Source organism: Styela clava, chromosome 9 (genome assembly GCF_964204865.1).
Source record: "Styela clava chromosome 9, kaStyClav1.hap1.2, whole genome shotgun sequence".
Lineage (NCBI taxonomy): Eukaryota > Metazoa > Chordata > Ascidiacea > Stolidobranchia > Styelidae > Styela > Styela clava.
This window is the reverse complement of record NC_135258.1, coordinates 6,212,540-6,284,228: the sequence shown is the minus strand read 5'-3', so window position 1 is coordinate 6,284,228 and position 71,689 is coordinate 6,212,540. Positions and strand designations below refer to the sequence as shown.

The window sequence follows — 71,689 nt, the reverse complement described above, 5'->3', positions numbered from 1 at the left end:
AAGTAAACGCGTGTGGAACAAATGACTCAAAGTAAAAAATGAAGGATGAAGAATAGTCTTTTATTTATTTAGTTATGTGTTTTAGTTCTCATCCCAAACAAGGTTATAGACAAGTCCATGCGCTATTTAATCTAAATTAAAAAACAGCGAAGTATGGCACACGCCTAAAACTATATACTGACTATTTTCTTTTACACGCTTTTTCCTGAAGTGTTTAATATTTTCGCTCAAAACTAAACCTTAGTCAAGAAGTGAGGGTTTAATAATTTGATTATCCCCATATCTGTAATGCAGTACCACACTGAACAAGAGATGGTATGATATGCATAATCAAAATGCTTTCATAAAATGTTTGCACTTTTCCTCAGAACAAGAAACAATGTTTAATTTGTCATTTCTGGCTTTAAGCTGAGTTTATAGTGGTTAAAATCGTTTATGAGAGACGATTGTTTGCTGGTGGTGGATGGAATTCATATGTAGTACTGAACATCTGATTTTAATCCATCTTGGAAATCTCACATAGCATGTTTTTGTTCACAATACCCAAACACAACTTTACAAACGATCAGTATGAGGCGTTACGGTTTCGCATGAAATAAAAAAAAGTACCCTATGAGAAGTCATTGTAAAAATATCGTCTCAAAATGTTTCGACTTTTTGACCAGAAACGCGTGACGATGGTCTTTGCTGTTTGTAACTGTGCGAACATGAAACCTATAATACATGTGTGTACAAACTGCGTCCCGAGAGTCAAATATGGACCGCAAAGAAAAATTGTGCGGCCGCGGAGAAGTGCAAGTTTTGAATGATGTGCCCGCGAAACAAGATTTTAGTTTAGATAATTTGGTACGTGCGACCCATTTTGATCCCTTTGCCTTGCAAAGCCTATACCAGTACCTGAGTGCAACTGTCATATAAGCGAAACTAGGTAGCAAAATCCAGTTGCATATTACACAATGTTATAAGGACGTGGTTCTCACCAAATTAGTTTAAAGTCGGTGTGACAATAAATTTGAATAGAAGTTTTCTTTAGAAATTTTATGCGTTTCAACTCACCACTTTATATTTTCATCAACCATATATAACCTAACTACTATTAATTTTGTGGTTTATTTAAACCTATTAGTATGAAGTGATAGAAGTTAAGTTGAAGACACACGAAATAGGTATTGTTAATCTTAGTTGTGCATAAAATACTGATAGTTAGTTTGCATACAAGCAAGACAAAATATGATTGTTTGATTGAAGAACGAAAATAATGGAAAAAATTTGAATCTTTTGACTCTTAAAGAACTATGCATTACTATTTAGATGTAGTTTAATTGCAGGAATATTCTACAAAATTGATTATTTTTTAATAAAAAAAACAGCAAAATGGCTTGGACATTTATCATAATTATTGAATAGTGGAAGATGTGAACAAAGGATCGTTTTATCATGTGCATTATGAAAACACGGACAAGTAAAATTTCCATTTGGGATTAGCTATATTTCTATTCAATATTATTGACTTTGTTACTGTATATTCTATAATTTGGCAGGTTCATTCATGTTGGAGAATATGCTATTACGATATATGAAATAATTCCTTAATTTCCACGAGAAATAAATTAGTTGTCATAATTCATATTATAGTTGGAGTAAATTTATAAAAAAAGGTAATGTTTGAAATTTCTATCGCTTGTAGATTAGTATTATAGCTGTATTCAGACCGCCATTCTTTTGCTTGTTACGCCTGAAAAAAATTAAAAATGTCAAGTATGGTATAATATTTAATATATATTTTGTATAAATTGAGCCATAAAAAAACTAAAAACCCTTTCCTCCTAAACGCTTGCAAAAGAACTATAAAAACAAATAGGAGAGGTGACGATTGTAATAAAGTAGCATCAAAACAAATTGAGTGCTAAAATAAAGACTATATTCAGGGGGAAAATGATATATAACACATAGTTTTCATACAAACTGCTTTTATAGCTGCGATCAAAATTTGAGATGTAAGAGAAATTTTCAAAATATGCTTTCTAATGAGATACTCACAACTGCTTATTGTGTCTGAGGCTTTCTGCTGGATCCACCTGGCATTTCTGTTGACTCTTCGTACTTTCAAATGTTGGATTTTGTTTTCCACGTCTGGATACTCTATGCTTTCCAAAATAAGACCGCCTGGTTAAAAAAAATTGTAGCTAAAAAACACTATCCATATGAATAAGACTTCAAAAGACACTCGTCTACAAACTACTTTTTTACAAACTTTTTCAATCATTTATACCAGGGGTCACCAAACTTTTTGGATCGCGGGCCGGGTATGACTCAAACTGTGTTGAAACGGGCCGGATGAATATTTTTGTCAATGCAATACAATAAATTTACAAAAGTTGGGAAATCCATTCAATTTATTCAACAATAATATATATTCTACATTTCTGAAGACTTGAATATTAAATTCTATCTATATCGCAGAATATAGATCGAGAACATCCCAGGAAAACAAATATACAAGATTTCTATATCTAGACAACTATATCGGATGAACTTCAATATTTTGGAAACACACCTACATGAATATCCGCATTTAGACAGAACAAAAGTTTCCGATACACAATTAAAAACTAACGAATAGCATTCAAAGTCGCAAAAACGAAATATTGTTTACAACCACGACTGAAAATCTGTCAAGATGACAATAGTGTCTGAGCGGATGCGAAAAGGCCTATTATTACGTCACTTTTTTTGCAACCTGCTGATCGGCCAATGTTACGAAATAAACAAGGAAGACGATGCTCGGGAAAATCTCCCTTTGAAAATAATTTAGCCATTATTGCGTGTTATTGGGGGCCGGATAAAATGACGTCGCGGGCCGGATCCGGCTGGCGGGCCGTAGTTTGGTGACCTCTGATTTATACTAACAAAAGAAAATTCAAAAAGCTAATTTAACGCAAATAACTTTCTTGATTTGTAAATAAACGATTGGATCAATCTATCTATGGTGTGCTAAGATAGTCTGTTTAATATTACCTTATGGTACGACAATAATGCTATTGATATCAATGTGATTACCTTCTTTCCCCGCAATATACAATAATAAGAATGATGATAATGAGTAATGAGATGGAGATAAGCACAATCGCAGCTATTTCACCTGCTCCACGTGCTGAAAAAAAAGGGGTAAAACGCTAAATAACATTTATTTTAAAACCTAGCTTAAGGTTAGTTTCTTTGCATTCTATTTCTTAACCCACATCTCATATCAAGGGTTCTCCAAATTTCATTCTATCGTTTTCCAATTTCCAAAAGCAAAATTGAATTTATCAACGATGATGTAAAATTGTAAACTGCCGTTTACGTACCGTAAAGAAAATATGAACAAATGTTGATGATCTGGACCGTCTCTCCATAGTAAGATGAAGTATCGTTAGCTAATACACAGCCGCTCTATGAGCTACGGATAAATATGTTCACATAATTTCTTGTTGTAAAATTTACCCCAATCCAGCTCTGCGGGATAAATTCATTTTCAGTATAAAATCTCTGGCTCTAATGGTATACGAATGTTTCAGATTTAAAGTTTCAGATCAAGTTTATATACCAGACTTGTTGCTCAGCAATAAATGTTTGAGGACAATAAAAGTACAGGTTCTCAACCAAGCTTGGCAAGTCCATAGAGCCCACGGACAAAATACATATAATTCACACAGTATATTTACTTACATGGAGGCTCAGAATCAGTTTTTACAATTACACTCGGTTTAGTACAAACTGAATTGTTTTCTTCATTTGCACCACATACTCGTATAGTGTAAGCTGTGTCTGGTTTCAATTGTCCATTACATTCTGTATTTGTACCCGTTTGGCAAGTATTGTCAGCACCTTTATGCAAGGTGGGTATGTATCAAAGTATGAGTATAAATCGAAATATTCAGTAAAAGAGTTAAAGTACATTTGCGGTAACCAAAAAACGTTCCTGAAAAAACAGGAATAGGATATGCTAAAATTATCTGTCAATAATTTTTCACGGCAACCGCCTGAGTATTTTAAAATATATTGAGCTTTTGCAAAGTATATTCATTTACACGCTCTCGCTGAAACCTTTTTAATTAAAATAAACATAAAAAATCTAGCATTGGCATTGGCTGGTAAGTATATGAAAAATTTTTATGGGGTCAAGGGCCAAGGTAACATCCACCACTGAAAACATTATATTTTTTTGTAAAATTATCAGTTACAATAATGAACTTACCAATAACTACACCATTGTTCACAACAGCACGCCTTTTTCGATTACTGTTATTTTCGCATGGAACGGTAAGGGTAACATAAGGGGAAGAAACATCTTCTTGGGAAGAAGTTGCCCAAAATCTTGATAAATCAGTGCTGACTGAAATATTAATGGCCAAGATTAGTCTTTCAACATGTCGTTTATAGTAATTCATGGAAAATTTTTATTTTGAAACAAAGTGAACAACATACTATGAATCACTTTGCTAGAGTGTTCTTGCAGCGATCAAAATCGCATTTCTTTTAACATACATCACTGGGCAAATTTAAATTTAATCGACCCGATTTTGGTCTACTTGTACTCAACAAACAACTTTGGTTTTAAGTATTTTTGTATCGCAGATTAAAATGAGTTAAAATCACATGAACACTAACTTACCCAATAAAATGGGTAAGAAATGCTGAACTAGAAAATCTGGTCATTCCAAAAAAAAAATACTAGCTTCTGAATCAGACATATCAATGGCTTTTATAAACAGCTTTATTTGTAGAAAAAAGCATAAAAATAAACATATATATTTATGAATATCATTTGAGTTTTAAAAGTAGGTATAATTCCATTTACCTGTTGATCCATCTTGAGTAACTATATAAATCATTTTTGTGATTACTCCAGTATCTTCATTGAATACAACATGCTTTTCTTCACATACGTTGTTAACTGTGACAGTATAATAGGGAGGGTACGTCTCTTTATCGCTCGTATTTGTAAAAGATATTGTGTAGTTTTGATCTCTGAGAGTAGGAGCTTGAAAGTGTGAAAAAGTACAATGCGTGGGTACATATATTTGATCATGTATCTGGCAGGTTCCACGTTTGGATATTTGATCTGGCATGAAGTTTTTACATTGCAAAGTCTACAATGGATGTATATATAAATAATTCGGATTTTCTGGCATCTTTAACTCAATGTCATTGACTGCTTCTATAGGATATGATTGGTTTATATCATTCCTCTCGGGCAGTCTTGATTTTGTAAACAAATGCAAAACAGCAGTCGTTTTAACATCTAATATGGCATTTGGCTTCATGTCAGTCACATTTGTATTGCATTCAAAAGGTTCACACAAAATGGATGGGTTGGATTATTTTATATAACAGAAGATAAACATTGTAACAACGCTATCCGAAGAAAATAAACTTACTTCCTGCCCTTGTTTGCTATGATAAGGTAGATCCCGAACTCGTTCCAGCTGCGGAGACAGCAAATACAGATATTCTGCAAATATAGAAAAGAAATAAATTATTGAATGTTGGAAAGGTGTTGACACAAAATACAAGCAAATAGCTCCGAGGAAGAGATTCTACAGACTAGCGGGTCTAGGTGGAAATTTCGGTATAAAATTTCCTTGTGAAGTTAAAAAGGAGAATTGCGGCAAATCAAACAAGTGAATTGAACAAATATCTTCTATTTGAATAAGTGAGAGCAGCGAATTCAATTATAAATGGAATACCAACGTTATGATGTAAATGGAGAATTGTAATACCGCTCGGTCCAATCATATTTGCTATTGTTTTTGTGATCCGTATGACAAGTTGAAATATAGAGTGACAAAAAAGAACAACTCAGGTTATTTGGACATAATCTTTTGACAACATGACTTTTGTGTAAAGCACGCAAAGACTACTTAAAGTTTGGCTACAGTGTCATATAAATTTTCTTCTTTTGTAGATGCATTTAGGAAATTTATGAGTTTTAATTCCCCTTGTATAAAAAATTCCATCAGTCAAAATAAGACAAAAATGATTATAAATAGTCATTAGTAACAAGTGTAAGAACTTGTTACTTATCGATCTTTAGATCGATAAGGATGTTGATAGATATTTGTCTGTTTGTCTGTCTGTCTGTCTGTCTGTCTGTCTGTCTGTCTGTCTGTCTGTCTGTTAGGTGCACGCGATATCTCACGAAGGCATGATTGAATCTGCTCCAAATTTTGCATGTGCATTCATCATATCCCGGACCAGAAGCCTATTGATTTTGGATGAATTATGTCGTATTAGCGAGTTATTAATCAATTAGAGTCATGAATCGAAACTGCAGTTTCGATCTGCAGTTTCGATCGATAAGTCTTCGGTCTCCGACCGATATTCTCGGTTATCATCGGTTATTCTGCAGTTTCGATCGATAAGTCTTCGGTCTCCGACCGATATTCTCGGTTAGAGCTTCATAACCTAGGCCATAAAACTTAACATACCTGTATGTTGTATATGCTGTGAGTTCACTCAGAACCACAGTTGTGTCAGTAGACGTTGCAGTCTGAGCAGTGCAGTTGGGACAATTGGCCTGAAATGTATGAGCATATATTAATATTTATATTCTGAGATGAGGCTTTTAAATAATAACTGTGGCATCAACTTCAAATGTTCAAAAACAAAATATAACAAACTAATTTATGGTGTAAAATTTCTGCTTTGAAAGCTTATAATCATTGACATCAGGTAATATTTATATCATCAACAGATAAAGATGCTTCAACACTTGTCAGTTTGAGTTTGAATTTGAACAACTGCAACAAAATTTTGATGATTGTAGTATTTTTAAAAAATTCAAAAGTAGAGTATAATACTTTTTTGCAATATATAAAAAGAGTTGATTTCGTATTCGCTTTTTGCATCTTCAACCATTTTTGAAATCAAAGTATTGCCGTCAAAGTATTTGCAATTACTGGGTAATTGGACGTGAATTCAATAGCAAGCTACAATTGGCCATTACAATGCACGAAGCTTGCACATAACGTATATTATAAGAAACAGTCGTATTACCTGTATATATGAAACCAAGTAAGATGTTGCTCCATCTACAGCTTGTATTGTCAGTGTAAGCTGAACATCACTATCACGTGCGACGGTGAATAACGGAATTGAAGGTACTGTAAGACAATTATATCAACTTCTAAAATTTAGTAATTTTAAATCGTATCTACTAGACTATTTTATTTGATTTTTTATATAGGCTATTTTGAACGGCGCCTTGGCATCAGCGTCATTCTGAGCAACTATGGTTTGAGTTAGAGGTGAAAAATTTGAAATGCTATGATTTATCGACGTAAGGTGTCGGTAGATTCATTACTCTACGGGTGTTAAGAGCTTGAAATTACATTTAAATCAGTATCTACTGACAATATTGCTAAGAAATACACAAGTAGCTATTTTATGTGTCAATGATTCGCGATTAAACTGCACACTCTTCACCTAATCCACGTATGATATTTTTGATATGCGATACTGGGGCAAAAAGGTTCGCGTTCTCCGAAACACATAGTACATCTTGTATGTACGTACAGCTAGGCTTGTTGTCCTGATACTGGTTTAAAGCAAATCTGTGGAACAATTTGTATAAAATATAATACATGTTCACGTAAATTTCATACCTGATGTAACGGTTGTTCCTGGTGGTAATTGAGATGAACCAACACCGTTTATGGATGATGTAATATGAAGCTTATAAACAGTATTGTCTTTAACACCTGAAACCGTTATAGATATCGACGACGATACAGATGCTTGAACCTGAAATAACGATTTTTATTTAGACTTAATGTTTCTGCATTTATCGTACGCAGATATGATTTATGAGTAGTTCCAAATCGGGGGCTCGAGGATAAGTTAGTGTGTGTTCACAATGCTAGAAACAAAACTGATTTTACTTTGCCCTTGACTTCTTTTTCTAAAAAAACGTTCTTCCTATGTTCATTGCTCGCTAAGGTTATTTTATCGGGTACTTTCACTCTGTTGAGCATTAACATAATGGTATTCGGAACCTATCAATCAGAATAACACTATAAATACTACTGGAATCATAAACAGCGAGCCCATCAGTATAAAATGCTTACGAAAGGGGGCCACGAGCCATAAAGCTTGCCAGAATGCTTCAAGCCAATAACAACATATTTTTTTATTATATATTTAATTTTCCTTTCCAGATAGTATCCAACTCGTTATTTCTTAACATTCCTATCCGTCGCGAAGTATACAGCAAATAAAAAAAAAACTCAACACCAGGTCTAAATCACAACACACTATGGTTATAAGTCTTTTTAGTTTCCATTAGAGATTCCGACTTTGACGTTTAGTATATAATATTTGAATCTAAAAAACGCACAACATTGTTTTGCGGAAATAACTCTAACATATTCTAAATTATTTGCGTATTTAAATATTATATATATGCGCGTACTAACCCCCGCTTGCCGAGTTGATCCATCGGGCGCTATCAAGATTACTCCATGAGATGTAGGTCCAGTAATCGGGGTTCCGGCATTGAACGTCACAATAATTACTTCCGGTAGTGATACAGTCACTACATTAAAGATAGGGTTTGGTCCTGTAAAAAAGTATATGTTAAAATTAAAATGTTAATGTAATTGACATTCAGAGAATATATACTTCAGGATACTTACGTCCAGCGGCTGTAGTAAATGTAAAATTCGAACTTGATTCACCTCTCCCACCGAGAATTACGGCGACCACAGAGACGACGTATTTTCTATGTTAAAATGAGAAATGTTGAATATTATTATTATCTCATGTATTTACTAGATTTTATCAATTTATAACCTTATGTTATTTAGTGTTGTTTAAAATTACGAATAAGGCTGCAATGCTTACACATGACTGCACTGGCTAAAGCATTAGCTCAGAGTTTAATCGTTTGTTGTCACACTGTGCTTTTCGCCATTTAAAAATCAGTAATCAGCTTCAACCTATGTTGTTTAATTTTATGTTTTCCTGGATATTCCAACATAAAATATATCTGTTTATTTTTTTATCACCACATATTGTAAAAAATAGCATTGTAATTAATAAAAAACTTTACCTGTAGGCTTGTAGGCCAGTTATTGTGTATCTGTTGTCAGCTGTAGCTGCGAATGTTTGCTGGTCGTTCTCATGGCAACTTGCGTCATTAAATGAATTGCAGTCATCGATATCTTGTCTATGTTAATAAAAAGAATGTAAATATGTTTCACAAAGTGATATATGTATATAGAGGGGAGTTATCAATATAGAAACCTGAAATACATGCTTTCATACTAACAATATGTGATGCCATAACACAGTTTTTTAGTGTGGGTAGCAGGGACCATGGAATTAGGAAGAAAAGGTTTGGAGTCGTAGTCGTATTTTATTACCCTGGGTCGAAACTGGAGAAGAATTTGGTAAAGAATTGAGTAAGAAGTCATTATTTCTGAGTCAGGAACTTAAGCGTTTTCATTATTGTTACCTATCGATCTTAAGATCGTTCGGGCGTATTGTGACGTTCAATGCCGGAACCCCGATTACTGGACCTACATCTCATGGAGTACTCTTGATAGCGCCCGATGGATGGTATATTGATAGGTATTTGTCTGTCTGTATGTATGTCTGTTAGATGAACGCAATATCTCACGAACGCGAGGTTGAATCTGCTCCAAATTTTGCATGTGCATGCATCATATCACGGACCAGAAGCCTATAGATTTTGGGTCGTATAATTAGCGAGATATTAATTAATTAATTATCGCTCGATCAATAAGTCTTCGGTCTCCGACCGATATTCTCGTTACATTATTGCTAACAAGAGTCTAAATATACAATCAGCTTAATGGATATCTCTAAGTCGTGAAATGGAAAAACTTTTTTCTACCTAAAATATTTAATAATATGTTACCTCACTGTTATGGTATATTGTGTGACAGCAATTAGAGTATTGTTTGGAGGTGTGATGACTGCGACTACTGTTGAACTGGTGATATTACTTATTGCAACGTCTTGAGGCACTTCGTGAACTGGATTGAAAATAAAATGAATTTAATGGGAAATTCGAATCTATTATATATTTAATTTTAATGGGATATCACGTAATATCTGTCGGTTTTGGTTTACTTTTATAATCGTTATTATTAAAAAAAAAATTCTAGTTTTAATCAATATCTACAAAATTTGGTGACAAAAAAGTTCGTTCTTCCCATGGTGCCTTATCATAGTAGAGCGATTTCGATTTAAACACCATGCTCAGGAATCTACCCAAAGTGAATCTATGCTCTATTTGAAGTATTCATGTTTTCTATAATACAGTTGAGCGCATGTAACATTGTTTCATGTCTAAAACATTAATTAAAATGAACGCTTTTCAATGCCTTGACTTTGAAAAGTTTACTTAACAGAAGATCAATATGAAAAAGCTGCAAAGAAATTGAGTTTGACAACAATAAACGTTGATTCTGTAGGTTACGAAGTTGTGAAAAATAAAGTTATAATATATACATGGAACAAAAAACATATTCACATTTCAATCAGCTTTTTACGGGAACAATTTAAATAAAAATTTGATTGGTATGTTAAATGTATTCAAATGAGTGTTTACGCATAAAGGGAACCAAACGAACTCTCTATATACCAAGTGTTATAGATATGAGAAGATGTTTTTTATGTACAGGCAGTCCTCAACTTACGACGTGGTTTCGTTCATGAGAATCGGTGTAACCCGAATTTCAGTGTAAGTCGGAACATTATACCGTACAGTACATAAATTACTCGTACGTACTCATATCGTACTGTATTGTCCACGTCATTTACGATGTATATGACGAAAACCAATGAGCCCAAAGCACTGATTTTTGTGATGACAATGATCCAGTTTGAGGGCTTAGATATTACAGTACAGTATTATCTTTTTTATTTTTATGGAATGCGTAACCTCGAAATAGCGTAAGTCGCGACCGTCGTAACCCGAGGACTCCCTGTATATTCATTACGCTATACCTCCTATCGATAGCTTATCGAAATGGAATTCGAAATATCACATTGCTCAGACCATATGGCAAACTCGACATTCTATAAGACTGAAAACTCACCAACTGCAGTATTACCTTCAATTAGCCCCTTCGATATCCGTACTACAAAGCACAGAAAAAGAATAATTTTCCACATTTTGGTTTTTCCAACTATTTTTCATTATATTCCATAAGTTATAAAAAATTCTAATACCCCTGCAGAACGCAAAAATTGCATATTCAAGTTTGAAACTTGTTTGTATAGTATAACAGAATACTATAGTTTAGCGATGTACAATAGAAAATAAGGTTAATTAAAAAGTATAAAGCAAGCAACTGTTAGGGATCCAATGGAAAATTGTTTTAAATATTTTCACGATAAATCATATAAGTTGCACAGACGAGCGTTTGGGCGTTACACAGAACCTACAGCATTATAAGTGGCGTTATAACGTATAATATAACGTTACGTTGCGAAATTGTAGCTTCGTCCAAAAATTGAAAAATAATTTACTTCATATTAAGTTATTAAGTAAAAACCTTAAACTAATATTAACTTTTGCGGATGCCCAACATGGATTACAACATGCAATCCTGAGTTTAGAGTTTTATTTGTAATATTTGGCCTGAATTAAACTGACCTTACCCATACAGATACAGTACATACACCCATCCAACGTTCCCTCCAAGCTGCGAGGTGCGCGGCCGCGCAGCTGTCCGAGAATCCCCGCGCAGTACTTTCGTTCTGCCGCGCACTGTTCGTTTAAAATGTTGTGTTCTTTTTTATTTTTTCTAATTTTCCGCGCGGACATTTTTTTGGGCGCTCACATGGCCTTCTATTCCGCGCAACTAAGCAAGCTCTTAGAAGGAACGTTGCCCATACACATGCACATACAGTACATACACATACAGTACCTTACACATACAGTACCTAGTTTCCATGAAATAGTTTCTATAGTTTTCGATAGAAAACACAACATGCTCACATCTGTTCTCATCATGATCTTCGCAATATATATTTCATCGGCCGCAGTGGAAAGTCAAATTATTTGGGAGCAATGTTTGATTTGATTGGTAAAATTATACAAAATCAAATTTTGTCTATTTGTCTAAATGGCAAAATTATACAAAATCAAATTTTGGTATATTGGTCTTAAAATAAAATGTTTTTTAATTTTTCGAAATTTTAGGTAATATTGTTTGTCTGATCCTATGCCTTTGTCATCCCGAAATATCGAAAAAGACCAAAATTGACGACAAATGTGTCGATGATTCAAATCAAAAATCATATTATAACTATATAAAAAAACATTGACAATTGTTTGATATAATTACTCCACAGGAAATTCCTTTTCTGCATTCGCATTGTTCGATCAATTTTGGAATCACAACAAATATGTTATTTTTAAATTTTCTTGCGTTATTACAGTATCGGTGTGTAATGTGTATTATGTGCTAAGAAAGTAATATTATTTTTTTAATGCGAAGTAATTGACCAGAAAGAAAAGTCGGCCTGGGTTTGCCCAATACGCGATCAATTTTAAAAGTATTATTAAAAGCCACAAGTTTATAATTTATTCATGTCCAGCCAAGCGTTGTTGAGATTTTGATTTAGCAAAGCTTGATATATGATTTGGTCGACATAAATCTTTTATTATCTTGTACATAGCCACGACTGTGTCGCGTTATGCTTTGCAAAAATGAAATAATATTCATCATGTGTACTGAGTTAAAAGTGCTTTCACAAAACTTGCTGTCAAAATATTTAAATGATGTTGGTGATGCAAAGTTTCAAGTTTCTCTCACCTCTTACTTATGTGTACAAAAACTTTAAGCTTGGCCTGACTTTATTTTCCGGGAATATGTTTTGGGCGCATGAAAGTTATGTTTCCTCAATATTTGACCCCAGACAGAAACGTTTCCGATAACTTCCAATTGCAAAATTGTTTCTTGCTTTTTTAAAGAAGTTTTCTCAAAGTCAGGTCACGAGAACTTACTCAAGTATGAGAGAGAATGGTTCCTGAGTGAAGCTACTGGGACGATCAAAATGCCAAAAGCTACGGACACTATAAGCTTTAAATTCCACATAACTGAAATTCTTGTAAAACTTTAAGCGTACTTTGTTTATTTACATTGATTTGATTTACATTTACTGTTTCAACTTTATGGCTAGTGGAAACGGATTGTCTGGGTAAACTAACTGATAAAGATACAATATTAAGACTGTAATAAGATAAAAATAACTAAAAACTTACAAATAGAAAAAACATAAAACTACAAAGCTAATTGGTGTTTACATATCACGGTGGAAAATATTGATGAATGAAACAAGTGGCTGGTCACCTACTATTCTATTGTTGCGTCGTCATTACTGCTGTTAAGCCTTTGCTATAAAAACACAAATTAAGTCGATGCCTGCAGAAATGTTCACTCTAAATTCTAGAGGCTTCAGATCAGTTTACACACTTGCGATTTCAACTTGTTTTAATTTGTCTTGTAGCGAATGTGCTTCGTTCAGCATCAGGGCACGTTCAAAAATGTATCTTAAAGGAACACTAAGATGAAATAGCCACATTCCCGAAACTCTTTTAGAACCGTGATGGGAGAAATTGTGATTTAACGTTAATCTAACGTAAAATAAGAAGGATTGATAGCGTGCGTATAACTATCCGGCATATTTCTCGGCAATAAAAATTTATCATAGAGTTATAACTTCACATAATCTCATAAAAATAACTTGATTAATATTTGATTATTTTTTCCGCAAAACGACCACGCAAATCAAACCGAAAATTTGTCTAAAGTGCGAATGAATCTTTCATTATTCCAACCTCAAGTCGGAGCTTTACTGGCACCCGAACGTAGTCTGACTAACGCCACTGCTTAAACCGGGTGTCCTGGTCTAAAATACTTTCATAGCTTTAATACATTGTAGTAGTTTGTTTCTTTTTATGGAAACCCATATGACAGAGCATTCTATATACCAGCCTTGGCGAGCCTTTTTCAATGAATGGGTCAAAAATTTTAATTTTATCGCGGAACAGAAGATAGTGGGTCACATATATTTAATCAATGTTTGTATCAATAAGAAACTTCTGGAACAAATTTTATAAACTTCTGCTGATGTAGTTTTGTGCTTTATTTATGAAGCACATCTATCAGGGACTCTTTATGGATCTCGATTTTATGAAATCAGAGTATGAAAACACGCATATATATGAATTACCAAAAACGTTTAGAATGATGCGGGAAATTATGTTACGGTTCCAAAGAATTTGGAGGTAATTCCACTCTGATAGTGTATTTTCGATCAGCTTTCAACCACATTAAGGCACTTTTACACTGCACCATTGTTATTTCAGATTCCTAGGTTTTATTTCAAGTCTGAAGGATTTCGCTTTCTCAACGGCATTGTATCCGTGAAACTAATAAAATGCAAAGTAGCATCTAGTTTTCGTATAACCCCTAAAACAGTCCGCAGATACACTTCCGAAAGTGACAAGACGTTGCAAGAAATGAACATCAATTGGATTGTTATGTCATAAACTATGTCAGAGCCAATAGCTGAAGAACGGCACACAACGGTGCAGACATGCGTCCAAGATTAGGGGTTTTGAAAATTACAATAGAGGCCCGGGAATTAACAATTTGAATATGAGCGATCGGATCGCAGACCTGATTGCCCAACTGAAGATATATTATAATAGTTTTGTTAAATTAATTCAAGGCCTGTTTTATCAATTTTTTATCACTGATATGATAGTATTTTTTTTATATTTTATTCGTGCCTTGGCGGGTCACCATTAAAACGCGGTGGGTCACTTTGTGACCCGCGGGTCAATGGTTCGCCATCCCTGCTATATAATATTTTAATGCTGTATACAAAAGGGTGTCCGAAAATCTGACTCCAAAATCTGATTCTCAGCTAAAAGTGAAAAAAAATCCGATCCAGAGACCGCAATAACAAAATGTTTACAATAAAATCGTTTGATTTTTTCGTTCTGTTTTAAAATTTTCAACCCCAAATTTAAAAGTCTCAACTCATGGCTTCGAATTTATACAATAAAATTCTAACAATGATTCGTATGCCAAAATAACTTATATAATTTTTTTTTTGATAAATTAAACTTAAAATCACACAAATATACCAATTTCAAACTATTTATGATTCATACATTAAATTATACCTCTGTATCCTGCGTCGACTAGTAAAGTAATATCACACTCTCCTAATATTTACAGGTCACAAAACATTTATATGAATTAAAAGATTTTGTTAACACGTATTGTGTTATTGGAAATGATTTTGTATTGTAAGGGTGTATTGTAAGACCTTTGTGCGTCAATTTTTGCGTGAGATGGGTAACGTAAAATTAACAACAATACGTCACATTCCTTCACGCCCTTTTCGGTCATTTTATCATCAAAATCCATCCATCAAAACAAACGAAGCATTTATATTTTTTAAGATCTCTCTATTATAACTTTCAGAGAGCAGTCGACATCTATAACCAAAATGGCGAGTTAGGTATAAAATGTCAAGAAAAATTGTTTTGTTCGATTTGAAATGATATTTTATTTCTCTTCGACATTCAAGTTATGGTTCAAATACACAATAAATCAAATGTTGGTGTGTAACATGCAGGCTTTCGTATCTACCTTGCTACAAAATTGCACCATTTACATTCTTTATTGTTTTCTATTCTATGTTTTGTTAATACTCAGAACTAAAACGGCTTGATTGTTGAGGGTAAAAATACTAAATACTGCATTTCTGACTATCAAAGATCGAAAATAAGTCCCAATTTTTATTCTTTTACCTGCCAACTGGGAAAAGTTGTTTTTAGCCCACTATTGTAATTTTATCAACGGCCCAGTAAAATTATAAAAGCTGGTTTCTCTGGGTTGGATTTCCAGTCACATAATCATTAAATTCGTTTGTTTCACAGAACCCAGGTCGACCACTAAAATTGAAGGTTTTGACCTAAAACGAAGCCATTACACGCAGCTGTCTTTTTTGTTTTCATTATTCGCGTCTTACGTTTGAACATATTACAAAAATCCATAATATTACACTCTAATGACTGACTACTCGTGCCTTGCCCTTCTCCCTTCGCCTCCATTCACAATATTAACATAAAGAACAAACAAAAATTTGGAAACATCTGACGACGTCGTTTCAAAAATACGCCACGCAGTATTTTGTCAAGACATGCCTGGTGATTTTCATCGACGTCTATTGTCTAAATTTGGATTTATATAGTATCTACGTTTCACCGCTGCATCCGAAAAAGCTTGACAAAAATCGGGACGTATGTTAAGCCTAACTGATAGTCAGTCTATCCTATAATATAAGCAAGTAAACAGCGTCCAGGAATTAAATCGTTCTGAGTATCAGTTGTAAAGAAACACCGTCGGCATAAATCAATAAAATGAAACTAGTGTCTCGGAGAATTATAAAAGCGCAAAATATGTATATCTGCCAACAATCATCCGGAACAAAACACTATGTAATTTTTCAACTAAGCATAGAAATATCACGTTCAAGCACTTAAGCTAACCTAGAATGTCATGATGGTTGAAATTAGATAAATATCTGATGCATGATTTTCTTCCCTGATTGCTTCCTTCGTTATGAACGAGACTCGGATATTCGGGTCGCCTGAATATATTCTATTTCCGTATTCTCTTAGTATTTAATGTTCGTCTTTTTATTTCTTTATAAAATTTGATGTTAGACTTCCTTGTAGGTGACGTTGCTCGATAACCATTACTGGTTTATCGCGTCTTCCTTCACACTAAAATGCATTTTTTCTTTTTTTACTTTATCCTATTTGTATAATGTGTATTTTCGGCATGTGTAAAAATAAACTACTGATACTGCTACTGATTTCGAATATTTTGTCTGAGTATGACCACACACTGTTTTGTATGTATTACGTACGCTAATTTTGACAATTGATCAGTTTCAAACTGGCAATTTAGACACTTTATAATCAAACCGATGAAGCGAGTAAAATCTGAGATTCCCATTCCAAGTTTATTGAGTTATTGTTTCTTTGTGTCTTGAAATTTTATTCGGATCACTAAACACGAGCTATTATTGTTCATAAGCCTCCAGATGTATCACGCCGTTGTCATACAGTACCTCGTATGGGTGACAAGCATAGAAACATGAGTTTTTATAATACTTACTAAGAGAAAGTTCATGGTTGAATTCACGACAAAATGCTTTCATTTCTGTAACAAGCCCTGTTGCTAAGAAACGAAATTTTGGATTCTACATATTTGAAAATGTGTTTTTGTTCATCTTGCGAAGTTGCAAATTAGTAGTGTATAAAGTGTACAACAAGGTGCCATCGTTTACCGAATACGCTACAGTGGTTGTCATTAAATATTACAAAATACAACATTATTATTACGAAATATACCATCTTCCCAAACCTATTTTAATTCGACACATATTACGAATTAAGCTATCAGATTGGGATCAGAACATCTTCAAACACGACTCGGCACCGAACGAGGTTTCCATAAATGATAAACAAAAACGCCGTAATTATCAAAGCAAGTAATGAGATTCGGAAAAATTGATACATCAATAAGTAGCGTTGATATATCGATTCTTAAATTTCAGACCGAGATATACATCAATGATTTAATTATTTTGAAATAAAACTACTGTAAAAATTACTGTCTATTCATTTGATTTACAATTAAGTCAAGACAATTATCGACTATATCTAAATATTGTCAAATTTTGTTTCCGCAATGTGCTATGGCCTGATATCCTGGTTCACAGCAAGGTAGTGGACAGGCAAATGGAATACTAAATTTAAAAAAAGCGAGGGCTGTATTATGGCATCAGACTTGTCACATGAAGCGCTCTCCATCTTAGCTTAATTAAAACAAAAACAACACCCATAACAAAAAGACGCCGTTTTATTTTTTACTCACAATAGCACTCTGCGAACAAACGATTGATACGACGTATTGAAACATTGTTAGTACACACTAGTAGTTTCCACCCTATTATAGGGTCACGTTCCAGGAGTAGTTTAAAGTTCAAACAATTCAGAAATTATGCTCGAATAGTCTATCACTCCTGTAAATAAAGCATCGTTGTACATCGCATCAAACCATTGCTGGGATTTTACTATTACTCGATATCCTGGTACCTATACAGTATCACCCTACAAACACAATAAAATTACCAATTCGCGACCACCTATTCAATATAGTTGACTCAAGCGTTGGCAGCAACAGAGCCGTGTATTTAGGGTCGCACGCATATATCCTTTCTCAAAGCATAATGTATTGTCGCTAGATAAATAGTGTAGAATAGTGAGCGTGATATCGCTGCTCACTATTGTGAGAATCATAAGAAATTGTAGAAAATTGTGAGATTTACTGAAGTAAGGCACCCGGAAAGAAATACAGTGACGAATTATTTTAAATGCATTGTTATCGTCTATCATGTTATATAACAGGGATGGTGAACCTTTTTCACTGAATGGGTCAAAAATTATATTTTTATCGCGGAACAGAAGAGAGTGGGTCACAGATATTTAATCAATGTTTGTAGCTATAAGAAACTTCTGAAACCAATCATGATACAACGGTTCTGTTTGTGTTGGTGTAGTTTAGGTCTTTACTTATACAGCACTTGTATCAAGGACTTTTTATGGCACTCAGTTTTTATGAAATTAGAGTACGAAAACACGTATATGAATTATGTTTAGGATTTTGCGACAAATCATGTTACGGTTCCAAAGAGTTTGGAGGGAATTACAGTGTTATATTTCTCTATCAGCCTAAACCACATTAAAAGCACTTTGCACTGCCCCATTGGTATTTCAGATTTCTAGGTTTTTATTTCAAGTCTGAAAGATTTTGTATCCCCAACGGCATTGTAGGCGAGAAACTATTAAAATACAAAGTAGCATCTAGGTCTCGTATAACCCCTAAAACAGTCTGCAGATCCACTTCTGAAAAAGACAAGACGTTGCGAGAAATGAACATCAATTGCAGTGGCGGCGCGTGGTCATTTTGACAACCGGGGCAAGCTACTGCGGGACCAAGTCACCCCCATCTACGGGGACAGGATGAGCGCTGTAAGTTCTCCCATCATTTTATGAGTATAAAACCATTCCATCGGTAACAACCAATCGGCAAAAGCGACAATTTTTAACGATAAGAAAGTGTCTTTAAAACCGGTCCAAGTCAAGGGATTAATAAATATAGACATAGTTTATTTTGAAACCTCTTTCAAATAGAAAGGCAATATTTACCCAGATAAATACAATGACATATTAACAGAAACTTCGGGAAAGCAGACAAAACCTAAAATAAGGTTTAAAACGTTTCTATGAAGAAAGGAAAGTTAATGCAAAGATAAGGACATGCGTCGCTCACTCATAGATATATATGCTGCTAGACTTCTACTGCTTGAACATATATGCAACACGCCGCGGTTTCTTGGAAGCAAAAGGCTCAATAACGCGCTGATTAAAGTCATGCATCCCAGAAATAACGTCTCTGTGAATGAATAAAAAAGCCAAGGAATTTAATCTTTCTTGCTTCATTGTGTTTCTGAGATACGTTTTAATACGCTTCAGCGTGCTGAATGTTCGCTCTGCGTCGGCGGAAGAAATAGGGTTCGTCAAAATGATGTACAGAAATTTTGCAGACGCCGCAAAGGTAGTTACTAGAGTGTTATCTATGAGGAACCCATAGAGCGCGCAAGTTGATGTGATGTTCGAAAAAGTTTGATTGGTGTATATACATCGCAATTCATTTTCCAATTTACCCACGTTTATCATGGGGTAAAATTTGGAGACAGTGGCCAACAAATGGATGGGAAATTGACGTGCAAATTTTGAAAAAATTTTGGGGTTCATCAAAGAGAACGCGGCAAGGTGTTCAGTGCGCAGACGATCGCCTATTTGATTCACCAGAATGTCACAGCATTCCTTTGCAGACAAAATCAAACGCTGCGTTGTTTGCCCGCGGCGTAAAGGAGCACTCCATGTGTCGTCGTATTTTATTGTTTCCCGGATACGAGATACAGCATCGCAGAAGTCTAAAATACACGACTGCACAGACGCTCCATCCATTAGCCTTGACTGCAATGCGCCGTATAATACATCCACGTGATAGAATATTGTGGAGAAAAAAGCGAGAAAAAATGAAAACTCACCATCTTCTAGCAGACGCTCTAGACCTGCCGCCTCCCTCACAGAGCGTTCGTCCCAAACCGGAGAGCTCTGAATGCCATTGAAACACTCAATGAGCTCAGACCTAATTTCGAACACGCCCTGCACCACGCGTGATTGGAAGTTCCAACGTGTTGGTGCACAAGCTGGAAGACGGCGGCTACATATCTGGCGAAGGAGGTCAGAGCGCTTCGGCGAAACGGAAATAAATGAAGAAAACCCCGGAACATTTGCAAAAAATATACGGACGAGAGGGGTATCAAGACACATATTTTTAATAACGAGGTTAAATTGGTGTGAATAACAATGTAAAAAATGCGCATGAGGAAAATCTTCCTTTATATAAACTTGAACACCATGTTTCGACCCACTCATGACTGCCGCGCCGTCATAAGTTTGAGCTATCAATTTTGACTTTGCGTTGTAAGGCTGTAACACTTCTTTCAGTACAGCCGATATCCCGCAAGCCGTGCGATCAACGATTGGTACAAAGCTGTGAAATCTCTCGGTAGGTTTACCATCTTTCACAAACCGAAAAATCACATCCAGTTGGGAAACGCACGTGATGTCAGTTGTCTCGTCAGACTGAATCGGAAGGAACTGGCAATTATCAATTTTCAGAGCCAAATGTTGTAAATAAATTTTATACATTGAGTCGAGCAAATCATTTTGGATATCCTTAGATGTCCCTTTCGAAACAGTTGCGGCATCAAGATGATCTCTCAATACTGCATCTAGGGATGCGGTGTATTCCACCATATCCAAAAATACCCCTCTATTAGAAGAGCCAGCCCATTCATCGTGCCCACGGAGGGACAGCTCGTGACAACCAATGAACTTCAAAACATCTATCAATCGACCGAGAACATGGCGGTTTTTCTCGACGTTTTGGTTGTGCCGACGAATAGAAACCGCGCGTCCTTCATCCAACTGTGCTGCAATATTAACATTTCCGAATGTTCGGTATTTTACTGCATTGTCCAGATGCTCCATAGAAGATTGATGATCCCTGGCACGCTCGGAAAGATGTTTAAGATCTCTAAAATCGAATTTACCCCAACGTGAGTCACGGGCGGTAGCAAAAAGTAGGCAATAAAAACAAAAAAGTGCATTTTTGTCCTCGCTGTAACACAATCATTCGTGTTTTTTATACCAAGTTTCTGCGCAGAATGTACGCCGACGCTTTCCTCCGTCATGGGATTGTTCCAGTGAACAATTGTTTGGTTGATAAGGCCCAAGACGTTGTACCTCTAATTTTTGTTCCAGCGGCAGCTGCGAAAACGGAGTGCGAAGTAGTGCATCAACATTATTCATTATGAGGTCTAAGGCTAAGAAATGCGAAGCCGGAAAGAAGTGAGGAGCTCAAAAGGAATGTGGAAAATCGAAAGCAAATGGACTAAAGGTTTCTAACTGATTCAAATAGCGAAACAAGCGACAAAAACGAAGGCGAGGAAACTATCAACTCTTCAAGCAACCAACGAACGAGAAGGAATGCGTGAATATGTCAACACGTTGTTGTAAGAAACGTAGGCATTGTGTCGTCATAATTTCGGGGCTAGCCCCGATGATTTATTAAAAGAAACAGAAAACAAACGAGACAAACGCGGCGAGTGGAAGATAAAAGAGAGAATACGATATACAATGAGCAACCGGGGCAAAATCGGCGTCGCCCCGTCGACGTTCGGCGAAGGCTTTGCGAGCGAAAAATGAACCATGTCGGGAGAATATGGCTAGTGTAGACAGTCTGTGCAACCGATATTGAGGTATTTTTCGAATATTTTTTATTATACCGAAAAAACAACCGGGACATTGCCCCGGTTGGCCCTATTGACGCGCCGCCACTGATCAATTGCATTGTTATGTCATAAACGATGTCAGAGCCAATAGCTGATAGCTGAATAAGGGCACATAGTGGTGCAGACATGCGTCCAAGATTAGGAGTTTTGAAAATTACCATACCGGAAATTAACAATTTGAATATAAACGATCACAACCCTGACTGCCCAACTGGCGGTACAATATAATAGTTCAGTTATTGTTAAATTAATTTAAGGTCGGTTTTATCAACTTTTATCACCGATGTCTTAGCGTTTTTGTTATTTTATTCATGCCTTGGGGGGTCACGAATAAAATGCGGTGGTTCACTTTGTGACCCGCGGGTCAGTGGTTCGCCATCTCTGTTATATAACAATAAAGTAATAGAATATTCAAGTTGAGTTTTGAAGAACGTAACTAGCACATTTAGAATTGACTTCTATTGCGGAAAAATCTCGAAAAATTGTAATCAATTGATTTAATACGAGTAGCCAGGTATTCGCGTAATGTAGTTTCCACGTTGAGGATAACATATCAATTCTACACAAAATCGTCACTTTAGGAACTTACGAATCCAAAGATATGTCGAATATTTGCGATGAGTTTTAGTTGTTTGAACAAAACTGCTAATAACCTCAATCGGCATCATGGCTCGCTATTACGTCGCATTAAAATAGAATTTAGGCGCATTAAACGAAAAAAGATTATCCAATAGCTAGACTGACTCGTATGTCTGTGCAGCTGTTTGGTAGGTCATTTGGTGATGGTTAAGGTTATGGAAGTCAGAGAGAGTTATATGAACTTTCTCGATGCAGACCATTACACTTTTTTAATAAAGCGCTTCACGTTGTTCCTAAAAACTTCCATAGCGCTATATAAACGATCGGTACGACGTATTGAAACATTGTTTGTTCACACCAGTAATTTTTATCAGATAATGCGGTCTTTTTTCGAGGAATATTGTCAAATTGAAAGCCCAAACAGGTCAAAATTATGCTCGATTAAGATATAAATTGTGTATCTAAGGATTCGTTGTTCATCGCATCACACCATTACTTGGTATCCTAGTATCGATATCACACTACAAATAACGTAAATTTACCAATTTATTTTGACTAGACGATCGAGTAACAACACCCTCTTCGATATAGTTCATTCAAGCGTTGGCAGCTACAAAGCCGTGTGTTTTGGTTCGTACGTAAATCCTTTCATAACACATAAACAACTTGATGAATTGATTATGCTGTGAAAAAATATATCTGAATCTACATTTCATTGAAGCGCAAAATCAAAACTTTATTTTAAAATCCGGCATTTTTACTTTCATTTTAACTTGTTTATTAACTTATTTTTCATCTAATATTTAGACTATTTTTTTTCTTACAATGGTCTGGTTTTATTTATCTTGGTTTGAACTGGCCAAACTGTAGAAATAACAAATCTGAGAAAAATCTGAAAATGGAGGAAAACAAAGAAACCGAAGCCGAAGATAGTAAAGGTTAGTTTGTATTTTGATTATATGCTTGCAATTTATTGGGGTGGTTTTGAACTCGCATCCTTGCGATCAGTATTACGTTCTTCCAGCTACTTTGCTGGTGAAAGTAAAAAGCAGTCAGAATCTCACAATATTTCAAATCTCTCAAATTTCACCTGATTGATCATTTTAGCAATAGTATATGTCCAAAAAAATTTGAATCATGTTTATTTTCATAATTATTCTATCTTTTCAGATTCGATCAAACTCTCCGATTCTATTTTGCTGTTTAGGAATAAAAAAATTTCAAACCACGGTGAAGTTTATGAAGGAGAAATATCGAGTGCAACTTATGGAACTCGTCCAATTGCGATAAAATTTGTACAATACAACAAACAAAGTGTGGAAGAGGCAAGAATTCTTCTCTTACTGAACCCTCACACTCACGTAGTCTCTGTGATTCATTCAGACGAATACCAACAAGGTCCAATGAAATATATATACATTGCAATGGACAAATGTAACCAAGATAACTTGAGAAATTTTGTGGAAAATCGAAAGAACGATGGAATCCCATTTGATCCTGAACTAGCACTTAATTTTGCAAAACAGTTATTTGCAGGGATTAAATACATTCATGATAAACTTGTGGTGCACAAAGATCTTAAACCGGACAATGTGTTTTTATCTCTTGATCAAGAGGTTGTCAAAATTGGTGATTTTGGCATAAGCGAAGTCATAGAATCAAAAACTCAAACAGTATACACCAGAAAAGGCCTTGGTACTGACGGTTACAGACCACCTGAATCATTTGTAGATGGATTTCCAACTTCCCAAAAAACTGACATATATTCACTAGGTGTCATTGTTTATTATGTATGGAGTGACGGTAAACATCCCTTTGGCGATGAAAGAGACTTATGGAATCATTTCATGAAAAACCACAAAAACCTGAACCTGGATGGACTTCTAGTTCCAGATAACGAAGTAGCGAAAGATTTACTGGAATGGATGCTGCAGTTTGTTCCTCGTAAACGTCCAATGATAAACGAAGTTCTTTCCCATAAGTATATGGCTCCACCAAATGCAAAAGGTAGGAATGATTATCAAAAGGGTCATATTAATAGTTTGCAAACTAAATATGCTGATTATCTAATCATTGACCTATAGATTATATGTAGATAATTCTCGGCTTCCATTAATTAGGTTATCTATATTTTCCCCTGAATAATATTTTAACATCTCACCTGGAAATATTGTGATTGTCAACGTCCTCGTAATAAACTTAGGACCCTAACTGAAAGTTAAGACTTATCTAATACAAATTCTTTTGTTCAGGTTTACTATTCCGAGATCTAGAGGAAGAATCTCTTCCTGGCACCTCACAAAGCACTCAAACAAGCAGCCATGATGAACTTTTGCTTCCACATTTTGATAATGGAACTTTCAAATCAGATTTGTCAATAAAAAAGAAAACTAAAAGGTTTTTATATTTATCTCTCCGTAATAACTTGTTTCTGTTTAGTCACAGTCTTGTTGGAATGCTTGTTCAGAGAATTGTTTAGAGGGAAGATATCCCGAAGATACAAATTTATTTGCTCATTGGAAACAAAACTTTAGTTTATTCCATGATATTAACTGACATTTGGTGAGACTTGTTTTGTAGTTGTTGTCTTACAGCAATTGTCTTTGAACAACATATTTTGGAATTAGAAAGACCAATTCGCGCTATAGAGATATTTTCATGGACGAGGCAATACAAAACCAAAACAAAGTTCAAAAAACCATAATCTCAAAATATAAATACAGATTACACTTATTTGAGATTGAGCAAGCTGTTTAAAATTTCTTCTCGTTTAACCTGTATGTTTTCATACAATGATTGGTATTAGATGAATAAAAATTTAGTCATGGTTGTGACACTTGAATAACTTGAACGTCCTACTAAACCGAACCAATCATAATTTCAGTCATTCTTCACAATTTGCAACTTCATTATCGAAACTTGTTAATAATTTCCACTTTGCAAAATATCTTGAAGCAAAAGAAAAGATTAGAAAGGCAGCTTTGACCTCAGAAGGTGAGTTAAGTTGATCCAAACATTTTTTGGATAACTTCTTTTCAATCTTCCAATATTACTATTTTCACGATCAATGTCTTTTCTTAAAAAATTATGATGGTAATATGGTTGGTTCAGTTGTTAAAATATTTGAATTATTCGATTCAAAAAAAAAAATTATTTTGCTCAACCCCGCTACTAATAATCAGTTTCTGATTGGCAAGAAAACTATTAATATAAACAGTAAAATGTTTCATATTTTTGAAGTTTTAGAAAAAAAATTGAAGGCCTTCGAGAAGTCATATCGTGAATCTTCGATTGATCAAATCCTATTGGACTTGATTGTAGAAATATGCATTCTTTATAGCAAAGTGAAATTGATATTTAATTAAACTTAATTACGAAAATGACTATTTTCTTTGAAATTTAACTTATTAGAATGATATTATTTGAATCTTACTGCCGACACCTACATCCAGTCATACTAGCATCTATAGAATTTGTATTTTTGTTTATTTATAAATTTTTTCATTGAATTCAAAATTAATTGTTTCACTACATTCAACATTTTCAATCATTCTGCCATTTTCAGATCGCCGGCAACTCACTGATGACATCTGGTTATTTGTAGACAAAGCGATTAAAATTTATGAATTTCACACAGTTTATGAAGGTCAAATGAAACTTTCGAATTCAAGTTCACAACCCCTAGCAATACGTATGTTTGTTAGTTTCAATAAAGATGAAGGATTTCTCCACAAAATGAAAGTTCTTCAGCTACATCCACATCCAAATGTAACCTCTGTTTTTGCTAGTGGATGGTTGAAGGAAATGAATCATCATTTTGTTGCTACTGAAAGATACCAGTTCCTAAATCTTGTAAAGTATTATAAAGAAAGAAAGAAACATAGAATTCCTGTTGATCCTAGACTTGCTCTTGTACATGCCAAACAGATAGTTAGTGGTCTACAACATCTGCATAATCATAATATTGGTCATGGGGACCTGCACCCGAGTATTCTGTTTTCACTTGACATGCAAAATATGAAAATTAGTCTTTATCACCGTTATACTATATTCATTTCTGCAACCCACAACTTTAAAGATGATATTCATATTTTGGGTTTAGTCTTGCGTAGATTATGGTCTGACGACATCGACACATATAGTTTTCCACTTGAATATTTTACACAAAATGCTGATCCCAGAGATTTACTGATTCCTAACCCTCACTTGGCCTGTGATTTGATCACAAGAATGACACACGATGATAAAGATCAACGACCAACAATTCAGCAAGTTGTTGATCACGAATTCTGGAATAGTATAAACATTTAGTTTTTCTTCCTCTTTGGTTGATCTTGTTCATTTTCGTACTGCGTTGAATGAATATCAAAACGGCGTTATGTGCTGATCTTAAAATAGTTTCCGCTATTTTAAGATCAGCACATAACGCCGTTTTGATTATAGGACAAAATGCTGGAATCGAATCTGATTTAATTGTGTTAAAGATCTTGTGTTCGGAGCCCATCGTTCAATCCAAGGCGTAATTAACTCGCTAGGCAATTCCAGACTAGAAAATGTTTTCTTCAAAATTAGTCAAAAACTCTAACGTTACAAAACTGTCTTATTCAAATAACTTAAAGAATCGTTTTTTGACTTTGAAATCCGTCTTTGAATAACAGTGAATCATTATTTAATAATGCCTGCTTTTAGAGACTTTTGCAGAACGAATGCGTGCTAATATGTAAATATCACAAAATATAAAATTTCCGCAATCTTCATATAAGTTCTTAGTATTCAAGTGTTCTGAATTTTTTCTTGGATAGAGATTTCTGTATTAAACATTTTCCCTTGCTTGACCCTAGTTAACTGTCTTTTTCCATTATTTTTTTTATTTGTCTGGTTGGAGGAAGTGGTCAAGTTTTTTTATTGTCATGAATTAATGACACAATTGTTTAATATAATTGTAATTCTTAATTGAAATTAATAATTAAATTGATTATATACTAGATACTGATTTTTTTTTTATCTGATGAGTCACTGTATAGCCGTCAATTCGTTTGTAATTCGTGATTCTACAAGAGTGAGGATAATTCACTGATTTCTACTTGTTTGGTTGCAAAAATATGTCAGAGAGATCTTGATCAAAAATTGATGAATTAGAGCATTGACAAATTTGTTAAGTTTTCTTCTTGATTTGTATTTCTTTATAAGAATAATTTTATAAAATTCGATTACAAATCTTTAGACAGACTTTCAGTTGAATAGACATACGGTCTGCGGATAAAGAGTAGCAGCTTTCTGATTGAACAGCTATGGCCATAAAATTTATGGCCGAACACGGCTGAATCGATTCCGAATATTAGAGAAATGATAAGAGCTATTATTATGACGACCTTTCCCCCATGATAAACGAAGCCTAGTACCAAGATGCAAGGAGATAGGTAATCGAGACTCGAGATCTCAAACCCGTGATGGCAACACAGTTAAGCACAATACTTGTGCTTGCTCCGTGGTGATAATTACCGAATTAAGATTACACAATATATATTACAAGGTAAAAGAAGACGCAAGGGGCCAAAGCTGGTTATCGAGCAAAGACAGCATATAGCCGACATGGCAAACCACGGCCCGCGGACCAAATGTGGCCAGTTTGGTAATACAATCTGGTCCGCCTGTTGCTTCCACAAAATAAAATCAAAACAAAAAATAACTCAAGGAAATTTAAATTGAGTTTTGTCGCGAGGTTTATTGTTTTCCACCCTTTTTTGCAACACTGTAAGTATTGTTCATGAAATAAAACTTTTTACGTCACTCTTATATGACCCGCCAATCTGGATGTGCAAAATTTTTGGCCCCTGGTTCAAAAAAGTACTCCCGTAGTATGTGCAACAAGATGGCGGACACCGGAACGTAGCATGTGTACCAGGTCGGGGTTAGGCAATAATTTTAGGTACAAATACTACGGGAGTCATTTGGCTAGTCTCATTAATTTGTAATAGAACTTAAATGAGGAAATTTAGGATAAAAGTATGGCCTAAACCTAACCAGGTACACATACTACGTCCCGGTGCCCACCATAATTGTGCACATACTACGGGAAGCCCAAAAACCTGGCCTATAGTAAAATATGTAATAAAAGTTCAAAGGATAGATTTTTCATTCACAAGCAAGTATGGTATTGGCGAGCTAGCCAATCAACATTGCTATGGTTCGATTCCCGGTCTGGGAAAGTTTTTTTCTCATATTACAGTTTATACACGATGCTGAATGTAAATATAATATGAATTTTGACCAAAGCATGCCAAGTCAATGTAATTGCTTATGTTTAAATAGGATTGTCAGAAAATATGTTTCCTATTCGATTGAAAAATGTGAGAATCACAATTACCGACGATTGACAGAAGTAATTCGCCAATTTACAATTTTACACGATATTTGTAAATAAACAACACTTGTTCCAATGGTGGTTCCATCGGAGGTGTCATATGATGGATGGTGGGGCGCACGAACAGGTTGCAAAACCGGCAAAAGAAGGAGTGTAATAAAAATACCGGAAACGACAGGTTAGACAAATAGGAATACGTGAAACGTAAGTGAAATTATACCGTGATGGAGAGTGCAATACGGATTGTATAATTTGTAATATATTCACTGAAGTGTCTTCATTTACTTTCTATTTGAGCATCACATACAACGGTTAAAAATTATAAATGATTCAAAAGTCGGATTCGGAACGATTCGAGATATAAGCAATATAAAACGCATAGGATTCCGTTAATGGATTGTACTCTTTCATAGATGCGTATTGGCAGCAATTTGAGAGGTATATAGCTATTATAATATTTAACAAGAAGGACGCAAAGAAGACAATCGTGCCATTAGAAAGAAAAGCATCGTGTAAATTTGCACAATTGTGTTTTGCCGTGTTGTGTTGTTTTAAGTTTTTTTGTATTCACAGTGAAGAATTCGATTTGCAATAATTTAATAATAAGTTTATACAACTCATTCATAAATATATATTGTCATTTAGATATAAATACTGTCGCTACTTTCCATAACTCATCAGATAGTCTTGTACAAAGGTATGCAACAAGCTCCCAGAGGGCCACGACCCGGCTTTCAAAGTCATTCAGTGTTGTCCTTGTCAACAATCAAATTTTTTCCCAGCAAGCATAAAATATTATTTCCGAAAGTTTTTGTTTGAAAAGTCACTCACATCGGTGAAAATACGTGATGATTTTGCTCTTCAATCTTCCGCCGTTTTGTCTTGTGCTTTTATTACTGGAAGGCTAAGTGATATCCGCATTTCCACAGCTTTGGTGGTCGCTAATTAATTCGTTGTGTTCATGAAAAAAACTAATTTTTTCGTATGGCCCATCTTGATGTCTGAAATAGGTTACATGGGCCACCGAAAAAAATGTTGCATACCCTTGATATAGGAGTCAGAATTTTTGAGAACCAGTCTTTCGACATTCGAGAACATTGTATATACATTCATGTTGATTATATAATAATAGGAAATCGAGCCGCATAAGTGGCGCTCCAGAGGAATGTGTACCAATACGGAGGTAACTACTAACTACTTCACATCAAGTTGTGTGAAGGAACAGAAACTTATGGACTGGTGTTATATTCACTTGGCTAATAAATCACTCGCAGAACTCTTAATAGAACTAAAATAAGGAAAATCGGAATAAAATTATGACCCTAACCTGGTATACATACTACGGGAGTATCAAATTAGAAATACTAAACAATTGTATAAATGCATTGTGATAATATGTGTCTCACTTTTTTGGAATAAAGTGAAGCCTTTGCGTTGTGAATCCTTTTACCCTGCGAAGTTTACACGATATAAGCAAACACTGACGCGGCGGTGTGGCACATCGTGCTAAGCGACCACCATCAAGTCCATGCAGCTGAAACAAATAGCTGGTTGACCTATCCCATACCTGACATGAACTGGTAACCGGACGCGCGGACTTGGTTCACCATATGATTAAGCAGTCTTAGCTACTTTCCTCTCCCCCGGGTTAAATATCTAAATGCTATTCTATCTACTCACTACGTGTGAGATTTTGCCTTGATCCGTAACCTATGTCCGAACTAGACTCAGACAAGCAACCATTCATTATAGCGCTTTCTGTTTGCTATAATCTATCTAACTTGTTAATTCAGTTGGCATGGGACACAAATCACAAATCTTACAACTTAAATGATCAAACCTCCAGTCACACGCGAACATTTCAACAAAGAGATATCGACATGTCTCATTGATGCTCATGCGCACCACGATGGCGCACAACCTACATAGTACGTCATTACGGGAGCGCCGTCTCATTTTGCATTAATGGATTAATGATTATTAAGCCCAATCACGTCATCATTGGATTTGGTGAACGCCTGGCCGTATCACTCCCGCATGTCTATACTAGACTAATTCATTACTTGGTATTATTTGACTGTTATTTCATTTTGGTTGACGAAAAAATAAAGAAGCTCTCTCTCTCTCCATTTGTTAATTTGTTTACATTATTACGTTTCAGAACCAGCAAAATCTCCAAAGAAAATGCGTTTGAAAGTTGCAGCTATTCTCTTTGTCGCACTCTCTCTCTTATTGGTGGAGGAGTCTCATGGGGATTGGGGGAGCTTTAAAAAGATCTTTCGCGGAGCAAAAAAAAGTAGTAAAAGGGGTTGTAGAAGGCTACAAATATGCTAGAAGAACTAAGTAAGTTTATACTAATTATATTTTCATATAGTCAACAGTGGCGGATATTAAAACATATTCTTAAGTGCTTTAATTTTGACTTATAGATAATGCATTTGGAATTTCGCCGTGATACGAAAAATGACTCGATAAGTATTTATTCAAATTATTTAGTTCGACAAAATTAAAGACTTAACTAATAATAAGCCCGATATTTTCATAAATATAATGAAATTTTAAAGTCTGAAATTAAAATGATCAAAAATCTGAATAGAAATTTAGTGAAATACGACGCCAAAAATAAAAGAAACCTGTAAACTTACTTCAGGACCAATATGTGTATATTTATCATTAATTAGAATACTTAAGGCTTTTTATTTTTATAGATTGGGCCACATTGCGATTGAATTGAGCAAGAAGGCCCTTAAAAAAATTGGGCTTAGACGAAGAGATTACTAAGCTGAGAAAGCTCAAAGAGAAGGTAATTTGTTGTTATCTGTTGAATAGTATTAGATAGCGTGTTACATATCTAAGGTTCAAATTCCATGCTCGCCTCCTCACCAGGGTGTAATAAATAGGTTAGGAAATGTTAGATCGGGAAGATTCCGGTCCTTTGAAAAATAGTAACTCATTAGATATCACGTATATAAAGTCACGGCAGAGGACGTAACTGTTACGTATATCCTACGCACCACGACGGCGAGAATCACAGTCTTTCACTCGCATATAATTATGCTCAACGGGATTTGAATTTGCGCAACCCGAACTGGGTAATGAGGTTGCAATAGCAAGCGTGTTCCCAACGCTTAGTACAGCACCTCAATTATTGAGACGCACGAATAGTGCCAACCATAGTCCTTGTAGAAGCTTGACGGAGTGTAACGTTATGCACCCTGCTTGCTACACAATGACGAAGGGCGCTGAACTGTGCGCCAATATTTTCCAGTCTAAACGCTCTATCCCAATACAGCAATATTTGTCTATGTTCGGTCAAGACAATCCTCTCCAAATTATCCCCGTATTTTAACTGAGATAAGCACGCCGAAGTCCACAAGCCCACAATACACAACTTCAAACACAGGAGAATTGTAATGTGTCGTGAAATATCAAGCACTTGCTCAGCACAAATATACAATCGAGATGTCAGATGGAGCCAAATGGATTACGGAAACAGATGACGAATAGAAATAGAGAAACAGAGGTTTTTCTAAAGAAAACAAAATACACTATAAATACAAGGAATTTGCTGCATAAATAACCAAAACACAAACAATTATATTGCTTACCGACTGTTTTTAGCCAAGGTCAACAAATAAATCAAATCTTTTATGTAACTGCAGAACACTGAAATAAACATGAACAAATAAGCAATACAGCAACAGTACTGAACCCTACATAATTAACTGTGGCAATAAATATAATACCAACAGTATTTCATCCTAATAGGACTACAAGTAAGATGCAATGAAATACAGAAAACTCACCAGGAATATTTCACAAAACAATCAAAATGCAGGACAGATTCACAAACTGCAGTTCAATAATCCGGAGTTCAATGCAGCAAATATTAAACTATTAGTAAGTTAAATAAGCATTTAACAAAGGAATCATAATTAGCCGGCTATAGTTAATATGATACAGTCCATCCTAATGCTAAGTTCTCATAAAGGTAACGTATTGCAACAGCAAACTAGCTGTGCGCATTTCACAATTTCGGCCCTAACGCGAGGCGATACAATAACGATGTGAACACGTAAATTGCAAAGACCACCAATTTTCGGCTCGGTCTACAGATAATAAAGAAACACATCAAAGGCGAGTAATGAAATGAGACGTTTGTTACGTTTACAAACGAAATGGTGCAATACGTGTCAGCAATAAAGAAATAGACACGACCGGCGCTGGAGATCTAACATTCCCCCCCACAAATTTATGTACATAGGAAATAAATTTCAAAACACAACAATATAATCTCCAAGCCTCAATAGTCATTTGGTACTTTCAACAACAAGAACTAGCTTGGTGATAGGACGTTTTACCAAGCTATTACGAATTTGAACAAGCACTGTTCGTATCAGTCCCTTCTTGTCTGGATACACATCTACGATTCTTCCCGTAGCCCATCTTGATCGTGGTTGAGAATCATCTACCACCAGGACAACATCTTCTTTCTTGAAATTTCTCTCTTTCTGGAACCGCTTCTGTCTCTCAATAATTGTAGGCAGATACTCTCGAATCCATCTTCCCCAAAATTCATTCGCAAGATATTGAGATTGTGCCCATCGACGTTTAACATAGCAGTCCTTCTTGTCAAAAACTCCAGGAGGCATATTTTGATTTGACCGAAGTAATTACAAGTGATTTGGCGTTAAAGGCTCTTCATCCCTTGGGTTAAACGTTACCGGAATTAATGGACGACTGTTCAAGCATGATTCACACTCGATCAAGGCAGTTCTGAAAACTTCATCTGTCATAGTTTGACGCTGAGTAACAGCAGTGAAAATTCGACGAATTGACCGAATCATTCGTTCCCATGCACCTCCATGATTTGAACCTGTAGGCGGTGATTTATGCCATGTTATCCCCTTTTGACGTAAGTATCCATGAACATGAGAATCATTCCACACCTTCAAGGAATTTTCAAAAATTTGCTCTGCCAATACAAAATTACCAGCATTGTCCGAATATATATGAGTACACTGACCCCTTCGAGCAGAAAATCGTCGGAGTGCAGATATGAAAGAATTAGCAGACAAACTATTTAACACCTCAATGTGAACAGCACGAGTTGTCATACACGAGAATACACAACCCCATCTTTTCACATCACTTCTTCAGGTCAACACCAACATGACTGAACACTGGTTCATCTGATTTCAGTCGACAGGAAGGTAAGTCTGCCATAAATTGCTTTCCAGGGCGAGCATTTCGCTTTCGACAAGAAATACAATTTCCGACGACTCTCCTAACTAGGGTTGCCACTTCTGGATACATTTTTTTTCGAATCGAATCTCGAATCAAAACTTTTCGAATCGAATCTTTCCGAATCTGATTCCATTAAGCTTTTTTTTTTTATTACATGCGTATGTTTGCCCAAAGTCACAAAAAAGCTCAAATCTAGAAGAAAAAAATTTGAAAATGGAATAGGCTATATAGCAAGGATGATAAGGGTTTTTCAGTGAATAAGCCACACTTATTTTCATCATGATAAAAAAGATGTAGGTCATAGATATCACTAATAAATGCATTGATGAAAAACTTGCTGTTGCAACTTATCTGTGAGTCTTACAATACTGAGTTATTGTGTTATACTTGTATCAGGGCTGAGGCAATTTGATGGAATTCATATGAGAAAATAAGCAGGGAACAGTTGTACTGTTATGTCGTAAACACAGTAACAGCACTGCTTTTCCTTGTCCCCCCCAGTATATGTGACCGTGGTATTTCCCTTCTTGTTATATTGAATTAAGGCCGGCCTTATTACCGATTCTTTATCTTCAAAATCTTAGTACAATATTTTATATTTATGCTAGCAGCATAGAGTAATACGACAAAAACATTCTAATTGCATCTGAATTACTATAAATGGGAAATGCTTACAAGAATATGATTGAAGACGATAAAATTAACCACGATTAAATTAAATTCGATAAAAACAATCGTTCATCCGACTACGATTGCGAACAAAAATTTCCATAAATATTAGAGAAAGTATTATTTGTGGCTAACAGCGTTATTGGCTAACTCGGGCTTCATTATTAATGTGGACTACGTTTAATTTCGTAATTCAGAAAGTCCAAATGTGCATAATGGACGCCGCGCTGACGAGCGATAATTGGTTGACGCTTTATCTCGATCGGACATGGTCGCTGGGGCTAAAGTAAGACGACATTCGCACAGTATGCTCGGTCTGGTATGAAATCTGCCACGTGTTGATGTAAAACAGTGCACAAGTTGCCATTCCTCAAGTATTATTTACTCCCACCTGTCCGTTATGACATTTGCTCGAAATAATCCGAAATGTTTTATTCGCTTGTATCGCGCTAACAAAATTAAAAGTAAATACTATTTTTTTTTGTAACAGCTGAAAAAAGACGTGTATGTACTATTACATTATGTCCCCCTGATTTCGTTTACCGCCACTCGAGTGGAAGCCTGACAAACGCAAACAAAATAAATATATATTTTAGGATGAGAAACATGATTGTCAATTAACGTTGCCGGCCGATGAACTCATTCAGTAATAGTTCTCTTCAAATGTACGCAAAATATTGCTCTCAGAACAAAGTTTAAATTAAATTTCAATCAAAATTAAACATTATCTAGACGTCGGTGGCCGATTCTTCATCCAATCATGCCAGGGCGTACAATAACTTAGTCGCAGCGCAGGTGTGCTGTTGAAAATTTTCATCAAAATTGTCACGAATTTTCAGGTATACGATCCATTTAATTTCGCGCATAATGGAAACTTCGGCTATTTAGTGGAAAACTTAACTCGCAGTTTGCTGGTAATTACGCCACACATCATCTCGAGTGATGCGTAAAAGAGTGTGTTGTGTCGAACTTGAAACAAATGACGGCAGACAAGTAAAAAAGTCAATCACGAAAAATTCATTTTCATTTATTTACGTCCCGTAATTTGTTGCTATTTGGAGTGCCGCATAAACGCATTCGGCAGTTTTAACGCCACCGAAAACAACGATTAACAAATGTTCAATGTTTTTCTTTCGGTCCCGTAATTTGGTGTTATTTGGAGTGCTGCATAAACGCATTCGGTAGTTTTAACACCGCCGAAAACAACGATTAACACACGTTCAATGTTTTTTTTCGGCCCGTAATTTGGCGGTATTTGGAGTGCCGCATAAACACACTCTGGCAGATTTAAAGCCGCCGGAAACGACGATTTAACAAACGTTCAATGTTTGTTTTTTTCGCTAAATCGCTCTCTTTTTCCGAATCGCGTAAATCTGATTCGAATCGATCCGGAAAAGATGCGATTCGAATCGATCCGATTCGTAAATCCAAAAGTGGCATCCCTACTCCTAACCGCAACTCCACTTTTGATTACCCAGTACTTCTCTCTTAATGAGGTCCATGTATGACCCATACCCGAATGACCAACTTTGTTGTGATGCTCCCTGATAACTAGATCCGTAGGATGTGATATATGAGACAATATGATGGGATGCTTTGATGAATGCATAATCGGTGCATTTTCCAAGCGTCCTCCTACTTTCATCAAACCATCTTCCAGCGTAGGATTGAGTTTCAACATCCGGCGAGAGCAATCACCTTTATTAATAACTTTATCATTCAATAGACATTTCATTTCTCCATGAAAGCTTTGTCTTTGGACATATTTGATAATATCTCTTTCAGCATAGTTCAATTCCTGCACAGTCAGTCTTGATGGCAATTCAGTGAGCTTGTCCTGTGGCTTCTCAGAACGCAAATATTTCTTGAATCGTCTGAGCCAACAAGTTGCTTTCTCTAAATGGTAGAATGTAGGAAAAAATCCTATGAACCTGTCCATGACAGAAGATTCTTCCTTTATTACAAATGCCAACTTTGTTTCTGGCTTTGGACTGGCTTTGGACAAAATTCAGACGGTGGATCAGGAAAACAGTCCGGCATCTTTGGCCACTTGTCTTCAGGAAGATGCAAAAACTCATTGATCCATCGTCCTGACTTTAAATATGCATCAACTCTAAGACCACGCGAAGCATCTTCAGCTGGATTCATCTTCGTTGAAACGTGGCGCCACTGTGATACATCAGTATTCCTATCAATTTTTACTAAACGATTAGCAACAAATGTGCAGAATCGTTTCTTCGAATTTCTTATACTTTGAAGTACAGCTGTGGAATCAGTCCAGAAAGTTGAACTGCATTCATTCATCTTCAGTTCTTTCTTTAGGACAATATCCTAATTTACAGCGAGAACTGCAGCTGTCAATTCAAGTCTGGGTATAGTTACACGAAAACATGGAGCAAGTCTTGCCTTTCCAACCAAAAATGCCACATGAATTTGGCCATTTTAATCTATTATTCGTAGGTAGGAAACAGCTTCATATGCTAATTCTGATCCATCAGCAAAGTGATGTAGTTCATAGCAAACAACTTTTCCAAAATCAAATGGCTGATAGCATCGCTGAATCTTCACCTCTTCTAAACTTTGCAGTTGATGTAGCCAGTTTTGCCATCTAACAGCATCATCATCTGCAATTTCTTGATCCCATCCCAAATTTTGCTTGCAAAGATCTTGCAACAATAACTTGGCAAGTAGCGTTATTGGAGCCGCTATTACAAGCGGGTCAAAAACAGATGCTACAATTGAAAGTATACCCCTCCTGGTATTTGGTTTGTCAGCAATATTAACCTTGAACCCAAACTCATCATTTGCCACATTCCAATGAAAACCAAGAACTCTTTATTTGACATTGCCATCAATGACGTGATTTTGAACACATTTAGCTCTCTTTTCCTCTGGGATCATAGACAGTAATTCATCATTATTGGTGAGCCATTTAGTCAAGTTGAATCTACCTTTTGACATCAATTGTATCAATTCCTTAAAAATCTCTATGCCTTCATCGACCGATTCAGCAGTTGTCAAGCAGTCATCGACATAGAAATCTTCATTAACAATTTCTGAAATTCTAGGTTTGTTTTTATTTCCAAATTTCACCACCGTCTGTTTTAAACAAAATGCAGCACAAAACGGACTCGATGTAGTCCCAAATATATGAACTCGCATACGATGTGGAACGGGTTCGTTTGAAATGTCCTCGTCATCCCACCATAAAAGCCGTAGTGCATCCGTGTTCTGAGGTGTCACTCTAACCTGGTGGAACATTGCTTCCACATCGGCCACCAATGCAATTCGTCCCCTGCAAAATCTCAAAATTACACCCAGGAGTGACGATACCAAATCTGGTCCGGACATTAAACAATCATTCAGAGAAACATTTCCATATTTGGCTGCAGCATCAAACACTACACGAACTTTTCCCGGTTTATGCTGGTTCATGACGGGAAAATGAGGAAGATACCCAACTATTTTGGCATATCCTGCCGTGATATATCCTTGAATAACTTCGACATATCTTTTATGCAAATCAGAATCTCTCATCAGTCTATTTTTGAGGCTACGAAGTCTTTTCTTTGCCATCTCTTTGTTATCCGGCAAATCCTGCATCCCGGTTCTCCATGGAAAAGGAAGTTGACAATGACCACCAATATATTTCACAATTTCATATACTGCTCGATCTTCTCGAGAATTCGGAATATCAAGTACCGAAGTTTCATTGCCAAAATCTGTTGTCCACAAGGTTTCAATTTCCGTTTGTATTTCCAAATCATTACACTTGACGAAATTGACATAATGATCAGATGCAAAATGCACTGCTCTGATATCTGATGGCGACTCAAAACTGGGTCCGAACAGCGACCAGACAAGAACGGTCTTCATTGCCTTAGGGGATTTCCTCGGTCCACTGCGAACATCTTGGAAACAGACGAGTTCCTCATTGTCAGCATTAATCAGAAGATTCACTGTTCCTCCTTCCAAGATTGGCAATCTTTCATCATGAAGATGCGGCATCATTCTGAGGAATCTTTGATCGGGCGCTTTATTTGGCTTAGCAGGAATTTTTTCAACCGAAAGCACATCCGTGATTTCTTGCTCAGCACCACCATCTAGCGGCGATACAACTGAACTGCCAGATATGCTTTTGTATTGTATTGGCCTTTGTCCGATTGTACGTAGTGTTATATCTCTTGTTTTTCCTGTTACTCCGAAATATTTCACCAAATGTTCACTAAACAGAGTAACTGTAGATGCCGGATCCAGCAAGGCATATGTTTGAGCGGTCTTGTCACCATTGCGAACGTTGAACGGCACCACGCATAAATAAACATCTTGTCCAATACTTTTTTCCTTGAATTTTGATGACTTCGCCAATGAATATACAGCAGGTCCCTCTTCAGGTTTCAATAAATCTATGAAGCAGCGTGTGATGTCGATTTCCTTTACATCCATGTACTTTGTACTGACTGGGCTTCTTGCAATTACGAGCCAGATGACCAGGAGACAGACACTTGAAACACAATTTCTGCTCCTTTAAAAGACTGACCTTTTCTTCATGCGGTTTACTCTTGAAATCCGGGCAGTTCCACATATTGTGCGGTTTAAGACAACATACACATGTCAAATCCCGTTTTTGTTCAATGGGTTTCCTTCTGGCCTCGGCATCAATATTATAGGTTGCAGCTCTGTTTCTCCTCACACTCACAGGAATCTTTTTGTGACGAATCTCATTAAGCTTTTTCCCATACATTGAATTTTTCACATCAGCCCAATTGCAAACATAATCGACCAGGTGACATTATTTTGCCTGATGACCAGTCTTTCTTTAAATCCTGAGCGCTTCTTGTGGCCATCCATCCTGAACATCTTCAGGAAGTTTAGTCATCAGCATTCCCATAGTGTCCAGGGTGTTTACATTTGCAAATTCATCAATGTCTTCTAGAGTTCCCAGGCATCGCTCCATTACTTGTGATATACGCAATAGTTGCTCTGGCTTGTCATCACGCACACTTGGAAACTCTTTCAAAACTTTTTCACATGCACCAGCAATTATATGAGGCTAAACATATTCTTCAAACAGCCTTTGCCTAGCAAACTTGCATCCATTTTCAGGCTTCTTTGTGAAGTATTCTAATTGTGCACGAATTCTCTCTTCACAATATTGCAACAAACACACAAGCTTCTGGCTATCTGTTTCTAGTTTCGGTGCCAGGTGGATGTCAAAATTTGTTATGAATGACACATATTTCAAAGGATCTCCATTGAACACAGGTAACTTAGGTTTCTGAAAGAAGAATTCTTCTCGTCCATGATAATGGTTATGCTGTATAACTGGAGATGATTCTCTTGTTCTCTGCTGAGAATAATGTTGTGGTCTGGATTTATAAACATGATCATTAACCGAATCACGATTTTCCTGAAGTCATATATCCACGAGTCTGCACATCTGGCAACTCATTGACATTACTTTCATTTATCCGGAAAACGTGTTCACGGCCAGCCATTCCATCTGGTACAGCCGAAAATGAACAATCCTGAGCCACCGCACGATTCACAGGCTGAAAGTTATAATTTTGACCATTTCCAGTTCTATTTGAAACAGCATTATCATCTCTTCTCAATGTGTGTACATTATGCGTCCTTGTAAAACGTACTCTCTCGTGACACGAATCAGAAGCAGCATAGCCATCATGGTTGATATTTATTCTAGTGTGTGTGGCTTCATTCTGTAGCGAAGCAGATCGACGCCTGTTCAATGATAAAACATCAGCTTGCATTACATTTTTATGCACAGTTGTAGAAGGAAATTTATCACCAACCTGAATGAGTTCACCAATTTGGGTAATGAAGGTTTTTGCTCAGTACTTGCAGTCTCTTCTCTGCGGCTTGCCAAAGGCACTGTAAGCTTTTTCTCACTTGCCCTGTTTGTACCTGACAACACATTAATAGGACTCCAGTTCTTGAAATCTCCATCACCTTTTATTGAATCACCAGTTGATTTCGTATCCCACAATAAAAATTCTACTTCAGTCAATTCCACTTTACGCTGTACATCACGAAGCTCCATTTGACGTTTCAAATTTTGAATATTAGCTTCCTCCTCCAGCTTTTCTTCCATGTGACGAAGCTGTACCATTGCTAGATCGCGTTTCACTTTGCACTGCAATCTTCTCTTCAAGAAAGCTCTCGATGTATTGTCAGAACAAATACTACCTGCATACTTTGACGATACATTTTCTGGTTGCACAATTGAATGCGTTTTCAATTTTTTGAACCATTCTGAGATGCGTGAATCAAATTCCGATTTTTCACGCTTCAAATCATTAGTCACAGGAAAGTCATCTCTTCACCTGCACTTTCAGGAATCATGTCAATTAAAGAGATTAGCTGCTGGAACACTTCGTCAACATTTTGCCTTATTACTGACAACTTTTCAGCGTTTTCACATTGTAGCATCAAACGTTCAGCTATCAAATACTTTTCCTGCAAAGCATATCGCAAAATGTCCATCCGCTGCTTTGCCTTGGATTCCCTTATAGCTTGAACAATGAAAGTCTTGCAACTTTGAACAGTATCTTGTTAATTATCGACGACTTGTTGCAGGACACAGTCTATAACTTGCAGCAAGACACAGTGAAACAGTCGGAAACATGCAGCAATCGAAGACTTTCAGCACTCAGTAAAAAAAGGCAAAAGTCTAAACTTTTTGCAAAAGGCGTAGTCGAAAACTTTGTGCATCCAGCAAAAAGGCAGGAGCAAGTCGAAAACTTTTTATGTAGAAGCTTGACGGGGTGTGACCTTATTCACCCTGCTTGCTACACAAAGAAGAAGGGCGCTGAACCGTGCGCCAATATTTTTCAGTCTATACGCACAGTCTATCCCAATACAGCAAAATTTGTCTATGTTCGGTCCAGAAAATCCTCTTCAATTTATCCCGTCTTATAGCTGAGATAAGCAAGCTGAAGTCCACAAGCCCACAATACGCAACTTTAAACACAGGAGAATTGTAATGTTTCGTGAAATTATCAAGCACTTGTTCAGCACAAAATATATAATCGAGATGTCAGATGGAGCCAAATAGATTACGGAAACAGATGACGAATACAGATAGAGAGGTTTTCTAAAGAAAACAAATACACTATAAATACTAGGAATTGGCCACATAAATACCAACTTGCCATCAAATTATATCGCTTACTGACTGTTTTTAGCCAAGGTCGACAATATATCGAATCTTTTATGTAACTGCAGGACACTGAAATAAACGTGAACAAATAAGCACTACAGTAACAGTACTTAACCCTACAGCCTTATTTGTATCAATAAATATAATACCAACAGTATTTCATTTAAATAAGACTACTACATAACAAGCCAAATGCAATGAAATACAGAAAACTCACCAAGAATATTTCACAAAACAATCAAAACGCAGGACAGCTCCACAAATTGCAGTTCAATAATCCAGAGTTCAATGCAGCAAATTTTGGGTCTCGTGTAGTTTCTTACCTAACGTCGTAGAGACATAATTTTTGAAAGGCATAGTCAGGTGGGGGTTAGGATTGATATGTCAAATAATTGTGATGCTACCCCCGCTAGAAGTATGTTAGTTACGAAACTACATGAGGCCCCGAATTTTAAACTATTAGCAAGTTAAATAAGCATGAAACAAAGGAACCATAATTAGCCCCCTATAATTAATATGATACAGCCCATCCTAATGCTAAATATCGTATAATAACGCATTGCAACAGCAAACTAGCTGTGCACATTTTACAATTTCGGCCCTAACGAGAGGCGATACAATAACGATGTAAACACGCAAAATGCAGTAGACAGAAAGATTCTCGGCTCGGTCTACAGATAATAAAGAAACACATCACATGCGAGTAATGAAATGAGACGTTTGCGACGTTGACAAACGAAAAGAGGCAAACGTGTCAGCAATAAAGAAATAGACACTACCGGCGCTGGAGATCTAACAAGCATTTCAAACAAGTTGTTGTAAAACAGGCCGTTTGTTATAAATCGATAAAAAAGAAAATCCTACATATGAAAGACAGATGGGCTTTCAAATTTAAAATAGCGATGGCGGTAATATAGATTTACACTTTCCCAAAAAGCGTTTAAAGTCGTCGGCAAAATAAATATCTATAACGAAAAAACGCCGTGTTATTTTATATATATACAATAGTGCTTTGCTAACAATCGATAAGTATTCATTCAGGCGTTGGCAGCCACAGAGCCGTTTATTTAGGTTCGCAAATTTCGTTCGTAAATCCTTTCATAGCACAAGGGAGCTGTGCTCAAATATATGGACACGTTAACCAGAGCGAAGCAGTATTTACCTTTGACGCCACCGGTACCCACAAAAAATTCCGAGTTTTGCGTAGAAATAATTTACAGAATCAAACCGGACAGCCAGTGTTCCCATGGATAAAATATTACAGCGAAATTTTAGACGAAATATAAGATTTCATGCGAAATTTAGAAATAAATAAAAATAATAGCCTTCTGGCAAAAAAATCAATCTTTACTCACTGAAAATTTCAAAGCAATTAGTCTAGTATTCGAAGAGAAAAGCGATTTTTTAAAAATGATTGAGACAAATAATAACAATAACAACACAAGAGAGCTACGCCCAAAAATATGGACACGTCTGTTCGCAGTACAGTACGGTTTACCGTACCGGCAGATCACAGTCTACAAATATATTCACACCAAGCGAAGCAGTACAGTAGGACACAAAACGGCGTCCGATGTCCGCAGAACGTTTAATGACGTCATAGCAAACAAAAACAAATCTCACAGAGCTAACAGAAATATATTCAAACTGAATAAAGGTAATAGCCTTCTGGGGAAAAATTTTATCTTCAACCACTGAAAATTTCAAAGCAATTGGTCCAGTATTCGAAGAGAAAAGCGGTTTTTTGATATTTCCACTAGGTGTGTTATTCTGTGTCAAATAACAAGAACAACAAGAACAACATAATATTGAAACGATCGTTATGTCCAGTACGTGTCCAATAATGTACTGTCGTTAGAAAAAATAGTGTGGAATAGCGAGCGTGATATCGCCGCTTACGATTGTGAAAATCAGACGTAGCGGAAAATAGTAAAATTTACTGAAGTAAGACACTCGGAAGGAGTACAGTGAAGTATTATTTTTAAATGAATTGTTATCGCATATTATGCTATATAACAAAAGTGATGCATTCATGGCGAAGCATTCAGGCGATTCAGTGTTTGTTTGACTGGAAGGCATAAATCATTAGGGTTTGTAAATACAAAACTGCAGAGCCGGTATTATTTATATTATTGGCAACGCTATTTCTAATTAATTTTGTTTTGTTGGATCATCGATAATCTTTAACAATGAATCAAAATAACCATGGTTTAAGCATAGTACTCTGCTTTATCGCCAAACACATAGGAAAAAACCACGTTCTGACAAATTAGTAATTATCGAGTTGCGGCTCGGATTAGGAATGATTTTAATATTTGCATTTGACGCAATCTGCATTCCTCGCCCTAAAACCATAACTGAATTATTTTCATTTTATTATTATTATTTGTATCGGTGGTGGTTCTTTATGGCGGGGGCTTTGTACAAAAGATCCCGAATTCCCCATCTGTATCAACATGAAGGTACCAAATTTTGTTCGCCTACTTTACATCAAGTTGTTTAAAAGGGCGGAAGCCTATGGGCAGAGGGTATACTCACTTGGCTCATATAGACAGTCCCCGAACTCGAAATAGAACTAAAATAAGGAAAATCGAACTAAAATTCTGGCTGACCCTAACCCTAACCTGGTACACATACTATGGAAGTACCCGTAAAGTTTTCAAAAATCTCACTAAGCAAAAATGCATGGAATGTTCCATTTTTTTTATGCTGCAATATATCATTAAATAACTTCAGCTTATAAATTCAGCTTATAACTTTATCAAATAACTTTGTTTTTGTTGATGAAAATTAACAGGTATCATAGCATGAATAAAAATTTGCGCGGCCCGCTCACTCAGCGGTGACTGATAAAATAACCCGCGATAGCAAATGGGTTAATCACCCCTTCTATATAACAATAAAGCAATAAAATGTTTTGGAATTGACTCCATTCCGGAAAAATGTCACAAAGATATTGTAATCATTGCTTTAAAACGTCCATTACATAAGGGCCTCACAATTGGCATAGCCTAGTAGAGAGTCTCATCGTATAAATCCGGCCCTGATTCGAGCCTACGTAGATTGCCGCCGTTCTATGTATTTTCCCTATTATTGTAATCGTATGCCGTATTTAGGCGGTGTGCTGGCCCCTGATTGCTGCTTCTGCACCGTAGCAGGCCCTCCATTTTTTAAATTAAAATAAAATTCCGGCAGCGTGTGCCGCTGCTACAACGCAACATTATGGCATAGTTTCACTGCGATGCAAGGGATATTGCAATAAAAAATAAAAAGATACAAAAAAACTTGATTTAAAACTAGCTGTTTTGTTATATAAAAATAAAACCCTACATAAGACACGCAGATGGGCTTGTAAATTCAAATTAGCGAGGGCTCTAGTATACCATTACACTTTTCTCATGTAGCGTTCTACATCTTCGCTAAAAAATAATACCCATAACAAAAAGACGCCATGTTATTTTTTATACACAATAGCGCTCTACAAATAATCGGTACGGCGTATTGAAACATTGGTTGTACAGACCAGTGGTTGTCATCGGATAGTGCGGTCTTATTCCGGGATAAATTTGAAGGTCAAACAACTCAAAAATTATTCTCGATTAGGGTATGAATGCTGTATATAAGGAAGGCATCGTTGTCCTGTGCATCAAACCTTTTCTGGAACATAACCATTACTCGATATCCTGGTATCGATATCACACTAAAATCACAGTAAATTTACCAAATTTATTTAGCACAGACGATCGAGTAACAACCTCCTTTTCGAAATAGTTCATTCAAGCGTTGGCAGCTACAGAGTCGCGTAATTAGGTTCGCACGTAAATCCTTCCTTGACTCGTAATGTATTGTCGTTAGAAAATATAGTGTGGAATAGCGAGCGTGATATCGCTGCATACCATTGTGGAAATCATAAGTAGTGGAAAATAGTAAAATTTACTTAAGTAAATCACCAGGAAAGAAATACAGTGAGATATCATTCAAAATGTCGTGGCCTATTATGTCTTATAACAAAAAAGTAAAAGAATGTCAAAGTTGAGTCTTAACGAACGTAACTTGCTTTTTTGGAATTGAATTCAATTCCACAAAAATCTTAAAAATAATATAATCGACCAGTGTGGAGTCGCTTTATTAAGATTAACTAGTTATTTGCATTATATAGGTTCCGCGTTGAGAATAAAATATCACTTCAAGACGGAACCGTTACTTTTGGAACGCGCAAATCCGAGTCTTCATTGAGTGTTGGGAATGAGTTTGAGGCGTTTGAATAAAACCCATTTCTACCTTCCCTTCCCTATTGGTACCGACACTCGGAATTGTTCTTTTTTTTTCTATTTCTACGTAATACGTCGCACACTCGCGCCTTTTGCTACGTTGACAAGCTAAAACTGATTTCTTATCGTATCCTAAAGAAGCTCTTTACAGACTCACTGATCTGTCAATGATATACAAGCTATATAATTGCACAAATACGTAAATCTCTGTTGGTTCGTTCGGAGTTTGGAAAAGCGATTTGATGCAGTTAGGCCAGCGGTTCCCAAACTGTGTGCCGCGTCATATTCATGTTCTATGAGAGGTTTAATCAAACCTATTTGCAAATGTAACCAAGAAAACTTGAGAAGTTTTGTGGAAAATCAAAAGAATGACGGAATCCCATTTGATCCTGAACTTGCACTGAATTTTGCAAAACAGTTATTCACTGGAATACAATACATTCATGATAAACTTGTGGTGCACAAAGACCTTAAGCCGGACAATTTGACCTTAAGCCGGACCCTGAATTCAGTGAATAAATTGATCTTGTGATCATAAATGTTCGTTTACCTTTAAAACTAAGTCTGTGCTAAAATTGATTCTGTCATTGATAGTTTTCCTCAACATGGTTAAATTCTGGTTTCAGATCCATCGATCCGGTCCCAGACATGTTGCTTACACTGAATATGAATACTTGATATAACTTTGCATTTTAAATGTGCGACTGGAAGCGTTTTAAATTTTTAAACATAACCATGTTTTATTTGGATAATATAACCCACAGTGTTAATATCTATTTTTTTGTAAATCATTAAATTGTTCTTCATTTCAGATGGAGTTTTTTATTTAACTTTCCATTTTTTTTAAATGAGATATTTTCAGATCGCCAGCATTTAACTGATGACATCTGATGGTTTACAGACAAATTGATTGATGACAATTTTCATTTCAAAGTTTATGAAGGCCAACTGAAACTTTCTAATTCAGTTGCAAAACCTTTAGAAATATGGGTGTTTTCCAACTGGAATGAAGACTTACTTCACAAAACGAAAGTTCTTCAGCAACATCCACATCCAAATGTACTCTCTGTCTTTGCTAGTGGTTTGTTAAAAGAAAGAAATAAACATTTTGTTGTCACTGAAAGATGCCAGTTTCTAACTCTTGAGACATATTACGAAGAGAGGAAACAAAATAAATTTCCTTTTGATCCTAGACTTGCTCTCGTACAAGCAAAACAGTTAGTTAGTGGTCTACAACATCTGCATAAACATAATATTGCTCATGGAACATGGAAGTGGTGTATTCTGTTTTCACTTGACATGCAAAACGTGAAAATTAGTCTTTATAACCGTAGCATATTTTCCTCCATAGTTTTTTCAAAACTTAGCACTGAAAGTGATATAAATATGCTGGGTAATATCTTGTATAGATTGTGGTCTGACAACCTTAACACATATAGGTCATTCAAATATGTTACGCAAGATAATGATCGTAGTGATTTACTGATTCCCAATCCTCACTTAGCCCGTGATTTGCATACACAAATGACTCACAAAGATGAAGACCAACGGCCAACAATTCAGCAGGTTGTTGATCATGAATTCTGGAAAAGTATCAACGTTTAGTTTTTCATTTGTTTAGTCTAGTACATGTTTGTAGATTCTAGTTACCAGGAAATGATATATTTCAACTTGTTCAAAGAATTTTAAAATATTTGAATATAGTCGTTTGTGAACTTTATTTAATTCAATTCTATACTATTTCTTGTAGTAGCTAATGATAAAAATGTAAATGTCAATTGAAGTAATTTATAAGCAACAACAATGAACACTAAACTATTTATATGGTTCATATAAACGAGCATGCCAAAAACAGGTTGGAGTAAGGAATACAGATTGCGCTGGAGATTCAATTTTTCGTTAGGGTAATTTAGGATGCTACACTTATGATAACTTATTACTCCGACAAAATTAAATTCGAGAAAAAAGTGCAGCCTCTCTCATAAATGTCATTATATCACCTCTAAGTACAAGATGAGAGACAAGTAGATATGGGTTTATTATGTTGTAATTACAGAACAGATGAGTGAAGTATGGAACCACACATCTAGCGGTAAATTGTGACAGATTCCGGTTTTTTTATATAAAGTAGCGCGTTATATATCACTGGCTGCTTTTACAGAGCCTTGGTCGAAGTAAACGCGTGTGGAACAAATGACTTAAAGTAAAAAATGAAGGATGAAGAATAGTCTTTTATTTATTTAGTTATGTGTTTTAGTTCTCATCCCAAACAAGGTTATAGACAAGTCCATGCGCTATTTAATCTAAATTAAAAAACAGCGAAGTATGGCACACGCCTAAAACTATATACTGATTATTTTCTTTTACACGCTTTTTCCTGAAGTGTTTAATCTTTTCGCTCAGCACTAAACCTTAGTCAAGAAGTGAGGGTTTAATAATTTGATTATACCCATATCCGTAATGCAGTACCACACTGATCAAGAGATGGCATGATATGCATAATCAAAATGCTTTCATAAAATGTTTGCACTTTTCCTCAGAACAAGAAACAATGTTTAATTTGTCATTTCTGGCTTTAAGCTGAGTTGATAGTGGTTAAAATCGTTTATGAGAGACGATTGTTTGCTGGTGGTGGATGGAATTCCTATGTAGTACTGAACATCTGATTTTAATCCATCTTGGAAATCTCACATAGCATGTTTTTGTTCACAATACCCAAACACAACTTTACAAACGATCAGTATGAGGCGTTACGGTTTCGCATGAAATAAAAAAAAGTACCCTATGAGAAGTCATTGTAAAAATATCGTCTCAAAATGTTTCGGCTTTTTGACCAGAAACGCGTGACGATGGTCTTTGCTGTTTGTAACTGTGCGAACATGAAACCTATAATACATGGGTGTACAAACTGCGTCCCGAGAGTCAAATATGGACCGCAAAGAAAAATTGTGCGGCCGCGGAGAAGTGCAAGTTTTGAATGATGTGCCCGCGAAACAAGATTTTAGTTTAGATAATTTGGTACGTGCGACCCATTTTGATCCCTTTGCCTTGCAAAGCCTATACCAGTACCTGAGTGCCACTGTCATATAAGCGAAACTAGGTAGCAAAATCCAGTTGCATATTACACAATGTTATAAGGACGTGGTTCTCACCAAATTAGTTTAAAGTCGGTGTGACAATAAATTTGAACAGAAGTTTTATTTTATGCGTTTCAACTCACCATTTTATATTTTCATCAACCATACATAACTCGACTACTATTAATTTTGTGGTTTATTTAAACCTATTAGTATGAAGTGATAGAAGTTAAGTTGAAGACACACGAAATAGGTATTGTTAATCTTAGTTGTGCATAAAATACTGATAGTTAGTTTGCATACAAGCAAGACAAAATATGATTGTTTGATTGAAGAACGAAAATAATGAAAAAAATTTGAATCTTTTGACTCTTAAAGAACTATGCATTACTATTTAGATGTAGTTTAATTGCAGGAATATTCTACAAAATTGATTATTTTCTAATAAAAAAAACAGCAAAATGGCTTGGACATTTATCATAATTAATGAATAGTGGAAGATGTGAACAAAGGATCGTTTTATCATGTGCATTATGAAAACACGGACAAGTAAAATTTCCATTTGGGATTAGCTATATTTCTATTCAATATTATTGACTTTGTTACTGTATATTCTATAATTTGGCAGGTTCATTCATGTTGGAGAATATGCTATTACGATATATGAAATAATTCCTTAATTTCCACGAGAAATAAATTAGTTGTCATAATTCATATTATAGTTGGAGTAAATTTATAAAAAAAGGTTATGTTTGAAATTTCTATCGCTTGTAGATTAGTATTATAGCTGTATTCAGACCGCCATTCTTTTGCTTGTTACGCCTGAAAAAAATTAAAAATGTCAAGTATGGTATAATATTTAATATATATTTTGTATAAATTGAGCCATAAAAAAACTAAAAACCCTTTCCTCCTAAACGCTTGCAAAAGAACTATAAAAACAAATAGGAGAGGTGACGATTGTAATAAAGTAGCATCAAAACAAATTGAGTGCTAAAATAAAGACTATATTAAGGGGGGAAATGATATATAACAGATAGTTTTCATACAAACTGCTTTTATAGCTGCGATCAAAATTTGAGATGTAAGTGAAATTTTCAAAATATGCTTTCTAATGAGATACTCACAACTGCTTATTGTGTCTGAGGCTTTCTGCTGGATCCACCTGACATTTCTGTTGACTCTTCGTACTTTCAAATGTTGGATTTGGTTTTCCACGTCTGGATACTCTATGTTTTCCAAAATAAGACCGCCTGGTTAAAAAAAATTGTAGGTAAAACACTAAAAACACTAAAAAACACTCTCCATATGAATAAGACTTCAAAAGACACTCGTCTACAAACTACTTTTTTACAAACTTTTTCAATCATTTATACTAACAAAAGAAAATTCAAAAAGCTAATTTAACGCAAATAACTTTCTTGATTTGCAAATAAACGATTGGATCAATCTATCTATGGCGTGCTAAGATAGTCTGTTTAATATTACCTTATGGTACGACAATAATGTTATTGATATCAATGTGATTACCTTCTTTCCCCGCAATATACAATAATAAGAATGATGATAATGAGTGATGAGATGGAGATAAGCACAATCGCAGCTATTTCACCTGCTCCACGTGCTGAAAAAAAAGGGTAAAACGCTAAATAACATTTATTTTAAAACCTAGCTTAAGGTTAGTTTCTTTGCATTCTATTTTGTAACCCACATCTCATATCAAGGGTTCTCCAAATTTCATTCTATCGTTTTCCAATTTCCAAATTTCCAAAAGCAAAATTGAATTTATCAACGATGATGTAAAATTGTAAACTGCCGTTTACGTACCGTAAAGAAAATATGAACACATGTTGATGATCTGGACAGTCTCTCCATAGTAAGATGAAGTATCGTTAGCTAATGCACAGCCACTATATGTGCTACGGATAAATGTGTTAACATATTTTCTTGTTGTAAAATTTACCCCAATTCAGCTCTGCTGGATAAATTCATTTTCAGTATAAAATCTCTGGCTCTAATGATATACGAATGTTTCAGATTTAAAGTTTCAGATCGAGTTTATATAGCAGACTTGTTTTTCAGCAATAAATGTTTGAAGACAATAAACGTACAGGTTCTCAACCAAGCTTGGCAAGTCCATATAGCCCACGGAAAAAATCCATATAATTCACACAGTGTATATTTACTTACATGGAGGCTCAGAATCAGTATTTACAATTACACTCGGTTTAGTACAAACTGAATTGTTTTCTTCATTCGCACCACATACTCGTATAGTGTAAGCTGTGTCTGGTTTCAATTGTCCATTACATTCTCTATTCGTACCCGTTTGGCAAGTATTGTCAGCACCTTTATGCAAGGAAATATGTTTGAAGGTGGGTATGTATCAAAGTATGGGTATAAATCGAAATATTCAGTAAAAGAGTTAAAGTACATTTGCGGTAACCAAAAAACGTTCCTGAAAAAACAGAAATAGGATATGCTAAAATTATCTGTCTATAATTTTTCACGGCAACCGCCTGAGTATTTTGAAATATATTGAGCTTTTGCAAAGTGTATTCATTTACACGCTCTCGCTGAAACCTTTTTAAAATAAACATAAAACATCTAGCATTGGCATTGGCTGGAAAGAATATGAAAAAATTTTATGGGGTCAAGGGCCAAGGTAACATCCACCACTGAAAACATTATATTTTTTTGTAAAATTATCAGTTACAATAATGAACTTACCAATAACTACACCATTGTTCACAACAGCACGCCTTTTTCGATCACTGTTATTTTCGCATGGAACGGTAAGGGTAACATAAGGGGAAGAAACATCTTCTTTGGAAGAAGTTGCCCAAAATCTTGATAAATCAATGCTGACTGAAATATTAATGGCCAAGATTAGTCTTTCAACATGTTGTTTATAGTAATTCATGGAAAATTTTTATTTTGAAACAAAGTGAACAACAGACTATGAATCACTTTGCTAGAGTGTTCTTGCAGCGATCAAAATCGCAGATCTTTTAACATACATCATTGGGCAAATTTAAATTTAATCGACCCGATTTTGGTCTACTTGTACTCAACAAACAACTTTGGTTTTAAGTATTTTTGTATCGCAGATTAAAATGGGTTAAAATCACATGAACACTAACTTACCCAATAAAATGGGTAACAAATGCTGAACTAGAAAATCTGGTCATTCCGAAAAAAAAAATACTAGCTTCTGAATCAGACATATCAATGGCTTTTATAAACAGCTTTATTTGTAGAAAAAAGCATAAAATAAACATATATATTTATGAATATCATTTGAGTTTTAAAAGTAGGTATAATTCCATTTACCTGTTGATCCATCTTGAGTAACTATATAAATCATTTTTGTGATTACTCCAGTATCTTCATTGAATACAACATGCTTTTCTTCACATACGTTGTTAACTGTGACAGTGTAATAGGGAGGGTACGTCTCTGTATCGCTCGTATTTGTAAAAGATATTCTGTAGTTTTGATCTCTGAGAGTAGGAGCTTGAAAGTGTGAAAAAGTACAATGCGTGGGTACATATATTTGATCATGTATCTGGCAGGTTCCACATTTGGATATTTGATCTGGCATGAAGTTTTTACATTGCAAAGTCTACAATGGAGGTATATATAAATAATTCGGATTTTCTGGCATCTTTAACTCAATGTCATTGACTGCTTCTATAGGATATGATTGGTTTAAAATCATTCCTCTCGGGCAGTCTTGATTTTGTAAACAGATGCAAAACAGCAGTCGTTTTAACATCTACAATGGCATTTGGCTTCATGTCAGTCACATTTGTATTACATTCAAAAGGTACACACAAAATGGGTGGGTTGGATTATTTTATAGAACAGAAAATAAACATTGTAACAACGCTATCCGAAGAAAATAAACTTACTTCCTGCCCTTGTTTGCTGTGATAAGGTAGATCCCGAACTCGTTCCAGCTGCGGAGACAGCAAATACAGATATTCTGCAAATATAGAGAAGAAATAAATTATTGAATGTTGGAAAGGTGTTGACACAAAATACGAGCAAATAGCTCCGAGGAAGAGATTCTACAGACTAGCGGGTCTAGGTGGAAATTGCGGTATAAAATTTCCTTGTGAAGTTAAAAAGGAGAATTGCGGCAAATCAAACAAGTGAATTGAACAAATATCTTCTATTTGAATAAGTGAGAGCAGCGAATTCAATTATAAATGGAATACCAACGTTATGATGTAAAGGGAGAATTGTAATACCGCTCGGTCCAATCATATTTGCTATTTTTTTTGTGATCCGTATGACAAGTTGAAATATAGAGTGACAAAAAAGAACAACTCAGGTTATTTGGACATAATCGTGAGAGAACATGACTTTTGTGTAAAGCACGCAAAGACTACTTATAGCTTGGCTACAGTGTCATATAAATTTTCTTCTTTTGTAGATGCATTTAGGAAATTTATGAGTTTTAATTCCCCTTGTATAAAAAATTCCATCAGTCAAAATAAGACAAAAATGATTATAAATAGTCAATAGTAACAAGTGTAAGAACTTGTTACTTATCGATCTTTAGATCGGTAAGGATGTTGATAGGTATTTGTCTGTTTGTCTGTCTGTCTGTTAGATTCACGCGATATCTCACGAAGGCGTGATTGAATTTTGCATGTGCATTCATCATATCCCGACCAGAAGCCTATTGATTTTGGATGAATTATGCGTATTAGCGAGTTATTAATTAATTAGTGATTTGACACGCGGTGTCACTATAGAGTCATGAATCGAAACTGCAGTTTCGATCTGCAGTTTCGATCGATAAGTCTTCGGTCTCCGACCGATATTCTCGGTTATTATCTGTTATTCTGCAGTTTCGATCGATAAGTCTTCGGTCTCCGACCGATATTCTCGGTTATAGCTTCATAACATAGGCAATAAAACTTAACATACCTGTATGTTGTATATGCTGTGAGTTCACTCAGAACTACAGTTGTGTCAGTAGACGTTGCAGTCTGAGCAGTGCAGTTGGGACAATTGGCCTGAAATTTATGAGTATATATTAATATTTATATTCTGAGATGAGGCTTTTAAATAATAACTGTGGCATCAACTTCAAATGTTCAAAAATAAAAAATAACAAGCTAATTTATGGTGTAAAATTTCTGCTTTAAAAGCTTAAAATCATTGACATCAGGTAATATTTATAGCATCAACAGATAAAGATGCTTCTACACTTGTCAGTTTGAGTTTGAATTTGAACAACTGCAACAAAATTTTGATGATTGTAGTATATTTGAAAAATTCAAAAGTAGAGTATAATACTTTTTTGCAATATATAAAAAGAGTTGATTTCGTATTCGCTTTTTGCATCTTCAACCAATTTTGAAATCAAAGTATTACCGTCAAAGTATTTGCAATTACTGGGTAATTGGACGTGAATTCAATAGCAAGCTACAATTGGCCAGTACAATGTACGAAGCTTGCACATAACGTATATTGTAAGAAACAGTCATATTACCTGTATATATGAAACCAAGTAAGATGTTGCTCCATCTACAGCTTGTATTGCCAGTGTAAGCTGAACATCACTATCACGTGCGACGGTGAATAACGGACTTGAAGGTGCTGTAAGACAAATATATCAACTTCTAAAATTTCGTAATTTTAAATCGTATCTACTAGAATATTTTATTTGATATTTTATGGAGGCTTCTTTAAACGGCGCCTTGGCATCAGCGTCATTCTAGGCAACTATGGTTTGAGCTAGAGGTGAAAAATTTGAAATGCTATGATTTATCGACGTATGGTGTCGGTAGATTCATTACTCTACGGGTGTTAAGTGCTTGAAATTACATTTAAATCAGTATCTACTGACAATATTGCTAAGAAATACACAAGTAGCTAATTGATGTGTCAATGATCCGTGATTAAACTGCACACTCTTCACCTGATGTCCTGATCCACGTATGATATTTTTAATATGCGATACTGAGACAAAAAGATTTGCGTTCTCCGAAACACATATTACATCTTGTATGTATGTACAGCTAGTCTTGTTGTCCTGATACTAGTTTTGAGGAAAATGGGTAACAGTTTGTATAAAATATCATACATGTTCACGTAAATTTCATACCTGATGTAACGGTTGTTCCTGGTGGTAATAGATATGGACCAACTCGGTCAACATTTGATGTAATAGTAAGAGCATAAACAGTATTGTCTTCAACACCTGGAACCGTTATAGATATCGACGTCGATACAGATGCTTGAACCTGGAATAACGGTTTTTATTTAAATTTAATGTTTCTGCATTTATCGAATGTAGACATATCAGTACTTTCCAATCTGGGGCTCGTGGAGAAGTTAGTGGGGTGGCCACAATGCTAGGCGCAAAACTGATTTTATTTTTCCCTCAACTCCTTTTCCTACTAAAAAAAAACGTTCTTCCTAGTTTCATTGCTCGATAAGGTTATTTCACCGAGTATTTTCACTCTGTTGAGCATTATCATAATGGGATTCGGAACCTATCAATCAAAACAACACTATAAATACTAATGGAATCATAAACAGTGGGTTCAGGAGTGTAGATTATAAGCGACTTAGTACTTATGATGAGGCTCTACAAGAAGCCTATAACGTGTTGGGAGGTGACACTTCGCGCTATTAACTTTCTTTTATGTATAACCTGCCTGGTTTCTCGATGTTAACAACTCCACAACTTGAATGTGATTGAGATCTATTGCAGTCACGTGAAATACGAAATTGTGTGGTGATAAAAAAACAAATGATTCCAGTATTGTAGAATGTAGAAGTCCGAATAAATTGATATAGCAATGTTGAGGTCCAATAATCAATTGATTACAACAATATTGAAGGTTGCTAAAGTTTACGACCAAACCAACAGGCAGGTTAATAACATACTTAAACAGCTAACTCTTAACACGAAATAAACGGTAAACAGCCGACTGGCAATTATTCGAAATATTAAACAAACAAAAACGAGAGAAAAAGAACAGACTTTGTTTACGCTGACATGCTCATTCCTGCCAACGAACAGATGGTGAAATCGCCTTGAAGGGAGTAATTTCCTGAACGGTCATTCGACAAAGTGCAATGACCGATATATCTCGAGATAGCCCCAGGTCAAATATATATCAAATAAAACAAAGAAACTTTGTCTGTAACAATGAGTACTAAATTATGCCGGAAAGGGGCCAAGAGCCATCAATTTTGCCAGTTTTCTTCAAGCCATATATATCAATTTATTTTTTAAATTTCTATTTAATAATACTTTGCAGATAGTATCCAACTCTGTTTTTCTCATTATTTGTGAACATTCCTATTCGTCGCTAAGTATACAGCAAATAAAAAAAACACGACATCAAGTCTAACTTCCAAAACACTATGGTTGTATGTCTTTTTAGTTTTCGTTTGAGGTTCCGACTTTGAACTTCTAACATTAGTTTGGTATACAATATTTGAATCGAAAAAACGCACAACATCATTTAAATCATTTGCGTATTTAAATATTATATATATGCGCGTACTAACCGACGAAGTGATGCTGGTTCCATCTGGCGCAGTCAAGACTACTCCATAAGCTGTGGGTCCAGTAATCGGGGTTCCGGCGTTGAAGGTCACAACAATTTTTCCAGGTAGAGATACAGTCAATACATTAAAGATAGGGTTTGGAGCTGTAAAAAAGTATATGTTAATTAAACATAAAATGTTATTGTAATAGACATTTAGAGAATATATATACTTAAAAATTGATCAGCTTGTCAATTGTTTTATTCAGGATACTTACGTCCAGTGGCTGTATTAAACGTCAAATTCGAGGATGATTCACCTCTTCCACCGAGAGATACGGCGACCACAGAAACGACGTATTTTCTATGTTAAAAAAATGAATGATGAATAATGAAGAAGAAATCATGAAGGTTATTTATGGTTTGTTTAAAAATAGAAATAAGACAAAAGACTACACTGGCAGAAGCATTATCTCAAAAAGCTCAATCGTTTGTTGTCACACTGTGCTTTTTGCCATTCAAAAATCAATCATCAAAATCAACAACTTCAATTTTATGTTTTCCTGAATATTACAACACGAAATATATCAGATTTTTTTTTTATCAACAAATATCGTAAAAAATAATATTGTACATAATAAAAAACTTTACCTGTAGGCTTGGAGGCCAGTTAATGTGTATCTGTTGTCAGCTGTAGCTGCAAATGTTTGCTGGTCGTTCTCATTGCAACTTGCGTCATTAAATGAATTGCAGTCATCGATTTCTTGACTGAAAAGAGATGTAGAATATGTTGCACATAGTGATATATATAACGGGAGTAATTGATATAGAAATAAACCTAATGTATATAATGTCATACAAACAAAGTGTGACCCTATAACACAGTTTTTTGTGTGGGTAGCAGGGACCTTGGAATTAGGAATGTTTTTCATTGTTTCAGACTTGAAGTCGTATTTTATTACCCTGGGTCGAAGCTGGAGAAGAAATTTTTGAGTAGCGAGTCAGAGTTGTTATTTCTGAGTTAGGAACTTAACCGCTGTTTCTATTGTTAAATTATTGCTAATTGAAGTCGAAATATGCAACCAGCCTAATGAATATTTTTAATTTGTAAAATAGAATTTTTTTTTCTCTGCCTCAAGTAAAAATAACGATTACATCACATGTTAAATGTTGATATTTTGAATAATACCTCAAATTATAAGGTTTCTACCTTATCTCTTAATTAAGGACAATAAATGATTGCAATAAAAAACAAATAATATGTTACCTCACTGTTATAATATATTGGGTGACAGCAATATGAGTATTGTTCGGAGGTGTGATTTTTGCAACTGCTGTTGAACTGGTGATACTACTTATTGCGACGTCTTGAGGCACTTCAGGAACTGAGTAGAAAATGAATAAATTCAATGAATAAATAAATTCGTGACTTGGTCATACAAAAGGTTTCATACGATAGACAAGAAATTTCTTGTGATACTGTACTATCTAATATATTGAAGACTTACCTAATTTTGGTGTGGTAACTGTGACTTGGTCTACTGGACCTTCACCAGCGCTTGTGAATGCCGTCACACTGATGACATAATCAGTAAGAGACTGTGTTGCTGTGATTGGAAATGTCGTCACGGTTGTGTCACTACCACCAGACTCAGATCTGGCAGTCCATTTTACACTGAATAACATAGAAAGTTTCATTATACGAAGTTTGCAGACCGTGATCTCACTCAGAGTGTATTTAAATTAGATTGGTAATGTCAAAATAACGAAGAATTTCGTCATCCTGTCAAAATTAGTATTTATTTATTTTGAAGTGGTTGTACGACAAAGACTTGTTTTGAAGGAAAAGCATGTAAAATGCAGTATAAAAATGAAGATGAACGTATTCCAAGATTGCATAGCTTTGTGAGAAATGTTATTAGGTATTGCGATGAGCAGTACACATGTCATAGATCATCATCATACGATGAAAACTAAACCAAAGTCAAATACTGATTGATGTCAAGAATCAAGGTGATGATGGATGGAAGCTCCACATAACATTGCAAAAAATCTGTGTACAATTGAAAGCTCAAATATATTATTTCAGTTTTCTCACTTGTATTTTGTGATATCTCCTTTAGTAGGTTGTGGTATTTCCCATGCTACTGTTACTGTATAATTTGAAGTTTCAAAAGCAGCTGTCAAATTTCTAACAGCGGTTGGTTTGTCTTCTGCAGTTCGGATAACTAATGCATCAGTTGCTGCAGTACTACCGGCATTTGTTGTTGCCACCACCTGCAAATTTTAATAGTAACCGCCTAATGATTGAGCTATTTATTTGTCATTTAAATAGGTTTTGATGATTCTTTAGAATTTTACACTTCAGCTTAAAAGAGTTTCTACGGAATTATTATCCTGGTCTTCAAAAAGGAATAATATATTACACCAATGATTTTTTTTATATTCACCTCAGAGAAAAGCCAATAAAACGGATTATTCATATAAGGCAGTGGTGTGCAACCTTTTTTACAGGCGGCCAAATACAAGTAACTGGGTAAAGCCGCGGGCTGCACCTAGAAAAACTACCTACGAAAGTCTCTGGAAAAATTTGTGGTTGTTATTAGGTATTTCTTTGTTCTTTCTTCTTACCCTGTGTACCTTAAAGAATTTTCTACTTTCGAAGGGGTTTCCGTAATTGGAACGAAATTAATTTGTTCCAAGCCACTTCGTATATACAGAAAATTCCGTAAGTACGGACGCTGTTTACCAGAAAATGCATAAATTCGTTCCAAGCCCCACAAAACACGGATATAATATTTGACTGGGCTAAGCAAAGACCGTGGAGGGTGGGAGAACGGCGGTCGGAGGAGGCGTTAAAAGTTGAAATCTATGAAAGAACGTAATGCACGAAAATAAGAACACGCACATGAAATTCAGAGTTAGAATTTACTCTTTTTATTTTGCAGTTTTATTTTTTATTTTATTTAGTTTTGACTGTTAACTGAGTGAGACTAATTGTACGAACCCACGGGAAACGAACGGGCCAATGGGGGTGGCAGATAGTTGATTTGCGTGTGGCAGTGTAGGCACCACGAACATAAATTTTTATATTGCTTACGACACCATTCGTTGATTCAGAAAAATACGTGATCATCATCATTATCAAATGAGTGAACCTGATTCCAAATATCCCATCTGTCAATGAAACAGAATAAGGACCGGAATCTTCTTTTATTTTGGCGCCGATTTAAATATTCCATGTCGGCAGTTATGATTTTATTTTTGATTATTAATTAATACCGTCAACTTAAACTGAACGATATTGTCATCAACGACGTCGCGTTAGATATTAAATAATATTTAAGAGCTATTTCATGCGATCTAAATTGCATTAAATAAAAAAATTTGCCTCTATGTTCGGTCACTATCGAAAGGGTGAAAACAATTAATTACAAGACAATTTGCTTTTAGATTTATTACCCAGGCCACACACACTATCTCGACAAAATTGAAATATACGATAATATTTACGCGCCGCATACGACTGCCTTCGATTACAACAAAAAATGAAATAATTGTAGGATGTTTTAAATCCAAACATTGACGACGGCGCTAGAATATGTGCGACATATTCGGTATTCTTACAAACACGAAAAAATGATAATCGAAGTTCGCGATATTCGAATAATGAATTCGAATTGGATATCCGTGCTTCAAGCACAGTATTAAATTAATCGAAAATAAACAGATGTCACTACACGCGCTTTTCGGTTTCGGCTTTTCGATGTAGAAAATCTTACGTTAGTCAAAGCAATATTTTTACGAAAAGAATTCTCGTGAGTTGGATGTTTTGTATCCAGAGCCTTTCGTAGAGTTTCTACCGTATATGCAAGTACAAAATTTGTTTCCGTTTGGTATTGATCTTACGACCTACGGCATTGTTCGGGGTCATGGCAGAAACGTTGAGTTGAAACGCACAAATTTCTAAAAAAACTGCTATTTGAATTTATTGTCACACCGACTTTATTAAACGAATTCAGTAAGGAAGAAACAGGCTTTTATAACATTGTGTATTATCCAACAGAATCTTTCTAGCTAGTTTCACTGATATGACAGTGGCACTCGGGTACTGGTGTAGGCTTCGCGACGCAAGGAAATTAGAATTGCTCGTACGTTCCAGATTAATTAAACTAAAAGCATTTTTCGCGGGCACATCCTTCAAAATTGGCACTTCTCCGCGGGCCGCATAATTTTTCTTTGCGGGCCGCATTTGGCCCGCGGGCCGAAGTTTGCATACCCCTGATATAAGTTACCACGGTCTCTCGTTCGATTATCAGTTCATATCAAGTATAGGATTAATTTGGCAGTTATTTGTTTCACATGCGTGGGATTGATGGTAGAGGAACTCGTAAACGACCAGCAGCCACATGAATCACCCTACGGCGGATTATTTGACTATCAGTAAAGCACAATAAAAAATGTTTTTCTATCCTATGTTTACCTACGCGGATGGTTCATATGAAAAATATTACCGTTAAGGTGTATTCTGTGTTTGGTGTCAATCCAGTAAGGGTCAATGATGATGTTGCTATATCTACTGATTTATACGTGGTGCCATCTGTGTATGTGACTTCATATGTTGTTTGTCCAACAGCTGGGGTTTGAACAGGCCATGATATTTCAATACTGGTTGGAGTAACAGCGCCTTGTGTCACCGGATTTGGTACATTCGGAACTGAAAAATATTATCATAAAATTATTGAAACTACTCAGTTGTTCCTATCTCTAACTCCTAAAAACAGGCAGAAAATCTATGAATAAAAGCAAATAGAAATTTTCTAACGTATCTTCATACACGTAAGCGTTGTCTCTGAATGGTGAACGGGCGACTTGCAAGTCTGAGACAGCCAACAAGTTAGCAATATCCGGAGACATCTCATTTATTTACCATTTATTTGCTATAGTTGTACCGGTTTCGGTCACAGTATTTTTGTCGGGTTTCTGCTCAGTTAGATATGGCAGAGTTAAGTTTGAGGCCTGGCGAAACCAGAGAAACAGACCAGACAATGACAGCAATTAATGGATGTACAGCGTGTTTTTATCACTTTATTTCAGCGTTTTTTCCGACGCTCGAGTTAATGAACTGTTTCGCCTTTATCGACGTATAACTTTACAAAAAAATAAACGTTGATTCTGTAAGTTACGAATTTGAAAAAATAAAGTTATGATGCATGCATAGAACAAAAACATATTCACATTTCCATCAGCTTTTTACGGGAACAATTTGAATAAAACTTTGATTGGTATGTTAAATATCCCCAAATGAGTGTTTACGCATAAAGGGAGCCAAAGAGAACTCGCTATTCCATGCGGTATAGGGATAAAAATATGTTTTTCATGCATATTCATTATGTTATACCTTCTATCAAAAGCTTATCAAAATGGGATTCGAAATATCACATCGCTCAGACCATATGGCAAACTCCACATTTCATAAGACTGAAAACTCACCAACTGCAGTATAATCTTCAATTTGTCCCTTCGATATCCGTACTACAATGCAAAGACAAAGAACAATTTTCCACATTTTGGTTTCCCGTTTTTCTAACTATTTTTCAATATATTCCTTGAGTTATAAAAAATTCTAATACCCCCTGCAGAACGCAAAAATTGCATATTTAAGTTTAAAACTTTTTGTAAAGTATAACAAATTCTTATGATTTAGCGATGTACAATATAAAACAAGGTTAATTAGAAAGCATAAAGCAAGCAATTGTTGAGGATCCAATGGAAAATTGTTTTAAATATTTTCACGATATAGGTTATAAGCATATAAGTTGCACAGACCAGCATTTGGGCGTTGAACAAAGCCTACAGCATTATAAGTCACTTTATAACGTTACGTTGCGAAATTGAAGCTTCGTCCAAAAAATGAAAAATAAACTCAAAAAAATTACTTCTGATTAAGTTATTAGGTAAACACCTTAAACTAATATTGACTTTTGAGGATGCCCAACATGGGTTACAACAGGCAATCCTGAGTTTAGTTTTATTTGTAATATTTGGCCTAAATTTACCTGACCTTACCCCAAATTACACACGGTATTAGTTTCCGTGAAGTAGTTTTCAAAGGAGACCCTTCCTGTACATTAGGCTCTCTCTCTTTAGGCTACGCCCAATTACGTATTATCGTCGGGACTGAGCAAGTGCAAGGTTTTGAGATCATCCATGCGTTCATGCGGTAAAACCCCGTCTTAGGACGGCTTCTTTATACCTGGTAGATCGCCGAAGAAGAGAATTTCGGAGCAATGAAGCCAAAGAAAAACTAATCTGAAATTTAGTTAGGAAATTTTCCAAAGTATAAGATAATCTATTTCGAATAGGCGAATCTATTTTGAATTTTGATAGAAAATACATCACGCTCACATCTGTTCTCATAATGATCTTTGCAATATAAATTTCATCGGCCACAGTGTTAAGTCAAATGATTTTGGAGCATTGTTTGATTTAATTGGTAAAATTATACAAAATTAAATTTTGTCTCTTTGTCTTAAAATAAAATGTCTTTTAATTTTTTTTAAATTTTAGATAATATTGTTTGTCTATACATATGCCTTTGTTATCCCGAAATATCGAAAAGGACCAAAATTGTCGACAAATGTGTCGATTATTCAAATCAAAAATTCATCATAATATAACTATATAGAAAAACATTGAGAATTGTTTGATATAATCACTCCACAGGAAATTCCTTTTTTGCATTCGCATTGATTGTCCAATATTCTTGCGATACTACAGTATCGGTGTGTATTATGTGATATAGAAAGTAAGCGTTTTCTTCTATTTTATAAACATTTAAATAATATTATTCTTTTTAATGTGAAGTAATGTACCAGAAAGAAAGACGTACTGGGTTTGCCCAATTCGCGATCAATTTAAAAGTATTTTTTAAAGCCACAAGTTTAAAATTTATTCATGTCCAACCAAGCGTTGTTGCGATTTTGATTTAGCAAAGCTTGATATATGATTTGGTCGATATAAGCAACGACTATGCCACGTTACGCTTTGCAAAAATGAATTTATATTCATTATGTGTACTGAGTTAAAATTGCTTTCACAATACTTGCTGTCAAAATATTTAAAATGATGTTGGTGATGCAAAGTTTTAAGTTTAACTCCCCTTTTACTTATGTGTACAAAATGGCTTGGCCTGACTTTATTTTTCGGGATATGTTTGGGCCCATGAAAGTTATGTTTCTTCAACATTTGACTCCAGACAAAAACTTTTCCGATAACTTCCAATTGCAAAAATGTTTCTTGTTTTTTTAAAGAAGTTTTCTCTAAGTCAGGTCAAGAGAACTTACTCAAAAATGAGAGAGAATGGTTCCTGAGTGAAGCTAGGGGACGACTAAAATGACAAAAGCTACGGACACTATAAGTTGTAAGTTCCACATAACTGAAATTCTCAGAAAACTTTCGGCATCAATTTTTTTGTTTACATTGATTATATTTACATTGACTGTAATCGAATGAGAGTTCACAGCCAACCGAGTTGGGCGGATAAAATCAGGATATTTTGCTAATTTTGTTTTAAATATATGGCTTGTGAAAACGGGTTGTCTGGGTAAATTAACTATTAAAGATTTTAGACTGTAATAAGTTAAAAATAACAAAAAACATACAAATAGAAAATACATAAAGTACAGAGCTAATTATTGTTTACATATCCCGGTGGCAAATATTGATGAATGAAACAAATGAGTGGCCACCTAATATTCTGTTGTTGCGTCACCATTACTGCTGCTAAGCCTTTGCTATGAAAAACATAATTAATAAGCCGGTGCTTGAAAAAAAGTTATAGAGGGTTTTTCTAAATTCTCTAGAGGGTTTGAATCCGTTTACACACGCGCGATTTCGACTTGTTATAATTTGTCTTGTAGCAAATGTGCTTCATACAGCATCAGAGCACGTTCAAAAATGTATCCTAAAGGAACGCTAAGTTAAAATAGCCACATTCGTGAAACTCTTTCAGAACCGTGATGAGAGAAATTGTTATTTAACGTTAATCTAACGTAGAATACGTGTTTAAAGCGTGCGAATAACTATTCTGCATATTTCACTGTAATGAAAATTTATCATAGACTTATAACTTTACATAATCTCATAAAATATAACTTGATTAATATTTGATTACTTTTCTCGCCAAAGCGACTATGCAAATCAAACCAGAAATTTGTCTAAAGTACGAAACAGACTTACATCAATTCAACCTCAAGTCGGAGCTTTACTGGGACTCGAACGTAGTCTGACTTACGCCACTGCTAAAACCGGGTGTCCTGTTCTAAAATACTTTTAGAGCTTTAGTACATTGTAGTACTTATTCTTTTTAATTAGAAACCCATATGACAAAGCATTCTATATAATATTTTAATGCTGTATACAAAAGGGTGTCTGAAAATCTGACTCCAAAATCTGATTCTTAGCCAAAAGTAAAAAAATAAAAAACGATCCAGGCACCGCAATACCAAAATGTTTATAATAAAATCGTTTAATTTTTTCGTTTTGTTTCAAAATTTTCAACCCCAAATTTAGAACTATCAGTAGAGGTTGTGCGAGACTAACTTTCAATCCTTTCTCAATACCTTTGCGCTAGTAGATCCGTAGGGGGGAATGCAAGGATGCTGTAGCAGGAATAAAATACTATAATATTCAATTCAAGGGTCCTCCTGCACACTAACACAAATATATTTCTGTAGAGTTTCGTCTGGCTCTTTTCTTGTCATTGTTGTAAACTGCTTGTCTGATTCAGACGATACGTTACAGAAATATATTTGTGTTAGTGTGCAGCAGGACTCTTGAATTGAATACCAAATTTTGAAATCTCAATTTATGGCTTAGAATTTCCACTCTGGTTTTCACCCTAATATCAGACAATTCCGGACCTAGACTCCAACCCCACAGTCTCAAATTGTACAAAAAATAAGTCGTGAATTATACAATGAAATACCAACGATGCTTCGTATGCCGAATGGACCTATATAAATTTTTTTTTTTTGGATAAATCGAACGAACTCAAAATCACACAAATATATCAATTTCAAACTATTTATGATTCATACATTATAAAATACCTCAGTATACTGCGTCGACTAGTAAAGTAATATCACATTCTCCTGATATGTACAGGTCACAAAACATTTATATAAATTGAAAGATTTCGTTAACACGTATTGTGTTAGTGGAAATGATTTTGTATTGTTAGGGTGGGTGAGATGGGTAACATAAAATTAACAACAATACGTCACATTTCTTTACGCCTTTTTTCGTCATTTATCAGCCATCAAAATTGAGGTTTGGTTGTAAAAATACAAGAAACGAATTCTGGTTTTGTCGATTATCCTGTCAACCTCTGACAAACATTCCTATTCGTATGCATTTTTGCCCGTGCGAATTCTTTGACATTAAAATTTACGTTTAAATTAAATGAAAATAAACAATTTAATTAGATAAAACCATCTTATATACAGTACTTTAATAATGATCAACAATACGAAAACTTAAAGTATCAAAAACTCAGTTCTGATTTTTAAAATATTATATAATCTAATCCAAAAACAATTAAATCTATCTACTTTTATACAAATGAATGTTTTTGAATAAATTTACACATGGTTCATTGTTAAACACGCTCCACTTCATTGACTACTCTCCCTTCCCATTAGTTCTACTTACTAGCAGATGAACTTGATTGAGGTTTTAAACTTCGTCTTTCTTAAAATTAAGGTTGTTATATCAAAGAATATTCACGAAATTTTCTATAATTACTACAATTTATACACTATTTTGCAAATGGACAACGATTTGATTCAGATAATCAGCATGTGGAAGCGACAAGCTGGCTTAATATTATGAAAGACACTATACATACTGAACCATTAATTATCAGCAAAATATATAACCTGATAATCTTACATATTTGAGAATTCAAGACCAAATCAATCAAGTTTTTATTTGGGAATCGAAAACGTCTAAAAGCGATGTTAATCAAGCCAATGCTGATTGTATTGTGCGAACGAAATAATGGTAATTGCCTGCATATCTGCCAAGTTGGAAAATTTATTTACAAAACAATTTCATTTTCTTGACTGCCGCTCTGATTAGCCTTCCCTCTCTCCACTATTGTTCCTCTGGTTGCTACTTTTTCAGATTGCCCGAAGCACGCTATAATTCTAATTTTTAACACTGGTTTAACTCATATCTGGTATTTCACCTATCCTTTATCCACATAGCACATTCACATAATGTGTGAACAAAATTAGATATATCAAACGAACGAAGCATCTATATTTTTGAAGATCTTTCTAATATCACTTTCAGAGAGCACTCAACAACTAAAACCAAAATGGCGAGTATAAATTTTCAAGAAAAATTGTTTTGTTCTAATTCACCGTTAACATAATCTATAAAATATAACGAATCCCCCTAATGCTCTCAAAATCAAACTGCATCTTAAGAGTAAGTTTTGTCAACGTATACCCTTCTAGCTTTGTCAAAACTCTTTTCAAACTCACATGAAATAATAGACTTGTATAACATCAAAAGAATACTATTTGTAACAATACTGTGTTTATAATCCATGAATGATCATTTGTTGCGACTATTATAAAACCAATAACTAAAGTGATTTTCGATGAATTTATTCTTTTATGTGGAAACCAGCATGAGAACCATCGGCGCGCACTTTTGTTGTTAGTGACGTCATTCTAAACCTCGGAAGACCATCCTGAAGTTTCGTTTCGTTGTTGGAAATGATATTTTATTTCTCTTCGACATTCAAGTTATGGTTGAGATACACAATAAATCAAATGTTGGTGTGTAACTTGCAGGCTTTTGTAACTAACTACCTTGCTAAAAAATTGCACCATTTACATTCTCTATTGTTTTCCCGTTTATATTCTATGTTTTGATAACCCTCTGAACTAAAACGGCCTAATTGTTGAGGTTAAAAACACTCAATACTGCATTTTTGAATATAAAAGATCAAAAATAAGTCCCTTATTTTTATCATTTCACCTGCCCTCTGTGAAAATTTGTTTTAAACTTATTATTCTGATTTTATCAACGGCACAGTAAAATCATGAAAGCTGGTTTCTACGGGATGGATTACCATAAAATTAGTATGCTTTACAGAACCCAGGTTGACCGCTAAAATTGAAGTTCATGACCCAAAATGAAGACATTACACGCAGCTGACTTTTTTTTTCATTATTCGCGTCTTACTTTGTAACATATTACAAAAATCCATAATATTACACTGCAATGACTGAATACTTGAGCTTTGCCCTCCTCCTTTCGCCTTCATTCACACTATTATCAAAAAGATCAAACAAAAATTGGGAAAATCAGACGACGTCGTCTCAAAAATACACCACGCAGTATTTTGTCATGACATGTCTGGTGATTTTCACGACGTCTTTTGTATGAATTTAGATTTATATTGTATCTACGTTTCTCCTCTGCATTCGAAAGAGCTTGACAAAAATCGGGACGTATGGTAAGCCTAACTAATAGTCAGTCTATCCTAATATAAGCAAGTAAACAGCACCCAGGAAATGAATCGTACTGAGTATCAGCTGTGAAGAAACACCGTCGGTATAAATCAATAAAATGAAACTTAGTGTCTCGGAGAATTATAAATGCGCCAAATATGTATATCTGCCAACAATCATCCGGAACAAAAGACTATGTAATTGTTTTTAACTTAGCATAGAAATATAACGTTCAAGCAGTTCAGCTTTAGGTCAGCTAACCTAGCTTGTCATGATGTTTGCAATTAGAGAAATATCTGTTGCATAATTTCGAATATTTTGTCTGAGTATGGCTACGCATTGTTTTGTATGTATTGCGTACTCTAATTTTGACAATTGACCAGTTCAACACTGGCGATTTAGACACTTTATAATCAAACCTATGTACCGAGTAAAATCAGAGATTCCCATTACAAGTTTATCGAGGTATTGTTATTTCTTCGTGTCCTTGAATTTTATTGGGATCACTATACACGGGCTATTATCGTCCATAAAACCCCCCAGATGTATCGCGTCGTTGTCATGCAGTACCTCGTGTGGGTGACAAGAATAGAAACAAGAGCGTTTATACCAGTTACTAAGAGTTCACGGTTGAAGTCACGACAAAATGATTTCATTTCAGTAATAAGCCCGGTTGCTAAGAAACGGAAGTTTGTATTCTACTTATTTAGAAATGTGTTTTTGTTCATCTTGCAAGGTTGCGGATTATTAGTGTATAGGGTGTAGACCAAGGAGCCCTCGTTTACCTAGCACGCTACAGTGGTTTTCATTAAATATTTAGAAATACAACAGTATCATTACGAAATATAACATCTTCCCAAACCCGTTTGAGCTCGACACATGTTACGAATTAAGCTATCAGATTGGGATGAGTTAAGTACGGCGCAATCTAGCGTTTAGATAAAATCATCGGTAATATTTTAATTTCAATGATTTTGCCCTTCGCTACAGTAAAGGGAAATTCACTTGTATTCAGATACATTATAGCTGGAACCGCATTTCAGTAATAGTCTGTATTTATTCGTATAGAATTATGGTAAGTAAACCAGATTTTACTGCTCTTTGTTAACATGTTGATCTGAAATGGAGAAGTGAAATTGAAGAGTACACATACACATGCACACTCGACTGTAGCATACTTTGCGGTTGTGGCCAGTAGACCATGTAAAGCTATTTACACAGGACACAGCAAGCTCGTAATCAGTCGTACGTGGGTTTGATACAAATGCATCGTTGAAATTTATGAAACCATACGCGACTAAAGCCTTGTGAAAGACCTAGTTTTATACTGCGCTTTATCGGCAGTGTACGTATGGAGCGGGCGGCATCTGTCTACTCTATATAAAAAACCCATATGCCTTCTGCAAGTAGGCCGTCCAAAATGCATTAGCAGTCATATATCTATCTCTATTGCCGACTCTAAATTCATTGCTTAGCTCAAATTGAAGGGACAAATAATCTGCTGAAGGATTCTATTTCTGGTATTTACGCATGTATGTTAAAGAAATTCACATTTGCACTGAGTCATGAATGGCTCGAGTATACCTCTCACAAACAAACATTTATCGACAGAAAAGCTGTTTTGCATGAAAAGGTATTCTATTCATCCCAGACCAGTGGTTCGCCCCATAATCCTCCCCTGAAGTATGTAATCTGAAAATTTTAGGGGGGTTCTTCAGACGTTCACTGTGTTGACAATTTTTTTAAATTACCGTTCTTCACGCTGGTCTGCGTAAAATAGGGTTTGCATCTACTCAGTGAAAGTTGTTTCGGCACTATGCAGTCAGTAGCGTTGCTGGCAGAAACATAATAATAATTCTTGGGTTGTGCAGATTCAGGGCTCGAACATCCTGACCTTGGATTGGGAGATGCAATAGGTCAGTGTTTTCCAACTTATGAGTCGCGACCCAAAACTTGGTCGCATGCAAATCTTTTTGGATCGCTTGTTTTTTCAAAAAACTCACTGATATTATTTTCTACTGAAATAAATTATATGTTTATTTTATATTTGGTATTGAAGTTTTGCTCAATGTTGATTTTACGAATTTTATTCGAAAAAAAAGTTGGGAACCACTACAATAGATTATAGTATTATCGTTCGATTGAATGAGTGCAATAGTGGAATTTATCATAGATTCAAGTCTCAAAATCGACATTGCTGAGACAGTTATTGCAAAATGTTGTGTTACCCTAGGCCTAGGGCCTAGAGCCTTTTCAAAAAGCAAAAACATATTTGATTCAATGTCCAGCGTGTTCCTGTTCAGTAGGATTTTCTGCGTTGACGTCCATTGAAACAAAATATCGAAACAAGATTGTGATTGACGACGATATAAAATCTGTCTGTCATTTAGTTTGCCTAGGTTTTATCGTTTGATAATGCAGAAAGAGTTACAGCCTTCACCACTGAGATCAAATCAGGTCGTTGTTCTTGCTTATGTATTTTCATGTTTTTGTTTGTTGTTATTAGATTTAGCTACAAATAACAGATAGTAAAGCAAAAGTATGTTTTACTAAAAGACATGTTGAACGTACGTTTACATAATAAAGAAGCGTAAATATTCAAAAATAAGGCTGGCAAGAAAAAATCTAAAAATATTTTTATTTTTAATTAACTTCATGCCTACTCAAAAAATTGTTCACGCCCCCTCCCCTTGTGGGGCACGCCCCACCGTTTGCAAACTGTTTCGACCTTATTGGCGTCAATGTCGAAAATAGCGGGTCCAATGCCCACCACCTCACCCACAGTGTAATAAATTAAAAAGATGTAATTAAATTAAAAAGATGTAATTAAATTAAAAAGATGTAATTAAATTAAAAAGATGTAATAAACTAAAAAGATTTCAGTCCTTCCAAGAGTAATAGTTGTTACATATCGTTAGATATCAGTGGAAACTTTTACTTGTTCGAAGCAATAAGTTGTATGAGAATATCAATTTCGTGATATTTATAAATGTTGAAATATTATTACGAGTAAGCACTTATTAAAACCAGCATTATATAATTAGGCAGTCAATGGATTAATATTGCTACCCCGGCGAATTTGTTTGGGGTGAGGTACTTTTGGAAAATATTTTCTGCACAAACAGAGCATCGCGCATCCGGTAAATTAGGTATGACGAGCTTAGAAGTTCTGATTACTCTCGTTCTATTTTGTATCATCTTGAAATAATA

General features: G+C 35.3%; 7 protein-coding genes and 1 long non-coding RNA gene across 8 annotated transcripts; 1 reads left to right on the top strand and 7 right to left on the bottom strand.

The window, feature by feature from the left end:
* Nucleotides 1–1,118: 1,118 nt before the first annotated feature.
* LOC120339832 (uncharacterized) lies at nt 1,119–5,114 on the bottom strand. The gene is made up of 6 exons (XM_078116140.1): nt 4,844–5,114; nt 4,241–4,378; nt 3,712–3,870; nt 3,061–3,154; nt 2,041–2,166; nt 1,119–1,735 (listed from the first exon to the last, which is right to left on the bottom strand). Exons 1-6 carry the CDS (start codon nt 5,112–5,114, stop codon nt 1,675–1,677), a joined length of 849 nt encoding a protein of 282 aa, XP_077972266.1. The 3' UTR covers nt 1,119–1,674.
* Nucleotides 4,891–11,238, bottom strand: LOC120340021 (phosphatidylinositol phosphatase PTPRQ-like). Its single transcript, XM_078116477.1, has 10 exons — nt 11,127–11,238; nt 9,926–10,043; nt 9,095–9,211; nt 8,679–8,764; nt 8,460–8,602; nt 7,650–7,788; nt 7,042–7,148; nt 6,474–6,562; nt 5,424–5,497; nt 4,891–5,026 (listed from the first exon to the last, which is right to left on the bottom strand). Exons 1-9 carry the CDS (start codon nt 11,185–11,187, stop codon nt 5,440–5,442), a joined length of 918 nt encoding a protein of 305 aa, XP_077972603.1. The 5' UTR covers nt 11,188–11,238; the 3' UTR covers nt 4,891–5,026; nt 5,424–5,439.
* A 12,200-nt stretch (nt 11,239–23,438) lies between these two features.
* On the top strand, nt 23,439–26,941 carry LOC144427389 (uncharacterized). The gene is made up of 5 exons (XM_078116562.1): nt 23,439–23,558; nt 23,791–24,627; nt 24,873–25,017; nt 25,505–25,614; nt 26,186–26,941. The coding sequence occupies exons 1-5, from the start codon at nt 23,519–23,521 to the stop codon at nt 26,929–26,931; spliced, it is 1,878 nt and encodes a 625-aa protein (XP_077972688.1). The 5' UTR covers nt 23,439–23,518; the 3' UTR covers nt 26,932–26,941.
* A 5,435-nt stretch (nt 26,942–32,376) lies between these two features.
* LOC120336253 (uncharacterized) lies at nt 32,377–32,933 on the bottom strand. Its single transcript, XR_005568769.2, has 3 exons — nt 32,791–32,933; nt 32,593–32,650; nt 32,377–32,513 (listed from the first exon to the last, which is right to left on the bottom strand). It is a non-coding gene; the product is annotated as an uncharacterized LOC120336253 (long non-coding RNA).
* A 724-nt stretch (nt 32,934–33,657) lies between these two features.
* LOC144427253 (uncharacterized) lies at nt 33,658–37,204 on the bottom strand. The gene is made up of 3 exons (XM_078116139.1): nt 36,874–37,204; nt 36,375–36,796; nt 33,658–33,933 (listed from the first exon to the last, which is right to left on the bottom strand). Exons 1-3 carry the CDS (start codon nt 37,202–37,204, stop codon nt 33,658–33,660), a joined length of 1,029 nt encoding a protein of 342 aa, XP_077972265.1.
* Nucleotides 37,205–37,735: 531 nt separating this feature from the next.
* Nucleotides 37,736–39,346, bottom strand: LOC144427252 (uncharacterized). The gene has a single exon (XM_078116138.1). The coding sequence runs from the start codon at nt 39,344–39,346 to the stop codon at nt 37,736–37,738; it is 1,611 nt and encodes a 536-aa protein (XP_077972264.1).
* Nucleotides 39,347–49,838: 10,492 nt separating this feature from the next.
* LOC120340024 (uncharacterized) lies at nt 49,839–56,743 on the bottom strand. The gene is made up of 11 exons (XM_078116137.1): nt 56,711–56,743; nt 55,553–55,691; nt 54,938–55,044; nt 54,370–54,458; nt 53,343–53,416; nt 52,762–52,944; nt 52,159–52,296; nt 51,619–51,777; nt 50,959–51,052; nt 50,556–50,681; nt 49,839–50,250 (listed from the first exon to the last, which is right to left on the bottom strand). The coding sequence occupies exons 1-11, from the start codon at nt 56,741–56,743 to the stop codon at nt 50,190–50,192; spliced, it is 1,203 nt and encodes a 400-aa protein (XP_077972263.1). The 3' UTR covers nt 49,839–50,189.
* Nucleotides 56,744–59,042: 2,299 nt separating this feature from the next.
* Nucleotides 59,043–62,567, bottom strand: LOC144427250 (chitinase A1-like). Its single transcript, XM_078116136.1, has 3 exons — nt 62,442–62,567; nt 61,463–61,665; nt 59,043–59,225 (listed from the first exon to the last, which is right to left on the bottom strand). Exons 1-3 carry the CDS (start codon nt 62,515–62,517, stop codon nt 59,043–59,045), a joined length of 462 nt encoding a protein of 153 aa, XP_077972262.1. The 5' UTR covers nt 62,518–62,567.
* Between the last annotated feature and the right edge of the window lie 9,122 nt (nt 62,568–71,689).

What these genes read in the sequence shown, in the direction of transcription:
- LOC120339832 (XM_078116140.1), bottom strand. Translation starts at nt 5,114, where the DNA reads ATGCCAGATCAAATATCCAAACGTGGAACCTGCCAGATACATGATCAA. An exon ending in TACTCAAGATGGATCAACAG is followed by an intron (nt 4,379 to 4,843) that starts GTAAATGGAATT and finishes TTAATATTTCAG; the next exon opens with TCAGCACTGATTTATCAAGA. An exon ending in AACTGATTCTGAGCCTCCAT is followed by an intron (nt 3,155 to 3,711) that starts GTAAGTAAATAT and finishes CTTTTTTTTCAG; the next exon opens with CACGTGGAGCAGGTGAAATA.
- LOC120340021 (XM_078116477.1), bottom strand. Translation starts at nt 11,187, where the DNA reads ATGTGGAAAATTATTCTTTTTCTGTGCTTTGTAGTACGGATATCGAAG. An exon ending in ATCGAAGGGGCTAATTGAAG is followed by an intron (nt 10,044 to 11,126) that starts GTAATACTGCAG and finishes TTTTCAATCCAG; the next exon opens with TTCACGAAGTGCCTCAAGAC. An exon ending in ACAGCATATACAACATACAG is followed by an intron (nt 5,498 to 6,473) that starts GTATGTTAAGTT and finishes CTATATTTGCAG; the next exon opens with AATATCTGTATTTGCTGTCT.
- LOC144427389 (XM_078116562.1), top strand. Translation starts at nt 23,519, where the DNA reads ATGGAGGAAAACAAAGAAACCGAAGCCGAAGATAGTAAAG. An exon ending in GGCTCCACCAAATGCAAAAG is followed by an intron (nt 24,628 to 24,872) that starts GTAGGAATGATT and finishes TCTTTTGTTCAG; the next exon opens with GTTTACTATTCCGAGATCTA. An exon ending in ATAAAAAAGAAAACTAAAAG is followed by an intron (nt 25,018 to 25,504) that starts GTTTTTATATTT and finishes TCATAATTTCAG; the next exon opens with TCATTCTTCACAATTTGCAA.
- LOC144427253 (XM_078116139.1), bottom strand. Translation starts at nt 37,204, where the DNA reads ATGAATGAATGCAGTTCAACTTTCTGGACTGATTCCACAGCTGTACTT. An exon ending in AGTCCAAAGCCAGAAACAAA is followed by an intron (nt 36,797 to 36,873) that starts GTTGGCATTTGT and finishes TCTACCATTTAG; the next exon opens with AGAAAGCAACTTGTTGGCTC. An exon ending in CATTAAGAGAGAAGTACTGG is followed by an intron (nt 33,934 to 36,374) that starts GTAATCAAAAGT and finishes AATTCCTTGAAG; the next exon opens with GTGTGGAATGATTCTCATGT.
- LOC144427252 (XM_078116138.1), bottom strand. Translation starts at nt 39,346, where the DNA reads ATGGATGTAAAGGAAATCGACATCACACGCTGCTTCATAGATTTATTG.
- LOC120340024 (XM_078116137.1), bottom strand. Translation starts at nt 56,743, where the DNA reads ATGAGAAAAACAGAGTTGGATACTATCTGCAAA. An exon ending in AGGAACAACCGTTACATCAG is followed by an intron (nt 55,045 to 55,552) that starts GTATGAAATTTA and finishes TTTGTCTTACAG; the next exon opens with CACCTTCAAGTCCGTTATTC. An exon ending in CTCAGACACAATAAGCAGTT is followed by an intron (nt 50,251 to 50,555) that starts GTGAGTATCTCA and finishes AATTTTTTTCAG; the next exon opens with GCGTAACAAGCAAAAGAATG.
- LOC144427250 (XM_078116136.1), bottom strand. Translation starts at nt 62,517, where the DNA reads ATGTGGAAAATTGTTCTTTGTCTTTGCATTGTAGTACGGATATCGAAG. An exon ending in TGAAGATTATACTGCAGTTG is followed by an intron (nt 61,666 to 62,441) that starts GTGAGTTTTCAG and finishes AATATTTTTCAG; the next exon opens with TTCCGAATGTACCAAATCCG. An exon ending in ACACAGAATACACCTTAACG is followed by an intron (nt 59,226 to 61,462) that starts GTAATATTTTTC and finishes TAAAATTTGCAG; the next exon opens with GTGGTGGCAACAACAAATGC.